The sequence below is a fragment of the Nipponia nippon genome, unplaced genomic scaffold (assembly GCF_047370975.1).
Source record: "Nipponia nippon isolate SJK-2023a ecotype South Korea unplaced genomic scaffold, ASM4737097v1 scaffold_1, whole genome shotgun sequence".
In the NCBI taxonomy this organism is placed as follows: domain Eukaryota; kingdom Metazoa; phylum Chordata; class Aves; order Pelecaniformes; family Threskiornithidae; genus Nipponia; species Nipponia nippon.
In genome coordinates this window covers 131,062,283-131,134,371 of record NW_028262290.1, presented here as the reverse complement: position 1 = coordinate 131,134,371, position 72,089 = coordinate 131,062,283, and positions in this window count along the sequence as shown.

The following is a 72,089-nucleotide window of genomic DNA, read 5'->3' as shown; positions in this document are numbered from 1 at the left end:
GGCATTGACATAAATTAGTAAATAGAAAGTATCTTCATTTGACATTTTCCACTGTAAGTACATGATCAGCAGAGTCTTGCGTTCAGTGATTTTAATTTAATAGGTTTATCCCTGTGCTAGATACGGTATTCATTTAAACTGACCTTGCTTTATTTGAATTATTGCTCAGATTTGCACAAGTACAAATGACCTAATCTTCCAAAATACGTTTTCTGATCGACATAAGCAAACAGTCTGAAGAAGCAATTATGTAAAAAAAATGCTTTTAGGCAACAAATGGGTCTATAAATAAACGAGTACTTCCTAATCACAGGCTAAAAAAGTGTGCCATTTTTCCTTCTTTAATAAAAAAAATTAGTTAAACTCAATGAATTTTAATGTTCCTGAAAGTGAGGGGCCAACGGTACTTTGGGAAATTGAGTACAGTGAAAGCAAAAGCTGCACCAGGTTTTTGCCAAAGTTCAGCCAGCATAGCTGCATCTGACCAATACCACCTCTGACTTTCCAGGTCTGCACAGATCTGCAAGAAATTATGTGGAAAAAAATGACCATTTTTTTATTTGCAACCTGTAGGAGGGAAGGGAATTTTTTTACAAGTCAAAAAGATTTGTTTTTTCCCAAAGTGAAAGGCAATGCAAAAATATACCACCCTACACACCTTTGTGTCTTTTCTATTTTTCCCATTGCCAATGCCCTGGGATCCCATTATTCATTTGGATTTATGCACTTTTTCCTAAATAAAGGAAAGATGTGGGGAAATATATGTTAAAAAATGTGTCTGAAGAGGAACTTTTATCCACCCTTGGTATTTGGGGAAAAAATTAATTGTTAACAGTTGGAAAGGTATTACTAGGCCATGTACTATAGTTGTATCAATGGGCATGAGAATAAAAGCAACAGGCGAAGCTTGGTACTGGAGAAATCAGTGTAGACAAATGATTTTCTCACAGTGAATAGATCAAGACTACTTAACTAAAGATGATGGATGGTTACACAGTTGTACATTGGTATGAGCAGAGTCTCAAGTCTAGGAAGAAAAAGGTGGGTGAAAAGGCAAAAGTCACTTGCCATGAGAGGGAGAAATTATACCGCTAAAGGAAGAGAGGAAGAGCAGCATGACAGAAATAAAAGCAGATTAGACATATCCATCTGTGGAAAGAAGACAAATAAAGAGATGCATTAATGGCGAGTGTACAGTGTTGGGGAGATAAGAGGGCAAGAAAGACTCTTAAAAAAACCCAAAGAAATGCAGGAAGGCAGAAACGCAGAAATGCTAAAGCTGAGCATGAAGCCAAACTCCACATACTAACTCCTCTGAAAACTTGTGCCTGCTTTGCTCTGGCTTTTTTGCAGGAGCATGGCTTGGGCTATATCTCAGGCAGGGAGGTGAGCCCCAGGTGTGAGGGACAGGTGCGGAGGGAGCCTGTGGAAAGATGATGAAGGAAAAATAGTTTTGCTAGGGAGAGATGTGTGTGTGTGTGTGTGTGTCAGGTTTAAGAGAAGTTCTTGCAGTCCCAAGGAGAAGTGATAAACTCATAAAAAAAAAGAAATCAGATATTGCCCCTGTGCTGCTCAGAAGGGCGCAGGAGTGAAACAGGCTCCATATTCACTGGCACTTTGTAATGTTAATGACACTTCTTTGGCTGAAGAGAAATCAAAACTAGAAAGGAAAGTTCTGCAGGAATCAGTTCTCCTCTCTGTGGCACTGGTGAAAACCAGGAGCTGCTCCACTGATGGAAAGTAGTTCTCACCAAAATAAACCAATTAATTGAGCAGAAAATCTCAACTTCGGATCTGAGGTCATGTGCTGCTCAACTGTCTTTCTGTGGAAGGGTGTAAAAAGCTGCGAGAGCTGAGATTTTATGAAGGCAGAAAATTGACTTTATATCCTTAAGCTGATGACTTTTAACCAGACAAAACCTTCTAAGTCTTTTCCCGTGACCATTCCCAGCATTCTGGAGTTCAAATTAATTCCTTCATGGTTCTTGTCTGCATCAGAATGTTTTTGGCACATCCAATTAAGGTATTGGTTTCTATGCATGGGGTATACATGCCTCCACTTTTTCCATAGGGAAATACAAGAAGAATGGGCAAAAGCATTTGAGAGATTTCATTAATACAAAAGAAGCTGACAGATGATAGCACCACCCATGCTAGAAGAAGAGCTTAATTTGGGGTATGCTTCTTTAGGATTTAGTCTTAAATACACCTATTTGCTTTGCTTAAGAGTTAAAGTCAGACTTCAAGTCAGGCACAAGACTGTAAACAGAAAATCACAAATAAATTAAACATAAAACATAATTTTGAATGTAATTGCTGGATACCTTTCCTACTGCGTACCATAAGATGTTGCCTAGATGATGCGGCTGGATTTAAAGTCACTCCTTTTCTAGCTGTTAACCTTTGCTCTGTCCCGGTTTAAAACCCAGTGACTATGTTTTCATGGAGTGATGCCACCATAATACCCTTCTAGGTCTCAAATACCCTTTCTAGGTCTCAAATCCCTCTTTGCTCCCCACTTTCATTTTAAAGCTGGTTTTCTGCTTTCTGTTCATACCTGTGCAACATCAGCAGCTCAAACCTCACACCTCCATTGACTTCTGGAGCTGGACCATAGGTAGAAACGCAAATGCTGTTTGCAGTCAGCCTGCTGGTTGACTGCCAGTGTCCTGAGCTGGGCTCTCTCCTTTACAGGGGACCATAAATCCTTCCAAATTAAATGTGCAAGGCACCACTTACACGTACATTTTGTGAAGACGATGATCCTCGGTGTGATGCCAGCTTCCTGTAAGGCAGTACATGGCACGTGGCTAGGATAGCTGACAAGTAACAAGTTCCTCTGTCTATAGGTACTCATAAATGCACATGTTTTCCCTCCTGGTTTCCTTTGTCCCAGGATGTGGTATGGATTATCAGGAGGATGCATCTTCCCAAGTCTGTAGTTCTTTAGATACCTAGAAACAAGAATGTCTTTTCACAAGCACCTTGGTGTTCTTCCAATGTCTGCAGGTTAGCATAACCCTTTTGATGAAAGACTCCAGGAGAGTAGACTGTTTTCACCTTTATCATGCTGCAGCTGCTATAGGGGAAGTGCAAAAGGAGGTGTCCAGGTCCTAAGTAACTTACATATTGTGTAAATGAAAGGTATGTTTCTATGAGGATTAGGGATGCCAGCATGGTGCCACCTCGGAGGGCATCGATCCCCGAGCAGGCGGGGTGGGCAGGTCCTTGTCAGTGGCACTGCAGTCCCCTGGGAAGGAGGAGATATGTTTGTCCCATCTCCAGGTGACTGCCTACACAATGTGGGCAGAAGAGGAGCTTTGTTGATGTAAATCAATACATTGTTTATGTTGCTTGTGGCAATGTCTTTCTAACTTTGATGCATAAGATGAGAGGAACAAACAGAGTGTCCCGGGAGAAACAAGTGCCTTTTAGATGTACAAATAAGGCAGTTACAAATCCCTCCCTGGCAGGGGAGAGGGAGAAAGCGCTAGGCACAGTAGAGGCAGCATGTTAAGCAAATGTTTAAGCTTTGTCTCTAAGATATATTCTGCCCTTTCTAAAATAAGTATGTTTGTACCTTAGAGAGGAAAAAAAAATCAAAGTGCGAATACTTACAGGAGAGACACAACATGAAATTCGAGGTTAGATACTTGCTCGTTTCCTCAGACTTCTGAGTTTCTCAAATACCTCTCCTTTGCATACTTTGGACCATGGAAGGTGTTTCCATGGTTACAAATAGATGTTATGTTTATTTACTGGGCAGCAGGGAATGACAATGTCAGCGAATGACATTTCTGTTCCTTTCTTTTTTTTTTTTTCCAAGGGAGATGTGTTTTAGTTAATGAAACTGGCAGCAGCAGCAGCAGCAGTTTTTCAGATATCCTTCCTATCCCCACTTTGAGTGTGTGTGTGCATGAAACAAAAGTAGGCAGCAGTTACTGTGGCTGTGTGATTCTCCGATCAGCCCTCTGAAGCCTTTTGCTCTATTCGGTATGCACATAGTTTCTTGTGAACAGCACTGCCTGTGAAGTGTCAAGGAGATTTCAGGCTTTACTCATGGGAAAGGGCCTCAATATTTCTTGCATTAGGTGCCTGGCCTTTTCTTCAACCCTCCCACACATCTGTTCTTGTTGACAGCTCTACTACATTGTCCATAAAAAATGATCAGATAGCTAAAACTCTTGTAGTTGATACTGCTCTGGTAAAAATAAATAAATAAATAAATAAACTTAATAGTTGCAGTAGGCTGTGGAAAGCGGGAAAGAGATTTTCAGAAGGAAACTTCTGAGAGAAGAGACCAGGGTCTGAAAAAGAAGGAGTTTTGGCAGGTTGATTAGTTCATGGATTTCATACCTGTTGAAACCTTTCCAGAGGCTCCATAAAATGTACTTGCTTTGTAACAGCCACAGGCTGCTGCTGAAATGAGTGAACAATGAATCGAATGCCAGTCTGAAACCCTGTGCAGCCTCTCAGGGTTTCCCATCAGCTCTGCTGGGTGATGCATGGCCCAGTGGGAAGTGGAAGGTGGTAGATCCATTAATTGCTCCTTCTCACATCCGTCTCTGTAGAAAAATAGCGTGGGACTCGCCTCTCCCAGCCCCGGACAGCTACGGTGCTGGTGACCAGCTTCACCTTGCCACCCCTGTTCCCTTGGTGAGCCGTGAAGCAGGGACTGTGCTTCCCACTGGGATTCAGGAGGGGCATAAAATTATTGCCAGGGGTGTAAGGCTTTTGTGGTTGATCATTTCCTCCCTCCTACCTTATGTGCTTGAACCAGAGCTGGCTGGTATCTGGCTCTGTCTGTCAAAACAGGGGAACCAGCAAGACAAACAGTTGCATGCAATATTAACATGCTGGAGGTAGAAGCTGATGATAATAGTCAGTGACAGACTGGATACAAGTTTCAATGATTGACTTAAACTTTCAAGAGCAGTGAGTAGGTAAACTACTACTGTTTTGCTGTTTCCACTCAAATTTACAGAAAGCTAACCCAGCAAATGTTAAATACAAGCAGAGGCCCATTCATAGGCCATAACAAAGACACACAAGAGAATATGTTCTCTCCTTTAAGACACCGTAACTCTAATTATGCCCTGTTTCCAACTGCCAGTGGATTTAATTGTGGAGATTTGATCCTTACATTTTGAAAATATATTTGGTGGGCTTTTTTTCCTCTTTCTGTCTGTTACGTCAGGCCCACCTAAAGCTGGCACATCTCTATGGTCACAGGAATGTAAAACAAAACTCTCACTATTGCATGAAATTAAAAAATGTGGAGTCCTATTCACATCAGCTCCTTCAAAACCATATTTGTGTGCTTTAGCAAGGAAGTCTTCAGACTAATGTCAGACGGATCCCTGGGATAGCTATTACATTCCCCCTGTCATGGGATTAGAAGAGTCTGTGTAGTTGCCTTTGGCCCTAAAACAAAAAACCTTGTGGCATGGTATCAAGAAAAGGAGGAGAGAATAACAAGGAGAATGAAGAAAATGATCTGGCCAAGTCAGAAAACATTAAGTTGGAGCCCAGCCAAAGCCAGCCCTGAGACACAATTTGAACGTGAAGAGCGCTGAGGCAGCTGGCCCATTGCTCACTGTGGGTCGGCAGATGCACAGCGGTGCTGGACCAGGGAAGCTTGCACCCTCCCTCCAGCTCCCCCAGCCCCATCCACCCTCTCTCAGGGCAGGGATGCCAGGCATCAGCCCCAAGCCAGAGTGGAAGCCAAAATGGGAAAAGAAAAAATGCAGGAGAATTTATGGGGGTATTTGTTTGAATTTGAATGACTCTGACAAGTGATGGGGTGCCAGGGCTTTTGGTGCATTTGAAGTAAAGAGCAGGTATTTGATTTTGGGATGTGGTGGACATCTCTGGTCTTGGAAAAGGGCAGCAAGGCCTCTGAGGAGCAGGCTGACCATGCTCGGTGGGTGAGCTGGTGAGAGCAAGCTCTCTTGCAATCCTGCTCTCTGTGAAAGGGAACGCTACCATACAGGGGAGCTTTAGATAACATCACTACTCACCATAGCACTACCCAGCTTCTCCCTCCCACAAAAAAACATGCTTCTTGGAGATCAGGGATTTATTGGGGAATTATGTATTCCCCCACTTAGTGTTTTTTAAGGGTCTGGTCCAAAGCCCTTGGAAGTCTTTCAGTTGACTGCAATGGTCGATGGCTCCAGCTCACATGGCTTTTATATGGCTTTTACCAAGAACTTCATAATGATGTGTTGATACCTCATAGCATCCCTCTGAGGTTGGGCTTCACAAAGAAAATGCTCTCCCAGTTCATTTGTTTTGATGACTAGCTCACGTTGTTTTTCATGCCGAAAAGGGAAGAAACTATCTGCAAACTTGGGTTCTGTGGGCTCCATATAAAGCTAGGAAAAAAAAGACAGATCTGAAAAACTGGTCCTCTTATTCCTCCCACAACAAGCCTACAAGATCGTTCCTCTGCCAGTCTTTGATCATCCCTGGTGGATCACGTGCAGGCAAGGCCAGCCTCAACATAGAAAGACAAACGGGGGAAATGAGGCGGAGGTGGGTGTCACAACAGGAGGAGGAGTGGAAGGCAGTCTGACGATGTGCTGGCACCAGAAAGACCAGCAGAGGACCATGAAATGGACCTCACCATTGGACAGCGGCATTTTCTGATAGGAATTAGGATGGTACAAAAACAAGTGTTGCATGCAATAACTGGACTAGACATCTGAAAAATATCCATTCCCATCTGAGTAACAACCTCAGTACTCATCATTACGAAGGCTTGTGTTTTGTGGCATAAGATCTTACCGGCTGGCAGAATTGAGATGGAGGGATGCACAAGAAAGCCATTTGCCCTTACTAAGTGCCTAAGGCTTATGGAGTCTGAGGAATCGGCATTACCCTTTCTCTGTGACTGAGCCATTGCAGTTCTTGATCAATAGAGATTACGGTTTCAAATCCTGGCCATTTATATAGACCTAAAACCAGGCAAGGAAACGCCAAGCTAAATTGGTAAATGTTCTATATAAATCTTCTCACAAGGGCAAATGAGAAGGGAAAAAAATGTTTTTCTGTAGTATCCAAGCTCTCTTTCACCTCTGCCTGGGTTCCTGCAGGCAAAACATAAGTCTTCCGTGTGACTCTGAGATTTTCCTGTTGCCGTATATTCCCAGATTCAAATTTGTCCAAACTCTATCTTAGGAAGCAAAAACCTTTAGCAGTGCAATGGCTAGCAGAGAGAGGATCCTACCGAAGACTGCCATTCTTGTTGGATTGTGTGCCTGCAGGAAAATAAGAGAGCTCTCCCCACACAGGCAGTTCTGTCATCATTCAAAAGAAAAAAGGTTTCTTCTTAATCTAAGTGGCCTGATGAGGTAAAGTCCTTGTCAGGATGACGACTGAGGTTGGTAAGATTGGGCAAAATCATACTCTCTCGTAGCCTTTAGTTCAATCTGCCACTTTGAACAGGAAACTACAAATGGCTGATTCAGTTTAAAGATGGCTTTTATTCTGTGTAGACATCTGAAAGATGACCATCTGTCCCTTTTCTCACATCCTCACCCTGTGACCCCCAGATTCTTACACTGCTTGGTCTTCACTGGGAAAAGTAGGAATTCAAGGTTCAAGATCCAAACGTGACTCCAGTTTCTATGCTGACAGGATTTTTTCTTTCCAGTGGGCTGATGGGAAAGATCCTTTAAAAACTGTCTGTGCAAACAGAAGAATATATATGCTGTTAGACGCTTTCCTTCTATGTATCAGAAAAGGTGGTGCTGAAGGACCTGGGGGATTTCAGGGTTTCTCGGTCTCAATATAATAGACTTTTTAGTAGTGTGCACTTTCGGTAGACCCAGGCTGCAAGTCAGTGCAATATACATGATGTACAACCGTCACTCGTTACTGGAATTGCCCTTTGATATGTTAGTAGACCTGTGACCCTTCTGAAAATATTCATTTGCACAGCAACTGCTGGCATAGATAGCTGACAGGAAGGGTTGAAACGAACAACATTTGCATTACACATGATCAGTCTTTAAAACAGGAAGCTTGATGGTAAATCATGAAAAGATAGTGTGCATGTGCATGAGTTTGGATCCTTAAAAAAAAAAAAAAATGCCAAGAGATCTGTCAAATAACTTTAAAATCATAAGCTTTTTCCAAATGCATTTCCAAGAACAGCGTCCAGTCTCCAGTGTGGAGCATGCTGCTGCAGCAATCATTTAAAATTCTGCTAAATCATTCTGCGACTCTCTAACCAGTACTAATAGCTTTTAGGCTGGCTGGCAATCTCACTCCAATAGGAAGCCTTGCACAGGCTTCCAGACCATTTATGTGTGCGGGTGAGTGAGAGAGAGCACCACAGATTTAATTTAGTGCCCTTGGTGGCTTTCAGTAGAATATATATATATTAATCACTTGTGACTTCTGGTTTGGGGGGTGGGGGTTCATCTGCAGTACAGGGAAATCAAATGAAACTCATAAAGATGAAAGTTGTCTTGATTTCATTTGCTGATTTTAAACAGCAAATTGTTTCTTACCCATCCTTGCATGATAATTGGTAAATGTACTGAAATGGGTTATTTGAGTTGCAGTGGACTCTCTGGGCAGTCACACAATAACTGGAGTTCAGAATGTGCCCTATAGGTACGATTGCTAATCACATTGCTCAGATAATTTCTGTCTGGGAGAAACACATTGTATTTCGAAGCTGGCATCTTGCAACGAGGAGGCAGGGCCATCTTTAGCTGTGTCTGGCATGGGGTCCCCAAGCAGACGAGAGGCTGTAGCACAGCTCTGAAAATGTGAGCCATTGACTCAGCTGCAGGGAGCAAGAAATGGGAGTAGATTGTGTGAGATGAATGAGACTCAGTAGGTCTGTAGGCAACATTAGTCTGCAGATGAGAGTCACTTCATCAGACATTAGGCTTTGAATATTGCACTTTAATTTGGTTGAGTAGTGGCTGTTGCCCTCAGAGGGCAATTTATCCTATCCGATGCTAAGGACTTGGATTTCCAGAACACGAATCGTCTCCTTATCTGTGGATAACTCACCTTCTGCAAGTACCTTTGAGAATGAATGGAGTCTGGCTTAGACTTGCACACCGAACTCCTAGGTGATCACGGCTAGGATCAGAGGTCTCATGCCAGGGGCTGAGTTTGATCCAAGAAGCTCCAGGGCAGAATGGTTTGGTTATAAGAAACTAAATCTGTAGTGGGGATGACGCTACGGGAGTCTGTGCTGGTGCAGCTGAGAGCATACCATGCCTGTAGTCTGCAGATTACAGCCGTGGGGGCACTTTAGTGATTCTTTTTATCTCACATCTACAGAAAGCAAGGAAGAATTGTGTTAAACGAGTAAAAATAGTGCAAGGAAGCTAGGGACTAGTGGGGACAGGGAGCGTCCTGTGCTCGGAGTGGTGTTACTGGTACCCACAGCCTGTGGGCAGAGCTGCCCGGGCAGCACCACTGGCAGAGGGGCATCTGCCTTTTCGTCCTTCTAACCCAGCAACTCAGTGCTGTGTTTGAGCAGTTCTGCGCAAAATAAAAGAAAAAACAATCACCCAGCCACAGCTGGTGCCTCTCTCGGCCTCTCCCACATAGCTGCTGTTGCCATGGCAGCAGTCATCGCTGTTGGAGGATGCTCTGGAGGGCCTCCTCCTCCTCCTTGCCTGCTGTTCCCACTGCCCCAGAAGCATTAGGCTGCTCCCATGGAGGAGTCGGTGGCAGGTTCCTTCACTGCCTTCCCTTGGGAGCACTTGGTCTCCCCTCGCCGGTATCCTCTGCAGTGCCATGGCCGTTTTGCTGACCATTGGCAGCACCGCACAGCAGTGGCACAGTGGCCTGTTCTTACTGCACCAGGCATGGAGTTACTCCCCAACCTCTTGGTCCTGTCCTGTGCAAGTCATTGCTAAACACGTTCTTGCACTTAGCATGTATAAGAGCATTTTGGAGGGTGACAGCATTTCTTTGACCCTTTCAGCTGCAGAGAACAAGTTTTCTATTCCTCTCAGTGTGACAATGTTGAAACCTGCCTGCCTTTGCCCATTTTTGTGCCTTCATCAGACAGTGGGAGTCAGTAAGGGTTGTATACTTCATTCTCCCCGTTCTTCCTCAAGACTGCACTGACTGTTTCCTCTTTGAATTGCTAAGCTGTACTACTGAATTTGGGAGCCCTGACAACTCTCAAACACCAACAGGCACATACAGAATATGTTTTGATGGGGTCTTGTTTGCAGAATTCAGAGTGTGTGGGATGGATGGATCTTGTGGACCAGCCAACACATGCCCTGCTTGATGTTAAGCAAGACAAAACAAAGTATGTTCAGACTATTTCTGCAATTCACTTCCAACTTTTCTCACTTCTTTTCACTTCTTTTCTAAATTCTTTTCACTTCTTTTCTAACTAGCTGAAGGCCTGGATCAGACCTAAGTATAAGTTTAAAGCAGGCTTATCGTTGTGGCTGTCTGGGGCCTCAAGGGGTGGTTGTGGCAGGCAAACATCCCGGTGTAGGCATTGTCTTCTTACTCCCTTATACTATGGGTGGTTCTCATGCGTAGGGGATGAGAGAGGGATGACCTCAAAGTCCTGATGGCAGCTGTACAGCAACAGACGATTTCTCCACACAGGAGAAATTCTCAGACTTCTTGTCTTCGTGTTCAACTGTATTTGTTCTCTCTCTGCCCCATGGAAATTTTCAGCTTTGATTGAAAGAGAATAATTATAGAAGTTGACATTATAAACTTTGACTTGGTTTAAAATAAAAAAAGACTTTGAAAAATATTTTCCTGTTTGAATCCAGACTAAAGCTAGACTGTCCATTCTCTGGGAAATTCAGACAAAAAAAAAAAAAAAACCAAACCCTCAAACAACTTATGAAATTCCCCTCAGCAGGGATTTTCTTAAAGGAAACAATTATAAAACTATCAAAAATGTCTCACTTCAAGGCTTTCAGAAGGAAACATCACTGGGGGAGTTCACGCTCTGATATCCACAAGGCACCTCTTCCCCCGCTTCCTACTGTGGGACCCAGTTCTGCCCTTGGACCCCGGTAGCCCTGCGAGTCCTGGTTGATGACCTGCGGCCACAGGGGCTTTTGAGCTCATGGTCCCCGTCTGGGAAACCTGAGGCTTTTTCAGGCCCCCGGATTTTGATGATTGCTAAGTTTAGCAGAGAGAGGAGGGGAGAGGGTGAGCTAGCAGGAAAGCAGACGGTGCTCTGCTGGAGCCCCTGCAAGGTGAGTGAAAATCACCATCCCTTTTCCTGAATGGGCAATTTTCAATGGAAAATCGTTTTTGTCAGAATTTTTCTGCGCAGTTCTTCTGGGCTTTTAGTGCCAGTTCTCCATGGCCGCTACCTTTCCCTGTGGGCCTGGCATCCTGCCCAGCCTGAGAGTCCCATGGACAGCAAGATCTCCTGTCTGGTGGACCCACTGCATTGCAGAAGTCCAGGAAGGTGATCTTTCAGGCAGAAATGGGGCAAGCAGCTGAGATCTTTCTAATGGGAACTGGGAGCCTGGGGTTACCAGATACTCATCCTGCAGCACACAGGAGTCACTGCACCAGCATTTCCAGCTAAAATAATTTTGGGTACTGGACAGCGGTGTTGCTCAAAGGTTACATTTTTCTGAATGGCAAAAACTTTTCAGTTCTTGTGTAATTGGTGGGGATTTTTTCCAGATTCATCTTTTTCTCAAGGGAAGGGAGATGTTTTTCATTACTATTTTCATGGAGCTGAGAACTGGACTGTCAAAAAGAAAAACAAAAGTTTTTGGGTTAAAATTGGGTTAAAATGACCATGTGGAGGTGGACTGGATATAGCCTTTACAAAACAGATAGTGAATCTTTAAAGAAAACCTTTGCGTTTACCACAGCCAAGGTTGTTTCTCAATAATATTGTCTCTCTTTGAGGCTTAATAGGATTTAGATGTTATCTGTACTGGGTTTTCTGCTGCCAGCTTCAAACTGAAATAAACCGTATCAGTGCAAGCCATACTTAGCATTAACACTTTTTTTTTTCATATTGGGCACTCCATTAATGCTGCTACATCAATTTAGTAAAGAACGCACTGCAAGCAATTAGTCATTTAATAGGAAACCCAGAAATATTCAGAGATGGCTTAAGCCAGAAACTTTTATTGCTGCTGCTGACAGTGTCATCTTTAAAAGGAAAGAGAGACCACATAATGAAATGCCTGTGATCACTTAGTGTTGTGCTGCAGTTCTCATGATAGGGTTTGAACCCTGCTGTTGTCCAGAAAATCTCCTGGCAGTTCCAGTCTATGTTGTTCTGCATGTCATGCTGCATGCTGTTAGGGAGTGTTTTTACCCCAGAAATGGAAAGGATGATAGTGGCCCCAATAGTGCTGGTATACCCCATGCCTCTGTCAGGCAGGAGCAATTGGTTGATTTCTGGAGGACTTATTCTGCATGTTTCTAATGTACTCCATGTTCTGTGGATGGGCAGTGTTGGAAAATATTATTAAAACTAGTAAGTCCTAAAGCACATGTTCTCTCATATCAACACGACACCAACATTATCGTGGTGCACTTGAGAAAAATCAACGGCTTTATTAAAAGTATGCTGATCCTGAGAACTGCTAACCTGTATGGAAGGGTAGATATAAATTAAATTCATCGATCGTACAAATTAGCCATTTTATGAATAATATTAAAATGAGAATGATACTAGTCAAATTAAAGAATAATCCATTTCAAGTGATGTTTATAATTCTGAAGCAGAAGTGCTGGTGACATTATCATTATTATTAGAACACTTCCTGCAGTACTTCTGCTCTGGAGGGGAAAAAGGGGGGAAGCAGTCCAGCATATTATAGGTAGTTAACGAATTTCCTGCTCCTTTATCAGCCCTCTTGAACTGCAAATTTAGATCTGTCTGGGGAAAAACACTGGAATAGGTCAGATCAGCTGGGAATCAATAAAAAGGAAAAGACTTTTAGTAGCCTAGCAAAAAGCAAAATCATCACCTCAAAGAAAAGAAATCTTCTCATAAAATCACAGCTAAGGCAGAAGTGCTCATGCACAAGTGTGGAAGCAGAGGAAGTCTCAGAAGAATTACCCAAGGGTGAAGGAAATAAGTATATGAGGTATTAACATTAAGTATTCTCTTCTGGATCAGTCTTTCAAGCAGTTACGTTTTATAATAATAATTGAAAAAACACAGCTCATAAAAATTAGCCCTCCTGCTTGTGAACACAATTTTAAGACCTAACTGATTTATTTTGTTTGCTTAACTTTGTTGTATTAATTGGTTGATAATAGTCTGCTAAAGTGAATAACAAGCCACTTGATGAGAATAAAGTGTATTTGCAGACCTGTAAACTGTTAGGCATCATTTAGTCACTAAGATCAAGTCAAGCTAGGCGGATTGCACTGGAGTATTGAACATTCAGGTGCTTGAGACCAAAGCCTGGGCTGCAGGTGATAGCATAACTGCATAATAAGTAAGCCTTTTGCAGGAATCCAGTCAGATATCTTGGAAGGAGCAATGGTGATGGGGTGGGAGATCAGGCAGGGAAGGGAAAAATGGGAGTTAGTTAGTACAAATGTTTAATTTCTCACCTGAAGTGTCTCACTCTGATGATGCTGAACAACACTGGACATGGCAAAAGTTCTGTTCTGAGCCCCTGAACTGTGATTTAGGTTTTAGACATTACCATTAATTATTGAAACTCAGAAGGCTGCAAAAACATCTTGATTCATTGGCAAACTGACAAACATATGGTGTGTTTTGCAAACCTCTAGGTTTCTGTTCAGAGGAGGAGAACATTAATTGCATACAAATTCTACTGGGAGTTCTGAAACCAGCCGTCATTAACATTGTTAGACATCGTATCTGGGAAGCTCAGTGCATTTTAAAATCTGCGTTAAAAATTCAGAGCTTTTGTAAAACTTTTGAGAAGGAAAGTGCTGAAGTGTAATAAACTCAAAGAGCATAAAAGTATCTGGTACTCTTTGGTATCTGGTGTTGGTATATCAACAGCTTTGCTTGTTGATTGATAGTCTGGATGGTAGGTTAATATTTGTCTTGGTAGGTTAATATTTGACAGCACTTGGAAACTGGTATCAAAATCTGTCATCAGAATCTGTTCTGTGTTGCCTGTGGCCTCCTACCAATTCTGCTTTGGCTATTTGATTGCCAGTTTGACATCTGAAATCTTATGAACGTCAAAACTTCAAGTCTAGATTCACTGAACACAGACTTTAATCAACATTGGCAATGGGCCTTAGATGAAGGAGGTTGTGCTGTGATTATTGACACAACCCAGAAAGCCTCACAAGAGAATGTTGCAATGCATCATGTAGAAAATAAATTACCCTCTTCTTCATCTAGGTTGTCGTATGGTGGCTGTTCTTCACCTGATGAAGAAGCATGCTGTCCAGCAACCTCTCTGGCTGAGGTTGGGTACATAGATACGACACTAAAGATAGACATGGAGGGACAAGATCATATGGGCTGTTTGGACCAAGGGCTGTAGGATCATCATGCCTGGTGACCTATCCAGCAGGTTTGCTGCACTTGCATTAAAGAAGCTAGTAGAGCACTCACCACAGGCCATAACAGCAGGATGGTTATTCTGTTGTGGCATGACTTCAAATTCTGGAGTTACGGGAGTTGTGATGTCGCCAACTAAAAGGAAGGTCCAGCTGAGTGGCCCATGAGCTTGTCCTGTAGCCCTAGCAGGCAGAGCCGAGACTAGCTCTGGGACACAGTGCAGAAAAATCCTGGGCTGCGTTGTGACACAAGGGGCCTGTCCCATTCACCAGGTCATTCCCCCACATCGATTTGTGTTATTACTTTCCCACTTTTAAATGCCTTCAGTGACTCCTCTCTTTCAGAAGGGTTAAATTCCTCATCGTTTAGCAACTTGTGCATAGCCCTAACGATTTCCCTGTTAAGGGCTATCACTGCTCTGTTCAGGCCTCATATTTCAGTGCCAGTGGTCAAATTCCAGAAGCAAAGCAAATCTCATTGTACTTACGTGCGCACCCTCGAGAACACTCTTTTGCAGCAGTCTTTGAAGCTGCGACTGCTGGGTGGATTTCCTTGCTTTCATCTTCCATCTCACATTCTTTATGTGTGTAAAATAGTTTAAAACTGAGCCCCAGTGTGCTTATAAAATGCCAGGTCATTGACAATAGTGGCACTCATTTGCTGTGGTCAATTTAGTGCTAATAAGCTGAAACTGTTCTGCTGGGATTCTTCTACATGGAACATAAACTCCTTTTCCCTCACTTAAGAACACTTTCCTATAAAATGATTGCAACCTAATAGTTTTCCTCCTCATTTTAGTAACCAGTCTCAGTCTATATTAGTGCTATTTCCCCCAGCAGCTTTCCCTATAAGCTCTATTTCAAGGCACCGAATCAATGATTACATGGTATGCAGTCCATTGAACTGTCCATCCTGGGAACCCAGCATGTAATACATCCCCTAATATCCTAGTGCCACAGTAAAAGTTGAATTTACTGCAATAGGCTAAATTCAGTGCTCAGACTCTTTTGGTTTTTAGTTTTCTTTCTTTTCATCCAGATATCTTAAAGCAGGTGGGACATCTTCTCAGGTGCCTCTCAGAAATGCTGAGTCTGCACATGAGTTTCCTGACCCTCTGCAAATGCAATAGCAGCAGCGACAAGGAGGTTTCACACCCTCCTAAAGTCATTATTCGCTCAGCGCTGAAGGCTGCACTCTGCATATATTAATCACACTGGTCACTGCATCTCTTTTCCTTTTTTCCTTGTCCTGTCCCTATATCCAGTTGATTTCCCAAATTCATGCTCCTTTTGCTCTTTTCTCGTTTTGCTTTCCTTGTGCTAATGCTTCATATCATAGTAAATCATTCTTCCATCCATGTTACTCTGAATCTCTTTCAAGAGTGCCCTCTATGCTTATTCCTACACTGATTTTCTGAAGTCTGTGATAAAATAATCTAAACAGAACTGTAAACAAAACCTAGACACGTATAAATGAATGCAATTCATTCCCTATCTCCCTCTGGGACCCTGTTTGCACAAGGCATTACTTTCTTCTCTGAGCAAGTTGTGTGGCTGGCACAACTTCATATATGTTGATACTATATGTATTTTCACCAACTGCTGATCAGATCTCCCTGATCATATATTGTGTATATGTGAAGTCACAGTTCAATGGGGCTAGAACCTCTGGTTTAGTGGAATTATTATTAATAATCCAGTGTAAAGCTTTCCAGCAATGAAGTTACCGTGTCTGATCTCTCTTTTACAGCATAAGTGGTGTCTCTTGTCTACTTATACTCCAGGAAGAGAACTATATCATTCCCTGATAAAATGACTCTTGTAATTTTATCCCCAATAAATTGACTGTGTGACATCATTAACTTCCCGCACATTCTGTGTGGCCATAAATAACCACCACTTCCACATGGAAATTGGAGGCAGCACCATCTTTCTGGCAGGCTATGCATTGCTATGAATTAAAAAAAAAAAAAAAACAACTTATTAATTTTATATTAATTAAACTAGTATTTTAACAATAACATCATTGTCCTTATGTTTTCCTCAGCAGTAATCTGATTCCCTCATTGTGATAAACTGCCCGGCCTTCGGCCTCATAGCTTACCCACTTGGGAATTGAATTATTGCTTCATAAAACAGAGGGTTGATTATATAATCACTTAATTAAATTTTGTACTCAGTCATTGCCGAGCTATTCCTGAAATGCATTTGGCATCTGTACTCACTAGGCAAATTTAAACATTGGAAGAGTTATTTTCTTCAGATGTGCTTCTTTAAAGGTTATTATTTCCAGTGTTTCTTTGTCTGTGTGGTCTGGTTGTTTTCCATGCGTCAAGCTCACTCTTAATCACAAAGGAGATGAAATGCTCTTTGTGTTCCTATCTGACTTGCAGATTGCAGTCGGATTCTTGCCGCTATCATTTTGGAAGCGTTTTTCTTGCTTCTGTTTGCAAAAGCGCTCGGAGGTAAAGAGCCCTCAGTCACCTATTTGGCAACTCAGTTCCGAGCAGATATTCAGGACCTCTCCTGCGACCACTGAAATAATTGTAATAAGCTGTGCATCAGACCTTGGAAAGGAAAAATCCAGTATTAGCCGCAGCCCCAGGTGAATCCCCCCTGCAGATAAGCACCGGAGAGATGCCAGGGGGCTGTGCATGAGACAAACCCTTCGGTTCTGCTGCACCCAGCCAGCACCCAGACCTGGCTCTGTATGTGACTTTCCAGTTCCTAAGGGAGAAATACCAATGCCAGCATGCTTTCGTAGGGTACAGTCCAGCTAACGTAGGTCCCAAGACCACAGGGGACGTTACATATGCCCTCGTGAGCTCCTGCAGCCTTGCCCAGAGCTTCACCCTGCCAGGCTCTGTGGTTTCATCCTTCAGGGACTCAGTGACAGGAAGGGTAAGTAGAACACTGGCCATGAGACTACACTTCTAAATTACATGAACACGCACAGACTAAGAAGTGAAAGTCAGATTTGTGAGGACAAAAAACTGAGCACACTTGCATATGAAACTTCTCAGTTTCCTTGCTTTACCTGGAGATTTCTTCTAGCCTTAGATGATACGTGCAGTACAGAGCTCATTCATTGACAAACTGTTTCTGCTTCAATATTGCCATCTTCCTGTCTGTTCCTGCCTCCACCACATTCAAGAGTTGCCCCTTGCATTTAAACATGATTTCATCACAAGTTAGCGTGACTGCATGCCCTGACCATATGGTACAGATGCATAACTCTTCCAGAGCAGGACAGTGGACAAGGAGAGCCATCAGCAATCAATACTTCTTGCAGGGAAGTCCTATAGTCTTACCAGGATCAGTTCAGTTGTTGATTTTCCCTAAGGCCTATCCCTAAACACAGCTGTCAGTTCTTTCTCTCTTACCAGGAGAGAGAAGATGCTCAATTTGTCAATGTTCATAAGACTTTCTGCTCTGTCCTTTTCCAGCTTGGGTTTTGCCCTGTGTTGCCTATGGGTTGAGCAGCACAAATCAGGCAATCTTACCTCTTTTCTTCATCACCGTCCCACTTCTGTGTATATAACTCCAGGATCTGACTCAGTCTCCTGCCAGCTTTAATAGGGCCCCTTCTGTTAACATCCAGGGGAGCAAGATCCGATCAGTGCAAAGAAATAGGGCAGAAAGCACAGGCTGACTTCAACTTCATTTGTTTTATTGGTATAAAAAGTGAATGCAAGAGCCTTTGCTCTCTCTGTTCCCATCCCTCTCAGAAACAGGGATATCTAGGACAGGAAGGCAGTAATATCATTTATTCTGAAACAAAACCAGAATTTCCTTGCACATGTTCATTTTACTCAACAATAGGCAGGTACAGTCACTGAAATAGCGTGATCTCATTGCTGAATTAGACTCAGTATCCCTCTCTCTATTCCTTGATTTACAGAATTTCTCTACATTGCAAGACTGTGACCAAGAGGACAAACTCCTTTTTCATTAAGCTGAATCAGCTGTGTTTTGGCTAAGCGTTGTATATTTTCAAATATATTTTCCCCTTGATCTTGTTTAATTATTTCCACAGGATTAACTACTTTCTATTGTGTGTCACTTTCCTCTGCAGGAAGCTCTACGCTGGGTAGTGTGTCTTCTCTTATTATGCATTTGCTTGGAATATAAATTGCTTTTCAATCAGATCTTTGCATTTCTAACAACATCTTCTGTATTGCAGCAGGTGCTTTCCCTAGCGGTTACTTATATGGACTCTAATGGCATGTCATCTGTCTATGCAGCCACTTCGCTGCCAAATATGTAATAGAGGAATTTGCTACTAGCAGAAGCTTCTGGTAATTTTGGTTCTTTAAAGGCTGAGACTTTTTATGCATTTTTACATAGCTCATCTCACTGGGCTTAAGTAAACGAAATTAGGAAGGTTTAAAAAGTCCTTCTGGAAGCCTGATCTCATCTCAAATCAAACCCCCTCCTTTTCTTCAACTTGGCTTCATGAGAGGGTTAAGAACTTGGGGTTTTTTTTCTGTCCTGTTTTTTAAACTCTGATGGGTTGAGAGGCAGGAGAGTAAAACAAAATAAAATTACTTTTTGACACAACAAATAGTTAAACCATGAAACTCTTAACTATAGGCTGTTGTGGAGGCCAGGAACATAGGCAGGTTCATAACAGAAGTAAACGGATGTCTGAAGAATAGATCTGATGGTGGCTTTTAAATACAAGTGATGTAGGTGCAGCCTCTGGTTGGGCTGATAGCCAGGGGCAAGGGGAGGGTGGGCTGGGATCGCTTGCCCCTGCTCTGGGACCTGGGCTCTGCGAGCCTCTGCAGCCCACGCTTTGGGACAGGGTCCTGGGCTAGATGCTGACTGAATATAACCTCGGATCCTTGAGGATGCTGACTCAATATAACCCAGGGATAAGGACCAGTCTGAGAAAACTAATGACTAGAAAAAATGCTTAGGGAAGTATACAGTGGCACATACAGGAGGTGCTTCCTGGACTCCAGGTTTCTGTTCTGCCAAAAAAAAGCTGCTACCTTAGTGGAGCAAGCGTGGCTGTTGAACGAAAGCAGGGATCTGCTCTCCTCCAACCAAAACCAGGTGCAGTACTGAGGGCATTGCTATCCAAGAGGAATGAATGTGTGTCTGCTCTTGGTCCACTTCTTTCTCTCATCGACTTGAGTGTCATTGATTTCAGGACATAAACTTACTGGTCCTTCAGTTAATCAAAGCAGTGAGATGATCATTGTGGTAACGCGGAGGTCATGGACTCTGAGACAGTTTATTCGTATGGCTGGAGGCAATGGGACAACTGCTCACAGTCTGCAGTGTAAAACCCATTTCCTCACCAGCAAAGGTCTACAATTCCTTGAAACTCCAAAGTGATCCTGTTAAGAATGTTACTTTTTGTACAGTTTCCATAAATGAGATCACTTTTTTTTGGCAGGGAGGGATTGCTTTCTTCTCATCTGGAAGAGTGCCACAAAAGACAACAACAAAAAAAGAAAGCAAAGGTTTCTGGAGAGGATGGGAGTAAGGCTGGGGGAGGAAGAGAAATAGCAAAATAACAGAACTGTGAGTGCCTGTATGCTTCTATAACATCTCCTGTATAAGAAAGGGAGTGAAAGTCTATTTTGTTTGTGGCGTGATGTCAGCAATGACTATTGCCCTCTTTTACCTCTTTGCTCTGATGCCAAGTCTCCTCATTTGCCCAGTAAAACACTTATAAAATAGATTTGGGCTCTACATGGGATTTTAGCTGCTGCAGGTAAGTTCACAAACAGGAAAAACAAACACCAGTTCTCTGTAGCACTAGGTATGCTCTTTTTAAGCCACATGTGATTGATAGAGGAATAAACATTTTCTATGTACAGTGGGACTTAAAACTAGAACTGCTGGGGAAAAAAAATATCCTCAGTGCATCCAGGGCACCACCATCTCTCTCCCTCTCCCTGTATAGCCCCCAGAGGTCTGAGGCTGCTCATACACGTTTTATCCATCCGAGGTCAGTGGCTGCTTGTGACCTGTTGTACACTGGTCCCCTGTGAAGTGGTGCCCATGCGGATCGAAGGGCAGATGGGACTGAGATAAGCCGCTTAGCCCTAAACTCTGCGAGGGCTGATAGCAGGACCGCAGGGAGGTGGCGGAGGGGATGCCATCGCCACTTGGACCTGCCTTGCTCAGTTCTCGGTCACAGCCTTAGGCAGGGCAGCACCGGCGGAGAGGCCTGGGGAAAGCAGTGCCAGCAGGAGCCCTTTAGCTCCCAAACAGCTCTGAAAAGTTCGTGTCTTCACTCAGTTTTCCCACCTGCATTAAATCGTGGAGGGAGGGGGGATTCACAATTAATTCATATCAACTAATCCATAGCTATTGGATTCAGGGAAATATAGAAGGACGTGAAAAAATCAAGACTTTGGGGGCATAATGTGAGCCCCAACTACACTAACGTCGGAGCAGCTGGGAAAAGCCACACTGTGGGCAAGGTTTGGGTTTGATTATACTCTGCTGCTGCCAGGCTGATTTCGGCTGGGTTGAATTTCCTGCTGCTTGAAATTTATGCTTACATACTGGATTTTTACTTGAAACCAGGGTGTAAGAAGCTCTGGCTGAGGCTCTTAACAATAAAAACAAGTGATAGCTATAAATGCACTGGCTTTACTAATTCTTTCACCAAAGCCTTTGACTTTTCTGCTCTGGATCTGCCTTTTTTCATACCCTTGTATCTCAGGAATAGCTCCACTTGGTCTTAATGGAATTAAATAAATACGATGTGTCTCAGAAAAAATATTTTTAGAATAAATCCTTTCTTCCACTTCACTGTTATCTCTTGCGACAGTGACTTCTAAAGATTTTAGTAGCTGTAACACAACACGATGGGACAAAACAAAGATTCCTCTTAGTTCAGAGACAGAACTTCTTGCTGGATGGACCACAAGGAACAGCTGGATGTTGTCACTTACCCGCATTTACAGCTTTATCTTATAATGACTTTTATTTCCAATATGTGGTCTTACCTATTAAAAAAAGCGAAGCAAAACAAAGACCATGTGTACAATCCAGCGTAATAGAGGAAGAGAGGCGATTCTAAAAAACCCCAGATGGTGGAGCTACTTCATTGCCGGTGACAGTACAGTGCTGTGCAAGTTTTGCTTCACAAGCTCTGCAGAAAAGAATCAGCAACAGCACAGAAAAAGTCCCCAAATGCCTCCGTTATCACATCCCAAATCTCATCTTTCCTGACTAAAGAGTATAAGTCAGTGTGCACAACTTTCTGCAAGTCTTTCCCAGGCAAAACTTTAGACTCTTTTGTGTATGTTCTGTCTCCCTTCCAGAAAAAATACTATTTACCTCTTCTTTTACCAGCAACTCTTTAATGAACTATATGCAGTACACAGTGGTAAGCAATTTATTATACATTCTGTAATGACAATGTTGATACTGCATCAGAACTTTCCCCAATAGCAGTTTTTAATATTTTTGGTGGAAAGAGGATGCTATAATTTGGCTCTTCTTTTTTTTTTATGCAGAAGACCATGAAAAGTATATATATCCATGAAAGTATATATTGAATTATGCTTTAAAATGCAGCATATCAGAATGTTTTTGAAAGGAAATCTTTCCTCAAAATAATTTTATTTCTGACTGTAGTTCTAGGAAACAACAATAAGAAAATGTCAAGTTGGCTACTCTGACTGTGAATTCCCTCAGTTTTAGTCTTAAAAACCCTCATGTCCTGCCAGCAAGGGCCGTACCAGCCAACCACTGGGGCTGGCAGTGACTTTCCTGGGGTGGCTGTGAAAGTTGGGCCATTTTCCCTTCCTCAGTGACCTGTCAGGAAGGTCCTCTCCTGCTCATCAGGAGCAGAGGATGGGGAGCCATTCGTCCAGCCACTGTCCCTCCATCCCTGTCCGGAGAGGCACATCCTCTGCAATCGGATGGGGTGGAGGCAAACACCATATCATGGTGTTTTCCAGAGGACCAGCTGAGATATCGCATCACTGTGGCAGCTCCCTGGGGACAGCAGGAAAGCCTGGGGTACCTGCCAACGTCATCTTTAGCTGTTATTAGGATTTATATAGTCATTTAGGGGACGGGCCCAGCTGGCTCCGGGGATTGGATATGGGATGTGAGCTTTTCATCTCCAGGTCACCTCACAGCTGTTGGATGGGCCTATGGTGTGTGTGACATGAGTGATGGTCTGAGGAGGAGACATGGGTCCACATTACAAGCACGCGTACGTACTCATAAACGCCCGTGCAATTAGCACTAATTGACACTCCCCTCGGAAACCACTGCTGAGCAGCCGGGGACCAAGCGGCCATATAGGCAAGCCCAAACTGCTTTAAATCTCTCTTAATAAAACTTGGGTATTTGGCTTGAAAAATCTATTTTGGAGCTCTTGGACTGAAAAGGTTAAGCCTGCCCTGGAGCCAATTTCATGTCTTCCTTTAGTATCAACATTTGGAGAATCAAATAATTGGGCAAAGGAGGACCGGGTAATTTCCAGTGAGTTTATAGGACAGATGATCTGAAAGCTGTATACTTGCCCCTCAGGCTCCCTGCCATGTGTATAAAAATGAACAGATATTAGTGCCAATTAAAAAAAAAAAAAAAACAAAACACAAAGAAACTAGCAAAAAAACCCCAAGCAAGCTACCATCATCTTGTGGTAGATATCTGGGGACATAGAGGATAAACGTATATTAACTTTAAAAATGCTGTCTCTTAAAGTGACTTCTCTGTACTTATTTCTAGACTACATTTTTCCACAGCCTAACGAAGGAGCCAAAGCCATCAGGCTCTTTTCTTTCCACCTCAACTCTCATGAGCCCACCAGCCGGTCAGACAGAAACGTCTCCTGCCCGGCCCCAGCCCCGGCTGGGCTCCATGACTCCTCTATGTTCAGGTTCCCAGGGCTTTCCCGATCCCTTTAGCCCAGAAAAGTGCCCTTCATTTCAAAGGCATCATGGCCAAGTTGTAAATATTTTGCTGTCGCTGAGGGCCAGGAGAAACCAGATCTTGCACTCTCCTGCTCAGCACAACAGGCGCTTTGCCCCGCTCTCGCTACGTTGTGGGGGGGTGCATTTTCTTGAGTGTTGCTTTGTTGACCAAACATACTTGGAGCCCGAGCAAACACTCACCGCCATCCCTCCGACTGCCCACCAGCTCCCTCATTGGAGAGAGGCAAAATGGGTCTCATGCATTGAACTGCCCCGGGCTGACTTTGGCGGTGCCTGGGTTCAAACTCTCCTGCCTCTCGTTGGGTTTATTGTGTCCCTGTACAAGAAGGACTGTTTGAAATACCGAGACACCATCATTCATGGATAGGTTACCCATCAGGGACTCCTGAGTCCTGTGTTTTATCTGCTGCCCCTCTGGCGCCTGACAGCACGCCTTGGTCTGGTCACTTCATTTCACGGTGCCTTTAATCCCCCTCCTATTTAATACCACCGTCAGCTCTAGCGGCGGATGATAGCCTTTTGCTGTGAGGGCTCGTTCTCATACAGCACGCTCCTAAAGCATCTGACACAACTGCATGCCAGTATCGGGGGAGCTTCTGACTACTACTTTTATGTAGACATACTTTTTTATATTTATTATCATTGCATTTGATATCATTTCAGTTTCCATTATGCTGCTTTTCAAAGAAAATTGAAATATATTTGAAATTAATACCATTAGTACCAGCAACTAACAATCCTATACGACATTGCATACGGATGTAGTTATGAAATTTCCTTAGTTCACGTAAGGTGAAGGTTAATTTTAGAATGTAGTAAGAGTACGAGAGCCATTAAAATAGTATGGAAAAATGTTACCAGATGAGAAATTGTTCAAAATAAATTAAAACCATGATTTCAGTCATGTCTTTCCAGACCACTTTGATACTAGACTATATTTTTCTTGCCTGTATTCCCGCCAGAGATTTTCATAACAATCATGCTCATTTCCAAGGAAATCATTCCTTCTTAGGTTAACAATAAGGACTCTTTCTCAAGGTATGTGAAGGCACTTTGCAAAAGCAAAATACTTCTGATCCTCTGAAAAAAAAAAACCCTTCAGTTTTAGTTTTCTTTTGTGTTGGTGTAACTACTGATAATCCACTATATTATAACGTTAGTACAAACACAGTATGCTACATTATTTTGACACTTCTGGATGTGTTCCTTCATTCCCTTCTGAGCTTTATTATGCCATTGTCAAAATAGCTACTGGTAGGAAATTTTATGACTTGTGCGGCAAAGGATGTGGTGCCACAGAGATGAACAAAGAATGGGTCAGCTACAAGATAATCCATCTTCCCCTCTCTGGACCGCACTCCCCCTTCCTCCTCTCCTCGACAAACTTGGAAGCTCTGCTGCAGAGCAGAGCTCCGCTGCAAGACTCGGAGTTGCATTAATACTGTGCTGGGTACCTTCCCACACCCTTCATCCTTGTGAGGATACTCCTGATGCGACCGTCATTCGCCGACTCTGATTTAGCACGGTCAGTGTATAGGAAATTGTGAAAAATAAAGCCAGCTTTATGTGAGAAATAAAGCTAGCTTTATGTTCTACCTTTGTTTTTCAGGAGCGCTCCCACTGATTTAAAAAGAATGGGTAGATGATTTTTGAAACCAGGAGCCAGGCTTACCTGCCTGCAAATCCTTGTTACTGAGAGACAAAGAAAAGGTTATTTTTTATCACGTCTATAGAAATGATCATCATCCCATATTTTTCTGCAATATTAAGCGTGTTTGTTAAACAGTACCCACTGCAAAACCTTGTCTCAGGAGACAATTTTTATTCTAGTACAGAGCCCAGGCACTTTGCCCAAGCAAGGCAGATTTTTGTCTCCTGAAGTCTTCCCTTGCATCCCCTGAGCAGCAGCAGCATCAACAACCTCCTAAAAGAGATTGTGCCTTTCCTTAAATCTCCTTCTGGAGCACAGTTTAGAGGGGCAGCCACCTTTCCCAGCTGCTTTAGCCTCTCACAGAAGGCAGGGCATGTTTTATGAGGTAAGACATAAAGAAAAGCAAAAGCTGACAGTGTAACTGAGAGGTAAGACACGCTACGCAGGTTCGTGTCATGAGATGTAAGGTGGGATACTCTGCATGACGATTTTTAATGTATTTGTCTTCTTGAGTTGAAAGTACTTTAAATACAGAGGTATAGAAAAGCCTTGTTAAGTATTGGCCAAGGACATTCATGCAAAGCTTCAACGTGTAAGAAATACTTCTAACTAGTCAGCAAAAAGTACCTGTGTCCTGTAATACTGTCCTGTAATACTTTCCTGCCTCTCCTCGATTTACAAAGATCAACAAATAGCCTGGGTGGGAAAGCCAACCAAGTATATCCATGGAATAATTATAGACACATCAACCGTTACCAGTGAAGGTGCACAAATGCGAGCAGCTAACTGCAACCTGCCCCTTAATGCTTGCTTAGAGTCGCCAGGACAGCAGCGTTTCGCATCCTGCACAGGACAGTTCAGCAAAGCAGGAAGGACTCGCCTCTCTTCCACTTTCCAGCCCTAGACAAGTTTTGACCATGGAATTAACTAGTCCATTTTCTCCATTTTCTTCTCACTGTGCTCTGCCAAAATGCAATTAGACAAAGACACTGCACACAGAGCCTGTTCCCTGCCAGAGGGCACTTCTGAGACAGACAGCATATATTCAGGTTTCTTCAGGAGTTAAGACTCAAACAATGATTTAAAGGGAAACATGTTGCACTAAGAAATGTTACGTGCTGCTTTGAATCCATCATTTTGCATGCACTCAGTTATTCCCCGGGTGGCTTGGGCTTCGGCAGTTGTTGCCTGCGTTATTTTACCAAATTAAATTTGATCAGGGGGAGGAAAGTGAGGATGGGGGTATAATGAGATTACAAGTCCTTGTTCTTCCCTTTTACTCTCCCATAGCTTTTTGGCTGCAATGTCATCATTCCCGACTCAGGCAAAACCCATCCCGCCGTCTTTTGCCCGAGGCCCTGGTGTTGCAGCAGCTGGAGGGCTGGTGCTCCTGGGAAGGTGGATGGGAGCGGTGCAGGCAGCGGCTGCAGGACTGAGCTCTGGTGCAGGTGGTGGGGATAACCTTCCCAGGGTAACCTTCCCGGGGTAACCTTCCCAGTGACAGATGATGGAAAACAAAGAGCTGTCGCTGGGTGAATGGGATGTGGCTAACTCTAAACGGCATTACAGAGTTTCTGTGGTTTTCAGTAAGAGCAACTTCAATAGGTTACTGAGAGTAAGTCCTGAATCAAATGTCAGGAAGATTGAAAATTAGGTTTCATCTCAAAAGATGTGGAGAATTTGCTGAGCACATGAAGTTCTTGCTTATTTTATTTCTGCAGAGTGCCAAAGAAGTCCTCAGAGGCTCAAGTTTCAAATTAGCCGAGGTAACAATATTTGGTAAGTCAAAAATCAGGGTAGACAAATGGCAAACATAAAAAAAAATCATACAGTGGAACTAACCGTTCAATTCCTCACGTGTATTATTGATTCTGTATACAAAAAGGATGGAAAATCCAATGTACAGCCAGGTCTCAAGGACATCAGACACTGGACCAGCAGTGGCAGTGAAGTCCAGCTCTCATACAAACCAGATCGTGCACTGAGCTGGAATACTGTAATATCATTGGATCTTCTTACAAATCATATTCACTTTGGCTTGCACTGGTGTGAAGAAGTATGTTAGCAGAAATACAAAACCTCTTAGTAAAACAAAGATGAAGTGGGAGTTAAAGGATTAACAAGAGAATTATTTTGTTCGGAGGCAGTTGAGAAAGCACAAGGCAGATGTGTACAGAGGAGACTGGGTCAAGGACCACCTTGTTTTCCTCTTTGTAGTGCAGGTTTCTAGGTTAGGATTCATATGCATTATTGTACACACAAATAATTTACGCATCCTTATAGCACAGAAACGGGGACATATTCGATTATTTTAGAACATGACAATTTAAAAGTGCAAATCCAGTTTGCACTTATACCAAAGAAAATCTGAACTAACACTCCAAAAGTATGAAAGAAAATCCAAACTTGATATATTTAACTTGTTGGGCATTCTAATATCCTATGACCTTATGCATAAAGCTTAAGAATTTTTATTATTAGGTATTTATGCAGTTACTCTATCTAAGCTATAAGTTCATGATGAAGAGAAAATCTTTATTTTCAGTGTACAGATCAATTGCTAGTTGCCTGCATTCAGGTAGAAATATATTATTGCCTATTGCTCAGTGAAAAACTTATAAGAATTGTGAAGAATTTTAAAAGAATGAAACGTAATGCTCTAATGAAGTCTATCATAAGAGTCTATCTTAAGTCATCTGCTTATAAAAGCTACAGAACGTAAAAGGGAATAGTCTCTCTGTTACTTTTCTGAATCTAGAACTGCATTGTCAGATTGAAATTCACAATTAAATTTTATTCAGTTGCTTAAAGACCTTTAGAAGAGGTTGAAGATTTTATTAAATTCCAGAGGATTTAGTTGTAAGAGAAAATGGAATTGCATAGTATACAGTCTAGTACTCCTATATATATTGGAATCACCTTTCCATTGCTGGTGGCATCTTCAGTCTCCCGACTCTTGGACATATTTAGCACTTCGTTTTCATCCATCCCAAGCTCTGTTCCTAATAAGCACGTTCAACAGTATCTGTGCATATGGATTAGATGATAGACTGAATTTCTCTTCTTTAACACCCCATCCAACATCTATTAAAGAAAGCAGAGGGATGCCCACTGGTTTTATGGGGAGCTAAATCAGTTGCAAATCAGGATAAAACTGGTGCAAGTGGGAAAGACTTTTGCAGCCTCAGATGTATCAAAACACTTGGAGCTGCCGGAACTATGTGAATGCCTGAGTCCTTTTCTGAATAGGCATTTTAGATCCAGGTCCTCAGTAGTATTTAAGCCCCCAAAGCATTTTGAGTATCTGGGACCTTTCTGAAGGCAGAGGAGTTGCCCACAGGGTAAAATGGTACTTACTATCACAGACGCAATTCTCTCCCTGCTTATGGGTTATCCTTTAGCTTTCAGCAAGGTGCCAGATCCTTCCCAAATGAAGGGGATTTAACATATATCTAGAAAACATAAATCCTGGCTATTCTTTCCTCTCTTCAGCATGGCCCTGCCCGAGCTGACTTCTCAAGGAAACTGTAAGTACATCATGCCACATATTATTCATACAATGTCTCAGGTCATCTGCACAATGACTTGATGTGAACATTTTCACACCTTTTCTAAAATTAATTGGAGGCAGGTTCTCCGTATTTTAATATTCCTTGAAAATACACATGCCTAGAAAATTAGTGGAGCTGGGTGGGATACAGTTTTGCTTCTGTCCTAACACTGGGACAGTCTAATGGTTACACAAATAATTGCACCAGAGCTGCAGAATGAGAATTGTATAAAACAGAAATGAAAGCAGATGGGAAGTATGACTCAGCTCCTCTCTGCTCCACTCCCACCACATCTCTGAATTACTATTTTCCCCTAGAAGTGCTTTTGATCTGAAGTGCATCTGTAAAGACAGGACGAAAGTTTTGATTAATATTCTTTCCCCTGTGAGCAGAAGTCTCTAAGCAGACTTTCCATCAGTAATGGCATGGGCAGAGTCAATAGCAGATCAGAGCATGGGAGATTTTTTCACAGATGTGATTGCACATGGATTCCTCACCATCTTCCCATGGCCATATTCTGCTTTCCGTCCCTTCAGTAGAGATCTACAGACCTGATTTGGGAACCACAGTAATATCTACGATTTACATCTCTAAATCAGAACAGATTAAGGTCCATCCACACTCCATTAACAATATTTTTCTTTGCATTGCACAAAGAGATGGATCCCATTCTGACCTCAAAGTTAGTCCTTCACCAGCTTCTGTCTCCAAAGACTGCAGTATCAGTGAGGGCAAAAGCAGGCTTTATATTTGGTTGCAGGCTTTAGATTTGGCCATAGCCTCAGCATTGCTTCAGAGTTGCACAAGGACTGGACCCATCTCTACAGCTGGCAGCAGAGCGTTAACTGCCCAGCTAGCAAGAGGAATCCCTCACTGTCCTGAAACTGGAAAGGGGCTCCTGCTCCAGCTGCCGTTGTCTCAGGTACCAGAGAAATATCAGTACAGAAGACTGGCTTCTGCTTTGGTGGTGTCATTCAGCATGACACCCCTACACCCTAATCTGTTCTATGCAAACCGAGGCCTATTCAGTGAAGAATCAGGGGACCAGATCTGGTGCCCCTGTCCTCCAGTGCAAAGCAAAAAATGCATGTTCCCATGAAAACGAAGTGCTACATCTGTTTTCTCCCAGTCCACTTTCCTAAAGCCAGTGTTATTTCCCTGATCATGCAGTCTCGGCCCAGGACAGAAGGGCTGTTCCCATCACGTAACAGATCCATACCTTCTTTTTCATTCTGCTCTGTGCCCATCCTGTTTATCTCTTCTGAACTGCATATTGTTTCCACTTTAACAGCTCCTGCCAGCTGTTTTCTTTTGGTACCTTTTATTGCAGATAGAATTTCAAGGGCTTCCAGGGGGAAGCTGCTGAAAGCACTGCAGCTCTCGGACTCACTTCAAAGCAACTTTCATCATTTTTCACGCGCTCTTTTTAGGACTCCTCTTCTGTTCTTTCCCCAAAACAGATTCTCTCAAAGATCACACTGGGAGATAGCACTATTTATGGCACTTCAGCAGGAGACATCATGTTTTTTGTCTGATTTGGACACATCCACTGTCCTGTAAAGGTTAACAACAGAGAGATTTCCTCCCCCTCTCACTTGTAGTTTGTTGTTGGTAGGATTTTTTCCAGAGGAACGGGTGGGAGGGAAGGTTACTGCTGGAATTTAGCTGCCAGAAGCCTGAGGGTCAACTTTAATTTAGTCGAACCTCCCATCATTAAAGAGATTGTAGCTTCTGCACTGGACCAGGCAGACTCATCCGTGGGAGGCCCTGGCTTCACACCAATGCTAATTGTGGCTGAATTACTCTTACAAGCTGCGAAGCCTTGTGGCTGAACTTAGAGGAGAGATAGCCCATCGGTTTTGCAATTATCTCAGGCTGGAGAGCAGAAGGGGAAAGAAAATTCCTGCCTAACCCATGCCCTCAATGAGCAGCCTGCCATCCTCCCCAGGCCGATGGACTCAGGGCAGGGCTGCTACCCTGAAGAACTGGAGGCTGCGTCTTGAAATGTGGTGGGGGAAAAAAGGACTGTAAGTCTTGAAAATAAAGGGTTGAATGACTATGTCGGATGGGGAAGGCCAGGTCCAGCCATGACATAAAGGGCCGTGACCCTGCGAATTCAGTGCAGATGCACTCCTCCAACAGGGATGCTTTCAGGAAGACCAAATACAAATGAGGAAGTGGTTGGAAGAGCAGCTTGTGGCACCACATACTGTTGTATGAATCTTCTTGAGTGGCATATCACAGTTTGAGCCACTCAAGTTTAAAAAAAGAAAAGAACAACAGAACATTTTCTAGAGGTTTGTCTCTTTAAATCCTGGCTCTTCTCCTTGGCAAGTTCTCAAAACCCACCTGGAGAGGGCCCTGACCAATCTGATCGAACTGTGAAGCTTGCCCTGCTTTGAACAGGAGGTTGGACTAGGTGACCTTCAGCAGCCCCTTTCAACCCAAACTAATCTGTGATCCTGTAAGGACATCCATTTCCTAGAAGCCCCATTTAAACCAATAAAATTCTTCCTGAAGAAAAGATGTTAAAAAGGATGAAGACTCATTTCCCCTGTTTTCTTTATGGATGGGTATCTATTGCAAATCTGCCTTCCCTCTCCTCTCTAAACCACCTATCTCACCACTGAAACTCCAGCAGTGTAAAAGAGAGGGAGGCTGGCTTTGTATGCTTGCGAGGGCTAGCACACCATAACCACGAGCACAGTAGAGAAGGTGGCAATAGCAATGAAGAGCCCTCCTCTCCCACTGTGCATCCAGCATTTAACAAGGAATCATTAGCTGAGAGCACAGTCCCACGTCTCTCTCTTCAACAAGCATGGCTCAGAGTATCATAGGAAAAACGCCCCTCCGTTGCCTGCAAAGCCAAGGATAGATTTTTGTATTTTGTGATGCAAAGCTCTGCAAAGGACACAGCATCCAGTCAGGACCTGGGGCCAGGGCTGAGGCAGAACTTCCTGGGCGCTGTTCTTGCTCACTGATAGGCAGGAGGAGCTGTTCACGGCTGCTACATCTTCTCTGCTCTGAGTTAATGGTTGCAGAATTGCATAGCTGTCTCCGCCAGCAGCATGGTTGGTGGCATCTGGAGGTGCAAAGAGGTCCTGGATGAGCTTTGCCCCATACCTCTGCACTTGAAGCCATGATTGCCCGAATGCCCATCTTTCAGTCCTTGTATCTTAGTTCTTAAATAAATAAATAAGTGAAAAGCAACCTCTATTTGTCCCTCCTTGTCTACTATTCAAACAAATGAGCTTAACAATTACAGAACATCTTGTTGTTATAGCTGCCAAATGTTCCTGAATGATATTGCCCACACACCCAAGTGGAAGACTGCCAAACATATCATAGGTGTTTTTTTTCTTAAGCATAGAAGGCAGAAGGTCATATTCAAGTTAGTTGCTGGATTTGTGCCTTCAGAGCACTTTCTTCAGGTCATTTGAAAAGCAAAGGCAAATATTTTCCTGAATTATAGCTGCAAAGAATGGGGTAGAAACTTAACCTGAACTTGGGAGATTGAGAAGGTCTCCTAGCTGTTTGCTGGCATGGGAAGATGGTGTGATGTGATAAAGGAGATGAATTTTATAGGAAGTCCAGCTTGTTTCACAGGTATGGAGCTCCTGGGCTGTATTTGAAGCCTTCTGCTGAGTTCCTAGTGACCTCAGATAGTCTCTCTCTGGACCAGCTACTCCACTGAGAATACTGTCTTACAACCTGTTTGGTAAAGCACTTAAAATTTTTCACTGCTAAATCTCAAAATGCAGAGTTTTTATGATCATTAGTAAAACACTGAGAACTGCATCATTTTGAGATTTTTTTTATATAAACAAAGATTTCTTATATAAACAAAAAATGTGGGTCCACAGTGAACCCACAATTTGGTGGCCTTTTGCCAGCCTGAAATAACCTTCTTCAGAAACAATGATGAACCTTTGGCAGGAAAATGCTTTTCTTGCTGTATAATCCCTGCATACTGTCTAGGATGTAGATTACTGCAACTCTTTTCTTGCATAAATAAACAGCTGTGGGCAAAATATTACACAAAAATTCATGAAACTCACAGAAGCTATAAGCACACATTACAACTAATGGAGGCTTTTCCCAAGGAACGACAGCAGAAGTATCATACTGGCAAATCTATCACATCATTGGACTATGAAAGTTGTAAGAAATATTCTAGGATACACTAGTATATTAAAAGAGGAGGCCTGTGGCAACTGTAGAGACTACAAGGGCTTGTAGCCTAAGGCTTACTCTGATTGCAAGGAAAAATGATCTTGCCTTCAATTTCTCAAGATACAAACCAAATGCCTTACAAATTGGTCACATTCCATTTAACTCATATTAATCTACATCATGTTGCCTGGGGGGTCAAAACCATGGTTTTGTTGTATTTTTCTTTTTTCCCTCTAGACTATATCTCTTTTTTTGGCTGTAAAATATGCTGAAAGCTGTACAAGAGACATTCACAAATATGCTTCTCATTACCAGCGTGCTCTGTACAGTAATGCCTACACGATCATGCTAATGGTGCTTTGCTTCAAGTTCAGGTAAGTCAAGCTTGTGGATCAGACCATTTTAGCTGCATTAGCACTGTAAAAGACTTTGGTCAAGGAAAGAATTTATATTGGACATACTGGCATTGCTTTTTACAACACAAAAGATACAGAGATCCCTTAAATGCAACAACAAGCTCATTAACTGCTGCGTATAGAGTCAGTTTATCAGGAATTTCCAAGACTCTTAATGCAGACCATGCACGGTACCGTAATTCAACCTCCAAGGAACAGCGTTTAGGACTGGAAGGTAAGCACTTTTTCTCTAACTAGCTTCCCTGTGAAGCATGCAAAGGATTCACTGAAAGCTGAATTAAATGTTTCAGACTAATAAGAAAGGCTTTAAGCCATTTTGAGATTAAACTGGACATATTTTTTATGCTCGGGGAAAAAACTCACTCTCCTCCTTGCCAGTGAAAATAGAAAGTACCTCCTAAACTTGTCCTTTGGCCTATAAATATTTAATACGAGAAAGTCAGCTCCTATGCCCTTACTGAGGAAAACGTTGCTTCTTGCTATACCAGCTGGGATTTCTCTCCGGTGCGGTCAGAGGAGCATGGCCAGGACATGCCTTTGCAGTGAAAATCTGAGCACGGAGTAGAGATACGTGGAGATACCCACAGCTCCCTGTCACGGGCTTTGCCCAGAAATGCACAGTTTAACCAGACATGGAATGGCCCATCATGCTTGGTGTCCTGATGTTTTCCGGTCCCCTCCCTGTGATTTCGAGCCCCCGCAAGACCCTGGCTCAGGCAGACGTGTTTCAGGCCATACCTTTTTAGTCAGATGCTTAGAAGCTGCGCTAGCTTAGACCCTCCCTGTTAGAGGACCTCCTCCTCATGCCAAAGATCGGTCCTGGTGTCCTCCTTCCTTAGCTACCCTTGCCAAGCCTCTGCTACCTGGCAATATTAGATCACCTTTCTCTATTGCAGGGGGGAGGATTTCGATGGAGGTGAAGCGCAGTTAGGGCTCATCCACATGAGAACAGCTCTGCTGCTGTGCAAACATCACCTTTGGGTGCTCCAGGGGATGAAAGGTTGGCTTCCCTGGAGGGCTGTGAAACCCATTCACCTGGATAACCCCCTGCAAGAAAAGGATTGTTCACGGACAGGCTCTAGCTTATCCTGAGATGCCTTCAGGCTTTGCACACAATCAACAAACCCATGAGTAAGACCCGCCTGACACAGCTCATATGGCTCTGCACAGAGGTGTGTACCCACACGAGATCAACTGGGCAAGGCACTGTGCGCAGAGGTGAAGCAGAGTGGTCTGCAGCAACCACTGGAGTGACCTGCTGGATGCAAACATACCACTGAAACTTCATAGGCATTATTACGGGGTTTTTATAATACATACAGAGACAAAACTTGACCCAAGAATCTCATAAGAAGAATCTGAAATCACGTATGGATTCAATGCACCTTCACCCTCCCTTGCAAACGCCAGCTTGACTGAATCCCCAGCCGTCGCCCTGCACACTGGTACTGGGTGGGGGAGAACCAGGCTTGTCATCTGCACGCTCAGTCCCCTGATGTGACAAGACGTATTTGCCTTTAACCCAGGCAAAGGTTTCACCTGCTCCCACTGCTTCTTGATAAAACAGTCAGCGCATGAAACCATCGCCGCAGATATGAACAGATGCAGAGAGGAGAATGGGAACAACAGCAAACATTATGTTCCTCCCAGAGCGGTGCTCCTGTCGCTGCCCGTGCCACATCTGTGTTTTTGAAGGGAAATGTCATAACATTGCTAATCAATAAGAAGAGTGACAGGACCATTTGTCAAGAGCAAGCCAGCACTGCAGCTGTTGTAGTCATCCTCTCTCTGGGCTTTGCGACGAGAGGGCAAGGGAAGGACCCGATTATTTGCCTGCGGCAGCCCCCGCACACTCGCGGCCAGCCACTGTGCGAGGGCAGCTCCGGCCAGCTTGCTAAGGCGCTGCGCCAGCCTTGCAGCAGTTGGGCTGAGCGAGTGGGCAAAAAGCCTGGCAGGAAGTATAGAGTTTCGAACAATGGGATGTAAAGGACACCAGACACCCTGCAAGGGAGAGACGGTCCTGGGTGTCGGAGGAGTCTGCTGACCTTTAATCCTGAGACCGCTGTTGCATATGCATCATGTTTGAACTGCAGATGTTCCTCGCTGCTCCGCCGGTCAGGGCGACAAGCGGCTGATCTTACAGAGGAGGAGGCAGGGCTCAGAGAGAACTTAATGAAGACTTTAAGCTGTGGGTTGCAATTAAAATGGCCCGGCGGTGTAAGCGTAGGGGGGATCGCTAAGCTCCTGCAGCTGCTCTGCCTGCAGTAATGGCTGAGAGCTAATGTCCGTGCTGATAGGCAGGGCTCTCCTCCACAATGAGAGCAGTCGTGCATGCCAGGGGGCTGTTGGCAGAGGTGACAAAACTGAGCTGCCCTTTCCCACCCCATCAAAATAATTCTTAAATTAGGAAATTTATCTTAATCTGATGGTCTGTCTGTGGGTTGCACTGCCACAGATAATGCTTCACCACTTTCCCCTAGACAGCTCTGGCCAGTAAGTAGAAAAAGAATAAATATCGATGTAGTGAGGCACAGGGCAACAGCTCTCCTTTTTCAGACCACGACCTGCTTTTTCATAGGCAGAGTTTGGCCCTTAACGTAGTCCCCACCAGGAAAGAAAGCTGCCTCCTGCAAAACAGAGATCTGCTTCTCTGTTCCTGAAAACAGCCTATTAAAATAAAACCCACATGTCACTTGTGGTGTCTGTACCCAACCGTCAGGATGCCGACAGGCTTAAAATGATACAGACTCGAGCTTGGATTAGACTTCTGAACTATCTCCACCAAGGTACGAATGTAATATTGATCCCATATGAGGTTCCTGAGTTCAACAGTAAAAGCTGTTTAACTAACAGCAAGGACCAGGATCCTCACCCAGTGTCACCTTAGCAGCAGCTAATGCCACCTGAAGGTTGTGTCCTGACACTCAGGTTCAGACCCTGATGCTGGAACTCAGCAAAGTACAGCCAAACTATTTGTTTTGTAACCAAAGTTTCTTCTAAGTGAAAAGTACCATTTTCCTCTTATTCACAGCGTTTTGAAAAAAAATTGTCAGTTCTGGCAGTATTGTGTTTCTAGAACTTCATGTCCCAAAACAAAGCATTCCCATAAGGTTGAAGTGGCCCACGTGAACATTTCTGGAATGGAATTTTTTCAGTTTTCATTTGGAAATGATTTTTTCCCACATGCAATTCATTGTTATTATTTTCGCACAAAAACACATTGACAAGCTTTCAAAGGACAAACTTGGACCAAAATGCTTTGATTTCATAACAGCGGAAAGTTTTGATTGACCCAAAGTAACATTTTATCGGACCTCCATTTCGCACAGAATTTCACTTGCACATAAATGTTTCCATTTTGTTTGGGAACCAGGAAAAATATTTCCACACATGGACAGATCTGGTTTACCTTGATCTTACGAGTCCTCCCCGGAGCTGGTTCTCCCTCCCTGGTTCTCCAGCTCAGGCCAGAAGCAGGCCTGGCCTTGCCCACCACAACAGCCATCGCTGGATTTCACCCTCTTGCAAAACCACTGGCATTGGGTTGCCGGCCCTCACAACCTCCACCAAGGGCGAATTCATTAAAGCCAAGAGGTCTGATTAGAATGCATGAAGTGCTACAGAAATGGCCAGGCTTGAGAGATAATTTGTCAAAGTATTTGTCGTTTCTCATCTTTTTAAGCATGCTGCAGATCTTCAGGCATCTGAATTCTGGCCCGGTAGTCCAAGAAGTGGTCATATAAAGAGATGAAATTTTGAAGAAAAGGGGTAGGTCAAGAAGGTTGAATTAATTTTAAGGAATGATATAGCTTTCATAACAATATATGTACTGCCTGTAATTTATAACCCAGGCTGCCATAATGCTCCTGTATCCCTTTTTGTTTCTGCAGTTCCAGTTCAGTGAAGAATTTCAGCATACACTTTGATTGACAGGGCAGATGGTAGCATTGTTTGCTGTTAATGCAAACTTATTATTTAATATATCTGTTAGTTTTATTATTTTTTTAAGAGAGTACTAGCGACTATAACGTTCAATTGACCTATTCTGCCAATAAGTAAATTGTTGCTGGTTTCAGTGTGGATTCTACTTTTATCTGCCAATAAAAAGCTGAAGGAAACGTCTTAACTACGCTCCTTCCTCTTTTTTTTCCTCTTTCTTTTCCTCTTTCATCTCCTTAAGTCTCTTCTTATGAACAGTGTCCTGGAAGAAAAAAATATCCAGGGGTGGAATGAGCACCTCTATATATGCATAAGTCAGGGTTTACATCAGTGAAAGAAATGGGGTTTAAATTGGCCATGTGGTAAATTCTGCCTCTCGAAGTCCTGATGTCAGATTTTATCCCAGGGGAACACAGGTTTGGTTCCCATCCTACTTGCATCGGGCTTTGAAACTTCAGGGCCTTTGGTGGCACACTTGTGCTTCGAGCAGGTAGAAGGTTGGACTCAATGATCTTAAGGGTCTTTTCCAACCTTAATGATTCTATGATGATTCTATGATAAGGGACAGCAGAATCAGGATGAATATATTAAAAAATGGGAAACTTAAATCAAGGAAAATTGATCATGAATATGTTTGGAATAAGCTTGCCCCACTTTATTTACGGTTGGGTGGTAAAAAGAGAATATGCTTTGCAGATTTACATTTTTTACCAAGAGCACACGATTAACACAGACACTAGAGCCCAGCAGAGGCTCAGTGAGAGCTGCGAGGGGACGGCCCGCTGCACTTCACCAGAGCGGGCTGGTGTGCTCCTGACTGCTTTTGGATGGCTTGCTTCCTCTCGGTTTTCTCATCTCCTTGATTTAAGACTATCATCTGGCAGATTTTAATTTTCCCTCTAAGCACTTCAGGCCAAAGCCATTAGAGAGCAGAAAGAGAAAATTTGGTTTGGTTATCTGAACCTTTTTGTTTAGCTGGCTCTGGAGGTAAGCCCATCCAACCAGAGAAAAAGAAAAGTCTCTTTTTCAAAACTGCGAATTCATTAAGGGAACTCGTATGCAAGAAAAGCGATGAAGCTGAAGAAAATGAAAATTTTGCTGGCTGAGAAAGATTTTCTTATGTTATTATAAGCATCTACAGCTAGGACACTGGATTTCCATTTGAGTTGAGGTTTTTTGCATCTGACTTCTTAACTATGCACCTCAGGTTTTCTAAGGGCTGGGGTTCAGGAAAGGAAATTTGTAGCTGGGTAGGTAGGAGAAGTAATGAAAAGCCTGTGAACAGGCATACACAGCATGTGCCATCCCGCCATAAAATTATGTGCTCCTCTGGGTAGAATTCCTGAGCTTTTTGCTCTGCCCACACATCTGGCACAGTTCTGATTGCCTGAGAAGTAACAAACTAACACATACATATATTATACGTGCAGACCAAAGACAAACAGCACAAGAAAAGCCAAACAGCACAAGAACAGCCAAAATGGGTGGTGGGATTTCCCTTTTTCTTGCAATGATCAGCATCCCAGACAAGCACAGAGCAGAACCATCATTTCCCCTTTTCTTGTTCTATTCAGTGGAAGCAATTAAAACAGAGAGCAGCTTTGCTGAAGTTGAATCTGGTGGCAGGCTAATCTCAGTGAATGAGGACCAATCCAGTTATTAATAAATTTCTGTGTACAGTAATCAGAACAACACATCTTTTATGTGCTGCGGAATTGCTACATCAGGTGAGATCAGAGGAGCTGCTTCAAAAGCAGGGTTTTGGGGAGCTGGAATAGAGAGTTCCTATTGCACCGAACCCTGGCTGTACCAGTGACCGCTCCTTCAGAAACCCCTGGCTTTCCACCAGACAGCCAGAGAATACTCCTTGACAGTACAATCCCAAAGAGAGCAAGGCTCCGACATGTTAATATGCAAAGCCCTTTCAGAGGTGAGAACAGAATTATTACTTTTTACACTGCGGTTGCGATGCCGTTTCTGGTAACAGCGTCAGACAAACAGGCAGGTGGTGTAGCTATGCTGGTTTTATTGTGGAAACCCGGCTGTGATGGGCAGCAGGGAGGCAAGGAGGATGGACAAGGAACCCACTTAGACCTGCATGCAGCAGCTCCACTCCCATGGCAGATTTCATGCTGTATTTTGCCATCCAGTTATGGTGTAGTGGAAAGCAAACATGGGCAGTAATGGGCTGACAGCCTTGGGATGGGCTAGAGTCTCTTTTCAGTGGTATTTCTTCAAAATTCTTTTCAGTGTTATTGGAATAATTTTTCTCCATCTTTCCTATGGGCTCGGAATAATTAATCCTAAATGTCGCTATAACCTAATTAAGTAGGCTTGGGTAAGTATGGGAACACCTTTCCTGTATGCAGTATTGCAGACTAAGTCCCTCATCTTATCCTATTTGTAGAAAATCTTATTTGCTCTTTTGCCTTGTCTACAAACTTAAGTGACACCAGTCTGGTTTCTTTCTGTGGACCTGGAAGGCCTCTTGCTCTTGCAGATCAAAAGTAATAATTATTTCTCTGCCAGATATGACTCATTGCCTAATGTGCCTTAACACGCACGATATTCTTTTGCCACTAGAGTCTGGGTGGAGGTGGTTGTGTCTCTTTTCAGATGAGGGCTGTCTCCTTTCATCATATTAGCTTTAATGCACTGAGGTATTCCTAGGACAACTCATCTCTTCTTTAACATCATATTATCCATGAAAAGACCCTCTGCTAAGCAGAGATGACAAACTATGAGAGCTTTTTCTCATGCCAAGGGAGCCAAATTAGAGGAGGAAACTGCTTCAAGATTGTTCGGGAAGGTGTGGAGCTCGCTGGCTAAGGCAAGAAAGCATCGTTTTAACTTCAAGCAACACCAGTATTTGACTTCAGTGGGACTACACAAGCCTGTAACATATATGTGTATGTGAAGACTGTCTGGTTCTCAGAAATTGCAACAACAACAAAAATTCCTCTGTGATTTCCTTTTCTTTCAGGTTACCTACCAAAATCTCAGTTCATTAAACAACTCCTCGCTGTCCTGGCAAGTGACGTGATGTACAGCTTAAGCCCCAGAGTCTTGAATCTGTGTCTGACTTGAAAGTATTTCTCTTTCTGTGCTCAGCCCCACTTCACCTCTGGAGATCCATTCTTTTTGTTTGCTCTTTTCTTTTTCTGTGCTTCTCCTTTTTAGGAGCAGCTCTGAGACTTGCAGAAACAATGCACAAAACCAACTCGGTTCCTGTAAAATTCAGGTTTTCCACCTTGCCACAGCACTGCATTTTGCAAAACAGGCTACAAAAATTCATAAAAAATCATTAAATCCTTTTACTTTAGTTTACAGCAATGAGGAGGAGGGAGGAAGACATTAAAAGACCAAGCAGCTCCTAGGAGAAGCCTGTTCTGACACATCAGCTGGTTTCAAAGTAATGGGACTGGCGACCTCATGCCATTTACTTCAGTGCCTGAATCTACCATTACATCTCATTAATGCTGCACTAAAATGCATGAAATGTTTTACCGTCCTCACACCTGCCTTTCACAGATGAGAAAAACTGTCTTTTGTGGCTGAGGAGCAGCTCAGTATCTTGCTGCCATGAGATGGCAAATATCACTCCGGATAGATATAAATTGCCAGAGGATGATTGCAATAACTTCCATTTGTCCCTCTGATGTGACTGGGCAGTCTTCAGGACAACGCTGAATTTAGTTCTGGGTTCAGAACATAAGCTACAGGAGTGCTTATGAGATGATTATGGCAGTGCGGGCTTTCCATGGGATGATAACATGGTGGATAAGTTACTCTGAGAAGATGACTGAGATAACTACATTTAAAATTAAACACATATGAAAATTTTGGCCACAGTATTTTCAGTCTTGGTCTAGAGAAAATAAAGCCTTATATCTGAGAACTGCAGGGATCTTCAAGTGCCAGTGTAGGACACTACCTGTGGACAGCAGCTCTGGATTTTAAGCTCATTGTTGCTCACTTACTGCATAATCTGTGCCAGCTGAAACAGGGAAAGCTCTAGTGACAGAAATGGTGAACACATTAGTACCTGTCGCCTGCAGTCCTTCCTCTATTGTCCTGCATGGCAGGGAAGCGCTCTCCCATCTCTCAGCGAGCCCTGCAGCAAGCTCATTTCTACCTCTTCCAGATAGTCTTGGAGAGATCCTAACTCTGCATCTGCAGAGGCACAAGGAGAAGAGTCTAGACTGAAGGACACAGTAAGTAAATGTTCACAAAAAATAAAAATACTGAGGTATTTCTTTGACATCCGTAAGTCTTCCCATGACCTGTATCGCCTTGTTCCTTACCTCCAACGTATATAACTTTCAACAGTTGAACTGATGAGATACTTGACATTCAATGTAGGCGAATTCAAGGCTGAATGTAATGGGTATTACCTCTCTGTCACAGACTAGCCCATAGTCACAGAGCATGTTTCCTGGCACTCTGTCTTGACTCTTAGTATGTTTAATAGATATAAATGGTTGACACAAAGATATAAGAATAAAAGAAGTTTGTAGCAGTCTGCTAACTTTAGCCATCACTAGCCTTTGCCATATCTGTATCCCTTTTGCAATCTAGATGTTTGTTAACTCTGGGATTTACTAGGCAGCCTCTAGCAGGTAAGTCTATACATGGGCTGGAGCAACAGCTGCCCGTGAGAGCCTAAGACACCAAAATGGGTGAAGGGACGCCCTTGGCCCACCTTACAGGGAAAGGAGGCTTTCCTAAGCGCAGCATGGAAAGGGAATCTCTCTGGAAGGGTAACTGAGCAGGTGCCCCGATGTTTCTTCTCCCTTTTTTCAGCTGCTGCTGAAGAAAGCGGCAGGGTCAAATGAGGCTGTGAGGACTGAGAAAGGCATCCCTAGGCATCAGTGAAGAGCTGCCAGGGGAGAGGTTGTATTGCAGGCACACAGGGACACCATGCAGCCATGGCAGTGGGCATCAGCATCCCAGAAACCATTTTCCTTGTCATGGCATAGTCTAACAGCTGAAATCAGGCTCACCATCTTTGGCAGCTGTTTGACAAGTAATTTTCTTGCCTTCCCTCTCTAGAAGGTCTTTCAGACAAAATACCTTCATCCTCTCAGTTAACACATGAGCAACTTATTCAACGAATCTCTAATCCCCCAAGAGCATTATAATATTGCTACAAAGCTCAGAAAAATATTCCCCGAGGTTTCTGAGATGGGTTTCGAGAGAAATAATTATCTTGAACTGTCTTCCTCTTTTTCTGGTGGACTCAGCTCAACCATGAGTCCAAACAGAGATATTAGACTAATCACCAGCTCCTGGGAACAGAAACCTTCTCCCTCTTCCAAATACACCAATCCCTATTTGCCTACCAGCCTTTTCTCTTACACAGGAATCTCAGCTGGAAGTAATTGGCAGCCTGCACAACTTCTGCTTGCTGCAGCTTTTAACCCTGAACCTTCCTGATCTGACTTTGGGAAGTATTCATCTCATCACCAATCCAAGTAGTAGTTAAAATCAGCAAATGCATATTTAAATTCTGGAGAAAGGCAAGGGTTTGGGTTCTATATAATGTTTTTTCTGCTGTAGATCTTCTTACATGTTCAAAGTTATGTGAATCTAGCATGACCTGTGTATGGTCTTCTTTAGGAGAGATATTAGAAGCCCGGGGCTCCAACGGGCCCTGATCAATTCACTGTACAAAGGACTAATCCAGTCAGGCACCACAGCAGATAAAACACAGGAATATATACTGTCAGTGAACAGGACAGAGATAACATAAAATCCATCCTGGTAGCAGAAATATTGCCATTGCTGCTGATAGGCAAGAAAATCAATATAGAATAATGTATGAGCACTATATTACTCCTGCTTTAGGTAGTAGCTGTGTGACTGAGTCATCTCCTTCCCATCAGGAGTGAATGTTGAAGGGGTATGGGGGCAAGGAGGGGAACACAGCATCGGAAGGACTTGAATGTTCCTGTCTTCTGCATGCAAAGTCTGCAGGTCTGCTCTCCTCAGACTCAGCCTGTGCTCTCCATATGCCTCAGAATAACTGGTATGGACATAGGCACTTGGCTGATAATCATGCTCTTCAGGCAATTTTTTCTAGTGTGGAGAAGAAACAGGTTCAATTATTCCTCCTCACCGTACTGTCTCAGGCTGAGCTTTCAGCTACTGAAATGTTTCTTCTTTGAATGTAAATTCCTTGATGTGGTGCTTTATTCAACTTGTAAATGTCATAGAAAATATAAATTCATAAAGTAACAGCAGTAAGTGTTTTGTCTTCTGTCTCGATATTTATCTTTTTACTGGCACATCAGTGTGTATGTGATCCAATGGGTCACATCGGATTGATGAGGTGAGCAGCATGTTAAGATACATTTGAATTTTCAGCTTAAATAACTAGGTGCCTCTTTGGAGCTGGCTAAAGTCAGAGTGACTGTCAAGTCAAGTCTGAAGCAAAGCTCAGATGGGTGTGTTTGCAACTACCGCAAAATATCTCTGCCACCATATCCCCCTGAGAGTAAAGCACAAAGAAAATTTGCTTTGTGAAGGTACAATCATGTACAAAACACCTGTCCCAAATCTTGTGACTCCCCTACCTCTGAGAATGCCCAGATCTCCACTGTAACCATTAGGATTCAGAGCTGCTTGTGCAGTAACTATTTGCACAGGAATGTTCCAGAATAAAGTGCCCTACAGATACATAGGAAACCAACAGGTAATAAAAGGGAGCTGCATTTATGTGGTTATCTATATATAAGATATATATAAATATATATAAAACCTTCTTTTGCAGAGCACTCCTGTGGCAACAGTCACCAAACAGAGATGGGGCCAGATGCTGCTGCTCGAGAGTGCATAACGTTATTACGGGGCCTTGTAGGACTAAATGCATTTCTTGTAACTTCTGTACTGCAAGCAGCTCATATGCAGGACTCACATGATATCCTCACTTCTTCCTTATGGCTTGGACTCAAAGGTGCACGGGAGGGAGCACGTACTGGCTCAGAGGGGCAGGGAGGTGGGGTCTGCCCTTGCATCAGCAGAGGGAGCCCAAGGTGTCCCCAGCTTTAGGGAGACACAGCTGGGAGGCAGGTTTCACCAAGAGCTCTGGGGTTTAGCTGCAAACATGACTGCCTGTTGGACCAGCCGAGAGCACTGCAGTCCAGTGCAGCCCAACCTCTGCTCTGCCTGGACAGCCGAGCCATGGGCTGCTGGTGGGCACCTGTGGACAAGAGGCATCCCTTCCTGTCATTCAGGCTTGCTATCATCCCACTCATGAAACCTGGGACAACGTAAGGACCTCATCAGACAGCCCCCTGAGGTCAGCTTTGTTTTCAGGGGAATGTGGAGCAGCAGCCAGAGGACAGCAATTTCCTATTGCATTCTGGCAATGAAATTACTCAGCCTTTTGTGTCCCCCTGCTAATTAAAAGACAACTTTTTGCACTTTTATTTCTATATTTTCAGAAGTTTTCATTTGGGAGACCTGTTGTATTTAATTTGCTTCAACATTATCATCACTCTTATTATTCTTATAGCCCTGAGGTGTTAAAGGAAACAGCCCTTTGCCCTGTCTATTCTCACACCTGAGTTGTTAAAGGAAACGAAGCCTTATGTTTGAAAATAGGCTGTGCCCTTCTGAAATGTGGTGATATAATTGGTCCAAAAATGGAAAAAAAGAGTAAAAATCCAGTGATAAAATGATAGTCAGTCACAAAGTCTGCAAAGCAGAGATGGTACCAGTACTCACTTAAATTAGGAAAGAATTCTTTGGGTCCAATAAAAAGATAGTAGACAAAGAAAAAAGCCTCACGCTTTTACAGATGTATTTCACAAAGTGTGGTTTTGTTCCTAAAGTTTCTGGGTAAAGTTTGAGCTCACAGCTCTGATGGACTGCCCTTATGTTCCCAAAGGCAGAATTTCTTTTTCCCTTGAGGAAAATAAAAAGTCAACAGAAGACGCTATTGAACCATTAGATCAGTGCCCAGATCTAGCTAGGCTTTGAAAAAGGAAAGTATGCAGCAACACTAGCCTTTAAAGACCCCTGTTGAAAAAAAATTAAGATATAAGAGGATAAGGATAAAGGTAATAGCGTGAAAAGATTTCAACAGAGAGAAAAGAATCAAATTTCTGACAGCAAAATGCTAGTTAAAAGTAAAGATAATCATGGAAAGATGATTAGGATACTGCAAAAAAAATTATACACACCAATTTAAAAAGGAAAAGCAATTCTTACTCTATTAAACTGGGCTTTTACAACATTTCACTGCTTCTAGATTTGCAGAAATATTTCTGTACACTTCAAATCCCCTGCTATTCATTGTCTTCTATGCTTGATGAAGATTGAAAAGACCCTATGAATAGGGATGTTTGCATGTATTTCCTGTTTCTCATTTCACTTTATGTTGGTGAATCGTATAATCAGGATATTTCATCTGATTATTTTTTTCCCAGTCAGTACAATAAGTACATTTCAAATCAAGTTTGGTATGCACTTCCTGATTTTCTTTTGGAGGTCATTCAAAGACAATATCTACATTGTCATCTCATTTCATTCTTTGAGGAGAATCTATTTTGTTTGAGCCAACAGAGATCTCCCACTAAGGTACAATAGAGAAGAACATTGTCCTACTGTGATTAAAGCTGTGTTCAGGGCAGCAGTTCCATTTGGCAAAGGATTTTGAGACTTTGACCTTTATCTTCTGCTCAAATTGCAATTGCCTCCTCCCCCACCCCTGAATGCGCGAGTTGTCTTTGAAATAAGAGAAAAGCAAAACAAAACAATGTTTTCAGGTAGATTAATAATCTTAATTTCTTTTTTTCTTTTCTTGAGTTAGTGCTGGATGAGAGTTTTGTGGAGCAGACGAATGTTCATGATTAAGCACTGGCTCATGAAACCAAGCAAGGTCCCAGACAGGTGTCACGGGGAGAGGACCTCCACTATGGGCTCTACTTGCCTGGTTTCCCACCAGCTTATCAGCATGGCTGGTGGGACACTGAGTCTTCCCTTGGGACAGTGTTACTTTTCAAGCTGACTTGGGTCAGAGAATGAGAGTTTCTGTGCTCTGCAGCTTCCTTCAATCCGGGACAGGAGTCCTCAGGGAGCTCACCATCCTTTTACAAACCCCAGGGAAGCTGGTTCAGCTCTGCAGCTGAGTATCTGGACACTGTTCAATCCTGGGCTTGTGCTAGAGCTATCAGGGCTCCCAGGGTCTCTGCCTGAAAGAGTTTCCTCCAGACGGAGGTGAGAGGTAACCGGGAGCCCGCAAGCCCTGGACGCTGAGCAAGTGAGTCAGCTGCCTCGGGGAATGCACTCGCTCAAGTGTACGTGCTCTCTGAATATATGTAACAAAACATTTAAATTATACCTAAATGAAACCCTGCCTGATTTTCCACAGGTAAACTGAACAACTGTCTCTTCTGTGCTGAAAGAGATGCCCTTCTTACCCCAAAGTGGCTGTATTTACCATGGAACAGACTTTCTGAGTTTTGAATAGTGATATTTTTAACTCAAAGCTCAGATTTTAAAACACATTTACTTTTTTTCTTTTTTTTTCTTTTAATCGAGACATCAAAAAATCTCATTTAAAATGCTGAAAACATAGTGAAAAAATATTTCCCATTTCTCTTCCAAAACCTTACTTTTGTCCAAGTCAGATCAGTCTTGCAAAACGTTTCTTGTTTGATGAAACTGCACATTCTGAGGGAATGACAGCCTGCCAAAGTTTTGGGGTCCAGCTTTAACCGCAGCTCTGACAGCCACAGAAGGGCTGAGCTGGGCAAAACGCCATCAGTGGAAAATCCCATAGATTTCTGTTTCTTCCATGGGATTCATCTGGACGGTGAGAGGAAAATGGAGCTCACTTTGTATCCAAGTCTCGGGGTTTGATTTACCTCTACAGAACCTTTGCAAATGCCTTTGGAGCCGTGTGGGTTTAAGTCAGTCCGGCAGGACACAGATCGTTTTGGCTCCTGCCCAGGAAAGCGTTTAAGCACATGCTTAACTGAAACCATGCCATGAGTCCCCTTGCGGGCTGCGCAGCCCAGGCGGCTGAATGGGACTTTTCTGCAGCGTCTGGTCCTGGGGAGCACATCTGGGGAACACATTCGGCCGCGTGAACTGTTACACTCGGTGCAGGTAGGGCTGCCGTGCAGTCACAGTTGGGGTTGTCTCTAATGATGTACATGTATATCATCTAGCATAATGGGGCCACGACCTACCCTAATAACTACACACACGCATACAGAGCCTGCATAAGACCGTTGTTGTTCGAGTTGTGGTGTAAAAGCACACAGAAATAACGTGTGGCATACCCTGACTGAAGTTACTTAATCCACTGCCAGAGGGCAGAGGAGGTATAGTGTAATGGGGTAATTTATCTTTAGCCAGGGCAAATGAGGCGCTAATACTAGGAGTCAGTCTGCCTTGAGGAAGCTGAGAAAGGCTTTTCTTTGCCCTTTTTTTATAAGTAGCTAAGAACATTAAGCCATTCGTGAATTATGCTATGTTTTGTCCAGAAGAATGTCAGATAAGTAATTGTATTGCATAATGTGCTCTATTTGCTGTACCACTTACAGGCTGTACCACTTAATATTCACAGGCTTCTTCAACCTCAGATTACTAGGTGGACATAGACTGCAACTGGCAATGTCCTTTTCTCTCCAAGATTATGGTCTTCTAATAAAAAAACTGCATTGCTACTTTGCCCCCAGCTGCAGCAACACACATAAAATCAAAGGTCAAGTCATAGCGATCCTCTTCAGATCTAAAATTAATGAATGCCAAATTCATAACTAGTTTTTAATCCAAAGACCTTTTGGAGTGAAAGGGTTTTTTTTTTAATGTCATAATGATATCTCTTGTGTCCCCGAAGCACCAAGAACTCAGTCACAGACCCGTGGGTCATTGAGGCCCTCCTGGCTCCTAATTGTCACATGGATCGATGTACAGCACATGCTCTTTGATGAAAGAGCTTGTTTGGAAAATGAGTAATTGGCTGGTAGGAGCTGATGCCACGAGGTGATTGGAAGCAAGTGGTAACTTGTGGATACCACTCCAAGGTACGGTCGTGACCTGCTTAGGTAGGAGAGTCATCTCAGTTATAAAGCCCTTACCATCAAATAATGCTAGTTGTCATTCAGAGATGCTCTCACTGTTCACGAACATATACAGCCCAACCCTCCAAAGCTTTGCGCTGTATATAGCCTCCTGCTTTCTGGGAATCATAGAATCATAGTATCGTTAAGGTTGGAAAAGACCCTTAAGATCATCGAGTCCAACTGTTAACCTAGCACTGCCAAGTCCACGACTAAACCATGTCCTCGAGCACTACGTCTACACTTCTTTTAAATACCTCCAGGGATGGGGACTCCACCACTTCCCTGGGCAGCCTGTTCCAATGCCTGACTACCCTTTCAGTGAAGAAGTTTTTCCTAATATCCAACCTAAACTTCCCCTGGCGCAGCTTGAGGCTGTTTCCTCTTGTCCTATCACTTGTTATTTGGGAGAAGAGACCGACCCCCACCTTGCTACGACCTCCTTTCAGGTAGTTGTAGAGAGCGATAAGGTCTCCCCTCAGCCTCCTCTTCTCCAGACTAAACAACCCCAGCTCCCTCAGTCGCTCCTCATAAGACTTGTGCTCTAGACCCTTCACCAACTTCGTTGCCCTTCTTTGGACACGCTCCAGCACCTCGATATCCTTAAGATTAAGCAACAATTTGAAATATCACTAAACCAGAACGAGATGTCATGCCTTTTGCACTGTTATAAGGGCTTTGCCATGCAATGGACAGGGTCACCAGAATAATTTTTGACAGGGTATGGAGACCTGCTCTCCTAAACTGTGACATAACAGCACTCTCAGCAAGTGCAATCCTCAAGCCACAACCTGGAACCTCCACACTAGTAACAGTGGAATCTAGAGAACAGGATGAAAGTATTAAAGACTAGATATTTTTTCATAGTTTGACTTCAATGGGAGACACAGGTGCCCCCCTACTCTCCCAGGACCCATCCCATTTTGTTTTAATATTCAGTAGATGGCTTGTAGAGTTAGGGTTGTCATCTTGGCTGTTACAAAGAAATGTCAGCAGAAAGTCTGTGAGAAATGCCCTGTTAGCTCACTGAGCCCCAGACCCAGCTGCTTGGAACTGGCTGGAGACATTTTTAGCTTTTGAAATTAATAATTTGAAAATGATGCTCTCCCCACTCGTAATGACTTCATTCTGTCTTCAGAAGTAAAAGAAACTGTTCAAAACAGCAGTTGCTACATCAAAGTAGGTCTCATTAAGTGATATTGTAATGCACAAGCACAGGTACTGGTGTCACGGATGCTATTTTATAACTACTTAACTGCAGAAGTAATGATACAGCAGAAGGTGGGAGTGAACATTAGCAGTGATCTTTATTCTGGTTGATGTTCTCAGGTTATATCAGATTTTCTCTTTGTTTTACATTGCTGCAATGTACCACATTAAACCTCAAGAGCAAAAATTAAGAGCAGCTACTGTCACATGCATAAAATGTAGAATAGATTTATTTTTGACAAGGACAAATTGCTAAAAAGAATATTATGCCATGCCTACAAAAATGTAGTAAGCTCTCAAACCGGCTTCAAGCCAATCTCTTCAGTAAAGCCCTGGTTAAGACAAAGACTTGAGGTTGCCGGGTTTTTTTCTTAATTGCCTTAAGTTAGGAGGTAGTGTTGAAAAGAGCATTTCACATTTAACTCGTTCTTTGTGCAGATACAGTAACTCCTTGCCAATGCACTGTATTAAAGACATCGTTTTATAATAAGATGTGAAGCAAAGGGAAAGACATTCACAGAGGTTATGGGAAGAAGACCTGGAAGGCTCACATGGAATTTCAGATCCACATCAAACACTGCAAGCAATAGAAAGTTCTCTATGCATATTTCACAAACAGCCAGTAGCTCCAGTTTTCCAGTGCCCTGGGTTACGTTTTAATCCAAAGGCATAACACTCTCACTGTTTAAATAGATGATCAATCAGAAAGGCCATTCTTGGGTTCACTTACACTCCACATAGCCATGGTCAACCATTCAGTACCTTTGACCTGACCTTTGAACGGAAAAATGCAAAGACAGCAACAGCCGGGTTTAGAAAGAAAAGCACCTAACAAAAAGGCACAGAAACATTTTCATAACAATAGGAACTGTTTCATAAAATGCTGACTACAAGCTAGACGTAGAAATTTGCCTGTTACGAGATGAAACTGTTCAAAGGGTTACTCAAATTCAAGGAAAGTTTTAACATGCAGCAGCTGCTGAAAGCAAAAGCTTGCAGGGGTTAACTTACAACCATGAAAAAATTATTAGGTTAATGACTCTGGCATGTAATAGAGACTGTCTTTCTGTTGTGACTGTGCTAGGATATTGCCTTTGCCATTTTTAAAGGCAGTGTTCTTGATCTGGAGTTGAAAATACTCCATACATGCGGCAGAGAAATATGGGGGTAATTCAATCGGTCACATACTGACCAGCTTTTCTTAAATCAGCACTTTGAAATGAATGTGTCTTTCAGATCTGGCATGTGTTTGTTATTTGTGTGGCTTTCTAGAGGTATTGTGATTAAAATACCTGTTTGCCAATTGCCTCATTTGTCTTGGTTTATCAGATTACAAGATTAAATTACAGTCTTCCAACCTTTAAGGGAGTTTGGATGTAATTAACTTCTCTCTCCCTCTCTCTCACTGAGATTACATTAATTTTTAATTCTGTGAATAAACTTTAAATTTATTTCATGGAAAAGTAATCAAACTGCTGTTCTCAAATGAAATACCTAGGAAATTATACAGTAGATGTTTTCAGTCATATGGGTCTTTGTATGCATTTGGAAACTAGTACGTCTTTTTGTATGTGCTATTCTTATGCACTTACTAATTCTACAAGCAATTAAGCTATCAGCTTTTTGAAAACTGCGGTCCAAAATTACATCTATCCCGTAAGAAGGGAATTCAGCAAAAAAGTTCAGTAGGGCACATTTCATGCAATGCTGAAACATTCATTTGTATTGCTTAGCCCAGTTTCTGGGAAGCATATGATGATAACACTCTCAATTACACGTAAGTGGTTTGTACAGCTGGAATCTCCCCAAAAAAAGGAAATAGAGTAAAAACACAAGAATGCTGCAACGCATATAGTAATTTAAGATTTAATGCTACAGCACTCAAAGAGTCTGGTGGGAAAAAAAAGCAGCTTAAAATCTTCTAAAAGTCATCTTCAATGAGCAGTCAACTATTCGTGTTTTACATCAATACATATTGTTGCATTTTGGAAAGGATTATTTACTTCTTGCAACATATGGACTCTACTTTTGTCTCTAACAGAGTTGTTATACACATGAATATCTATGCTTTACAAGCTATATTTCAGGAACTAATCTGCAAATTCTTCAGTTTACACCCATAATGAGATATCAGAGTCGCTTCACCACCAGCCTCGCTGGCGCAAGTCCATTCATAAATACTAGTTTGTGCAAATGTGTGTGTATGTGCATGTATGGCAGGGCCATCAGCTTCACCAGCCACTTTTGAATATTCATTCCTTTTCCTTGAATAAACAGATAAATCAGCGTTATAGACAAAACACGTTTTTATTCCTCTCCTTCTGCTCAGTTTTGCCACTGCCCGCCTCTGGGCTCAGGGTCTGGGTGGCGCAGGGGCAGGAAGGAGGCTTTGCTCCCAGCCCGTGCCCTGCAGCATCACCAGCACCTCTCACCTGGGGCCACTTCCCTGGGGCACCTCGATGAGGACAGAGCGGGGACAGTGACACGCAACCCACGTCTCCCTCCTCTCCATACCAGCACCCTGTTGAGGTTGCTCCTGCAGCAGCTGGCCATGGGGTGTCCCTGGGTGGTGGTCCCCTGCAACACCTCCCAGGGTGTCCCTCGCGGGAATTTCCCGCGCCATCGGGAGCTGCCCGTGGGGCGGCAGTGTCCGAGCCGTGCAGGGATGACAAATCACCCGGGTGCCTGCCCATCCCTGGGAGCACCTCGCATGATGTACCTATGCACAGGAGCAGGAGCAAAACCCTGGCAGCCCTGGAAAGCAGCAGGGCAAACCATCTTTGTTTTGTGGTCTGTGTGCTCAGAAAGTCTCTGACAACTCTGTCCAAACAATCCTGTTGGACAAAAATGCAAACAACTTCACGCACAGGAGGTCTTCTTAAAAATGCCTTTCATTTCTGGAAGGGGAAAGATTTGGGATCCGGGCTGTGGTGAATTAACATGCTGACCTTTTATCTTGAGAGGCCACCAATGTTTGAAGACAGCCCAGTTCTTGAATGAAATTACGTTGGGTGGTCCTGGTCTGCTTAGGAAAGAAAATTTTTGTTGTGCTGAAAATAAGGGCATGAGAGTACACAGGCATAAACACTGAATTCAATCTCTCTGCAAAGCGAGGGAGGGGGCCTTAGGCCAAAACAGAGGTGCATTAACGAGTGTACATCAACCAAAAGAAATGACTAAGTACCTGTGAGTTATACTGGTATTAACTGAGATTGTCATGTATGGCTCTATTGATTTAATGTAATAGAAAATGCACAGCATGATAAAATAAGGTATTAACATCCTTTTATCAGCCAAAAGTAATTTTCAAGCATGAATATATTGTGAGTGTATGAAATTGAAACTCACTGACAAATTCTGAGAAAATTACTCTTATTATGGGCAATTTCAAATAAAAACAGGAATAATGATGTGGTTTATGTCTCTGTTTGCAAAGCTCCCCCCACCAGAGACTTTTCAGTACCACAGACTTGTAACAGATAGGAAATAAGAAACTTTGTAGTAAATCCCCAGCCTTCCTTTTCTCATATCCAGCTCTCCAGAAAGAGAGTGTATTTAGGAAATAGGAACTTTTGGAAGATGGTGCAGATCTTTGCACAACCCAAACTACCTTTCCCTGTTGTCAGATACAGGGGGTTCTTGTGTTTTCTTGCCCCCTCTTGCAATGATGGATCTGCAAAGCGATATCGCCTGATCACATTACTTTCTGTTACCATATGTCACTTAAAAAACAAATTTTAGAAAACCTGAGCAGTGCAGCAAGCCTGCTGGCTTCTCAACCTGCTTTGACATATGCAGGAGAAGATTTAAAGCTGTCAAGTTGTTGGATGGTTGCCATGGGATTGCAAAGGGGGGAAGAGAGAAATCCCCGGGCAAGACGCAGATGGACGGCTGGCTGCAGTGGCTGGGCTGACCTTGTTCTCAGGGTAGCCATCTGAGAAAGTACCCCTGAAGACCTTGTTTAATATTATTACCTTTAAGCCTTATTTACCTTGACATTTTGGGCAACTTAGATTAGGAAATCAGCATAGGATATTAGTCTAAATCAACGTGCAAACACCTGAAGCGGCTGAATTGCTGTTTGAAATCTCTGGCTGGCCAGAGCAAGTATAACTCGTTACCTTGGGGTAAATATACAATGCAATACACATGGGAACTGTACATGCGTGCCCTTGCCATGTCTGCTTTCTATTTGGCTAAACACACATGAAACTGTCACCGGTGCTCCTGCTTTGCTTGACCTCTGTGCTATTTGAACTATTTGTCTTGCCGGTTGGAAATTTTCTGAGCAAAATAGACTAATTGGCCTTGATTAACAAGCATCTGGTGTGAGTACAAATGGTTATTTGAGCAATAATGAGAAAGAACATGGGGAAGCGAGCTGGCAGCCTAATTTCTGGCAATTGATCCATTCCCCATCCCCAGGCTGCTGAATTCCTTTTTCTGGCAAGGTGGGGGAAATGTTTCTCCACAAGCAGCCTATAATCCAGCTTTTTTTAAACCAAACTACTTGGCATGCTTTCCCATTGCTCTGCCATGCAAACTGGCGTCTGCAGCCTGGCCCTTACTGGTATGCCCAGTGTCAGGGCATGGGACTCTCTCTGTTTGCAGCCACGCTCTTCAGAGAAAATGATAGATATTGCAAAAGCAGAAATAGTTTTCCCTTTATCTTTGTACCTGATTTTAAGTCTGTGTAATGCCTGTTCTTAAATAATGCCTAAAACACATGTGCCTTGAATGATTAAAGCACAGGATTTAGGATTATATAAGTAAATACGCTTTCTGAAACTCCCAGCTACAGATAACACAGCATAGGTTAAAAAATATATTTCTTATTTCCTTTAGAGGGGAAACAGCTTTCTCTTCTCAAATATACACAAATACGCAAAGATGTTTTTTAATTTTTCCAGGGAGCGACTGTATATAAAAGTTGTATATGTTCTTTGTGGGGGAGACAAGCCTTTGCACTGCCTTAAGCTTATATCAAATTGTTGGCAGGTGTGACACCGAAGGAGCGTGATGTATTTGTATTAAACCAGGTAATGTATCCGGCTAGCATATGTATATGAAACTGGTCACCTTTGTCAGACAGTGTGGCCACGGGATGAGGATTCTTACCAAGAGTCAATTTCACCATGACCATGCTATTATAGTACAGGCTATCAGTATAGGCATATAGGTGCTACCTGGCTGCATTACCCCTCCTCTCAACAACAGAGGCAAGGAAAGATAAACTTGAGAAATTTATGGTATTTTGTCCAGTGGAGCACACAAAATCCTGAGTTCTTTTTCAGAAATGCTGGCCTTTTAAAAAAAAAAGGGATGATGATTTGATTTCTTGATGAAAGCCAAAATTGAAAACTTTAAAACTTGGCACTGATGAGGAAAAATGAAGTTTTTCTGAACTGTCAGCATTTCAGAGCTGAAGCACATCTCCCTGAGCAGCACTGATCTCAATGTTCTCCCCCTCATAGACTCATACCTTTCATTATGGGCCAACAGACCCATTATGGGTCTGAATTACATTTTTGTAGCTGCACAGGTTTGCTTTTTTATTCTATTTTTCATGCAGTCTAGGCTTTCGCACTGTGCACTTATAACTTTGTTAATAAACACATTTTGCATTTCTGTTTAGTTTACTTAAAAATACAGATAAGAAGTCAGTTTGAGGTGCTACATGGGAGATACTGCTAAGGGGAAGAAAAGGCAAAGTCCAAGCTTCAGCAAGTACCATATATCACCCTCAAAATACTAAAAAATATTGATTTTATCATAATCACTTTGAAAATGAAAAAAAAAAAAAGGAACATCTCAAAAAACAAGCTATTCTTCAAATATCATCTAACAAATCTCGAGTTAAAATGTTCAGGCTTAGCATGTCAGCAATAAGGTTACACTGGGGATCAGGTTGGCTCAACATACTTTGTGCTGGAATGCATTTCTTTAGGTACACATTTTAAAAAAGCATGTGCAGAAATTGCTTTGTATAAAATTCCAGTAACTGCAAGTGAGACCAGATATTCATCCCACTCTCCTAATTCTTGCAAAATTAAAGCAAATTCAGCTGCATGGAATAAGCACAGATATGTGTTCCTCCTATGGATGCTAACCATGGTGCATATCTTCATTGAAGCATTCTTTAATTACTGCTTTGCATGAATCAGGAATGGCAACTAGTTTCTGTCAGGAAGCGGATAAATGAGGAGGTTACCAGTATCTCTGCAAGCACCCAAGGGCATCTGGTGTGGTATGCACTTGCACAGAGTTCCCCATCTGGAACAACTGCCTTGGTACAGGACAGCTGTTGCTCCGTGTTGGTAAGCCAACCTGAGGTGAGCTTTTTAATGTGTGCTAATATGACACTGAGTTAAGGGCTCTTGGTTTCTATGCCACAGCATTATAAATCTCTCCATTCCACTGCTGCCCCTGTGCTCTATGGAAGAAGCTGACAAGTAGCAGTTGCAGCGCCGCACGATGATAACCTCAAGTATAAAATTGCCATGATAACATTTGGTCATGGTAGGCCTACAAGAGACAAAAATGTGCTTCTGTGTTTGGGAGATTGCCAGCTGTGGAAGGCAGAACTGTCAAGATAAAATATCTATGGAATGAGGTGTTTAAAAGAGAGTACGGGATATCCATCTTTCACTAAGATACATTAGGAAGCCATTAAGGAAGAGGTAAAGAAGTTTATAGTAGAATGTGCTGGAGACAAAAATGTGTAAGCCCTACCATTTAAGCCTGATAATTGACAGAGCAGCACATCTGCAGCGGCTGAAAGATGCCTTTCTAAACAACAATTCGCTAAAGGGATGGAGGGGCTGGGAATTGAACCAAATGGACCACTTCAGGAGCAAGCATTTTGGGCCCTTTCATTCACTCTGCTTCTTACCAGTGGAAAAGGAACATTAAGGCTTTTCAAAGAGAAAAACCTGCCTCTCGACATTCTTTCTCAAAAGGCCTGAGGGGAAATTTGGAGGGTGTTTTGCAGTCGGTTCAAAAACTGAAGGAGATCATCAGCTTCCAGCTGGTAACTGCACAGAAGCAGAATATGGACTTTTATATATGCAAGACTTTCCTCAGCTTCCTTATCACCACCCCCGCAATGGACATGATGCATGAATTAATTTACTTACGTGTAATTAATTTGCTTATGTATACATCTATGCATATGTATAATACAGTGTGGCAGAGTGCAAGGTCTCCTTTAGACAGCAGAGAAACCCATGCAGATAGCAGAGCTTTGCCCCTCCAGCCCTGATCTGCCCATCTCCTCTTCATTCCCACGCTTTTTTAGCTCTAGCAATGCAAATCCCCTGCTACCACACTACCCTCCTTTTAGCCCATGGATTTCGAAGCATCATATTTGATTTTCATTGTTTCCTCTAACCTTAAACCCCAAGGGTAACATAGCCTCAGCTGTCCTGGAGAATCTGGAAATACAAGGAAGAAAGTAAAAAAATGCAAGTAGTGCTAAAAATCTGCTGGCTTTCATTAGGGAACACCCTTATTGTTTTTGTGATCATACAGCAGTGACATCCTCAGGGGAGTCAAAGGAAGCGGAGGCTTCTGTCTTCCCTGACTCCAAAAGTCACTCCCATCTTTGATCAAAAGCAAGCCATCCCAACTAAACTTCAAGACCATTTGTTTGCTTGGACTGCTGCATAGGGTTGAAGTAGATACTTTGAATTTTTAGCTACCTAGAGGCTGAAAAGGACGCTAAAGTTTTCTGTAGTAAAAGGAATAAAATAATAATGTATGTATTCAAGCCTCACTCTGGTAATCACCATGGTATTTTCCTATACAGCTGAAAAACTCAGTATCACTTAATCGCCTGAGCTATCCATTCTCTCCCATTATTAAAAGAAATGGTTCACAAGTCTAAAATGTAGGGAAATATTTGTAATGGAGATTGTCTGAGACCAAGAAACCAGAATCAGAGCTTAGGGAGCCGGCCTTGTTTATCCATGCCTGGAGTACAATGAAATTTAAATGACAGCAGGCTGAAATTTATTTTTACATTCATGTATTCTTGGAGTTAATTATTTTTCCAGCATTAACTTCCTATCGTGTTACTTTTTTTTTACATCAGCTGGAGCCATGATTAAGAAGATATTCTTATCTATAAATATCCTTTCCGATTACAGGGAAATGACACAGCATTTTTATTTTTGACCTTGCAATTTTCATTTTGTTCTAGATTTTTAGGAGACCCAACTGTCTGATGAATGTCTTTCAAGCAGTAAACTGTTCATCACTCCAATTCTGTGCTAAGATATCACCACGCTGATGACTTTCCATCCATTTAATTGACTGTATTTTGGACAAATCCTCAGCTGAGACAGCTAGAGCCCTGCCAGCCTGCATTAGCTGAACCAGGACATTTGGGTTTAGTGTTGCCCCAGTGGGAAGGATCATCCAAAGCCAGTGGCACCAGCCAGGGCAAGAAATGTTGGGCAGAGAGGGGCCTCGAGGATTTTCTTTCTCTTCTTCAAGGTGGGGAAAGGCACCATTTAGATTCAGCATGTCGTCACATCTTCTAAAATTACTGAAATGCTACAGGGCTTGCTGGAAGACTTAAAAGACGAAAGCAAAGGCAGAGGCTAAAGTATGCAGCAACCAATAAAATGCCTGATAAAACAGCAGCAAACATGGTTTGCGGGGCCATGGCTAGTGAGAGAGGTTAATGACAAACGCAACAAGAGGGAATGACTCGCAACAGGCAGAGACGGGAGACGGGAGAGCAGCCATCAACAAGCTCAGCGAGAAGGAAAAACATCACTAGTGACGGGGGATGAGCACATTTAGCAGAAACAGCAGCTGGGACCTCCCTTCCCAGCAGCAGAACAATGCCTGCCTCCATTTTGGATAGTCCCAGAAACCAGACACCCTCTTCTGCAGTGCAGAGCATCCCTCCCACCGGTGGGAATCATTGGTCGCAGCAGGTGGTGGGGAGGGTGGTTGGGGAAGGAAGGTCGGGGGCCGGTTTCCTCCCCAAGCCTCCCGGCAGCGGGGAAGCCTTGCCCTGGCTAAGGGTTTCCAAAAGCTGCTTGCTCTGGTGCGTCCAGGCTTCCCAAACTGATGTTATCGTCCCCTCCCTTTCCCCCCCTTGTGATAAAGATCTCTCCGTTAAACCCATTTGCTTAACTCACTGTTTGGGACCAGAGGCACAAATCCAGTCTCTTGAGAGTGCTGTGCAGGGGGCCTGATACAGGGTTGTTGATGTTTGTTTTGAGGAAGGATCTCTTAAAAATTGAACCCCAGCTTGCTGTTGTGCACCAAAAGGACCGCAGTGGGATGCACGGTCTGCAAAATAACCGCATGGCATTAAGAGAGATTTTAGAAGGAAGAAGCTTTGGCCAGCACTCTTTAGAAAATTATATTTACAGTCGTAAGACCAAGGCCAGGCCTAGACAGAGCCAGGGTAAGCAGTTGCTCAGCTGTGGGAGGAAATGAGCCCACGTCCCACTGCCCCCTTCGCCTTTGCCAGAGGGCTGGAGAGCTGGGCTGGCAGCTCTGCTGTTGCTGCCGCCGCCAAGAGAGCATTTGGGATGTGTGAGGGAGCAGCCGCCGCTGGCGTGGAGGAGAGGAGAGAGGCAGCAAGCACCTCCTGGCACGCTGGTAATGTCCCCCGCACCTCTGGTCCCAGCCAGAGGCAGCAGCAGCAGCAGGAAGCCTCGGTCCCCACGGCTCAGCCCTGGCGTGCTTGAACTTTTTCCCTTCCTTCTCCTTTGGCAGACGTGGCTTGTGTTCAGGCTTGGCACAGCTGAAAAGTCTTGAACCTGCTTTGCAGTGAATGTGGCTAAGGTCTGCCCTAATCCTGTGGGCTCCGGAGGGGTCTGTTCCTGCACAAGGAGGAGCAGCCCAGGCGGCACGCGCAGCCTGCCTCTCTGCTGGGATAAGCTGTTTTGTGGACTCAAGAGAAGCTACACCAATGAACTGTCCTGCAGTAAGAAATGAAGACAAAATAATCTGGGGGGAGCAAAGACTTGCTTTTCTTAATGCCACTTGTGCACTTGAGTAACTGCATAGATTTCAGATGAAGGACTTCCAATTTGCACCACTCTCAACTAAAGCAGAAGCAAAGAGAAAGGGCCAGCTTGCCAGCTGGTAGCTACAGAAATAGCTCAGTTGAAATCAGTCTCTTCCAAGTGAGTGGTGAGCTCTGAGAGGGTGGGATAGGCTAGCACGGTGTTTTACACTAAACGGCAATGTCACCTTTCTTGAAACTGGCTCTGAATTTCCACCCTCAATCTGATGTACGTGAATGACTGCCATCCAGTAAAAACCAGCAGCTTGGTGCTTAGTGTGGGACAGTCCTCAGGAGACAAATGCCCAGGTTATTTTATCGGAGATCTGTTGTACTCTTTGAGCAAAAGAAGTCAACAATTAAAGATCCTAAAGTACACCACTGCATATATGAAGGGTGCAAACAGGGAGCGCTTGGCTTTGGGGCCCCACTTCTGTAGGAAGAGGCGAGTATAATTTGGATGGCTTCCACCTCAGCAGCAGCAGAAGCAATCTTCCCCGGGTGCGGTCTGCTGAACCTGGACAGGAGAGCACTAAATTAAGAACAAAAAGGGAGAACAAAAAGAGGGGACAAATGAACACTCATTTAGCACAAAAATTAATATGTCAAGAACAAAATCAATCAAGACACCCAGGGACATTAAGAGAATAAATTTTTAATTGCTTGTACACTAATGCCAGGGGTCTAGGCAATAACAGAAGGAATTGGAAATGATCTTTTATGAGCATATATTCAACTTCAAGATGGCCTTAATGAAACGAGGGGGAAAATTTTACTTGATCAGAATGTTAAAACCATGGGTTACAATTGGTTTAGGAAGGGTCAGGTTGTGAGAAGTGGTGTTACAGGTTCTGAATCACTGACAGCTCAGCAGCAAAGGATCGTCAATGGCCGTGCATCTGTGACTTGAGACACAAAATGAGAGATGAAGTATAAATTACAATCTACTACTGACCACATAATAACACTAGACGATTAGCTCTTTAAGCTTTTATCGATATCCTGCACTGAGGAAAACCAGTATTATCATAGGAGAAATTACTTTGAGAGACACAGACTGGAACTTTCTTGCTGTAAACACTGTGACGGTCTTAGAATTTAGAAAAACTTCTCAGATCAAGAAGTCTTTCCTCTTGCATGGGTAATTCTATTTTAGACATAATTTTGGGAGAGGAAGAGATATTGATTACAGAACTGGTATGGAATTCGTCTTACTGGATTTTATTTTTAAAATAGCATCTAACCTACTTGTGTCTTATCTAAACTAGGCATTACAACTCCTTTTACAGTCAATGGGTGGAGCTAGGTATCTCCTGGAGATGATTTATCCCCCCCTAAGAGAGGTATGTAAACTACAAGGAATAAATTCCCTCTGGAATGACCAACTAATGTCAGAGCCATCCAACTTGTTAGGCACACCCAGTCTTCAGAAGGCAAAATCTGGAGGACATAAATGCCATTCAAACAGACCCCATTGCCTGGGTGTGCCTATTGCCAGTGGGACTTTGTCAGGATTTGTTTTAAATACTGCTAAGAGAAAATAGAATATCTTTAGTGATCATTTTGCCTCTTTCTTTTGGCTTACAGGGATCTTTGGTCCCCTTCTTCACATAAGTGAGGGTGGCAGATGATAGTTATACTAGCAAAAGTAAACAGCATCCCCAAGACCTCAAAAGATGTGTAGAATCACACTACTTTTTTTCAAAACTCATTTTTTAACAATACAATATTTTTGTGTTGAGAACAAAACTTAAGAATGACAGGTTTCTTGTAGCTCTCTGGAAATATGTTTTTTTTCTTATTAGCAAAGACAATTTTGCTGCATTTTTTTTTACTTTCTACAAAATTCCAAACCTCTTTTCTGTGGTTGGATGCTTTACTGACAAAGTAGTGCATTTTTTTCAGAAATAAGAAGAGTAGTTTAACTGAGAAGTTACATGTCACGGTAACTTTTCGTTCTCTGGTTTTAGCATTTGGCAAAGTCTCTTAACCAGGGAAAATAACCCTCTGTAGGAGGGACTGTCTGGTGGCACATGCCTCTTGGAGAGCCTTGGGAGCTTCCCTCTGCTTACTGGTGGTATCTCAGAGCAAAGTGAGAAGGGTTAAGGCTCCTCTATTCTGTGGTGCCGTTTAGACACTGTTTTGGCCCCTTGTTTCAAACTAGTCAGCAGCAGGATAACAGGGAGGCTGCTCTTCCGCAGGGCTGCGGGAGAAGCAAGGGAGCGCTAAGCTGAGGTTTATATTGTATTTATGTGCCATCTCGCTGGTCCGGATCAGGTCCTTCCCAGGTGCTGTCCTGAGGGAGCAGACATCCAGTCACAGCAGACTGGATGGACGCTTAATTTTCTGTCCCCTTTCATCTCCACGTGTTTAATTATCTGCCGTTCCACAATTCTCCTTTATTTTTGCTTGCTTTAAGAGAAACAGGAAACAAACATAAAAGTGCATACTTAATTGATGTAAATGGGAAAAAAATGGGATTTATTTCTCATAAACTTGTGTTTGTTTGGAGCACTGAAATAACAGAGACCTTTTATAGATGGGGCGACGGATCTGCTCACCCCCCAAAAAAGAATGAAGATTTTATTTTTGTGATGGGGGAAAATTCAAACACGCACCTGGTTCCCCATTTATCTGATGAGCCAGAGCAAGGCACACTTGTCTTTCCATCTGGACTTTCATCTTGACTTTCATCTGGACATTTCAATTTCCCTTTGAAGTTGAGTCTGTGGCTTTTGATTTGTGGTGTTTGAACAGGAACGTCACTGTTGTATCAAATGATTTCAGGGAGGGAACAGCACAGCGCTTGGGCTTACCATCAGTTCAATAATAGCAACATCACTCACGTATAACTTTGTTTCGCTGGCTGATATTAAGAAAAATGGTTGCTTGCAGAATGATGCACAGGTCTGTCAAATATACACACACATGCCCTTTGGACTGAAAATGATTTTGTTTTATAGCACCAATTCGATGATACAAAGTTCATAAATTTGTATTAGGAATGTGATTGCATCATTCTGATCCTGTGCTGTGAAATCACAAGAGGAAAGAACCCAATTACTGCAAAAAACACTGGAAGTTTTGCGTAAAAATCAATGGCAGGATATGACCCATAGTTTGAAAACTTTAAGCATGTAAAAAGGACTTAAATCTTTATGATGAAGATTATGGTTCTGGCCTCTAAAATAATAGCAAGTATTAACTGCACCATCTCAACAGTTTTACGAGACAATAATCTGGTTCTGAAGTGGATAAACTACGAGGTCAAAGACTGGGCAGTTTATCTCAATGAGAGACCTGGAATATTGCCCACTAAAACAGAAGGATCAGTAGTATTATCAGCTGACTGTAATAAGTAATATATATTAAACTAAAATTTTAAGTAATTCAGCAGGAGCAGCTGTAGGAAAAGTAGCTATGATCATTAAAGTAGGCAAAAGGACAGGTTTCTGGTTTTGGACTCAAAGCTGGAAGAACATTAAATTTGTAAATATTCACTAGGCAAGAGGCCACACCAGAGACCTGATTTATTTGGGTCTGCTACAACGCCCCAAGTTTGTCTTAGCCTGCAGAAAATATTGGGATGTGTGTGATGGATATACTCCACGTAAATAGAGGATTAGAGGCCATGAAAGGAAACAAGTAAATGATACCTATGTGGCTAATTTTCTTTGTCATGCTGTAGACAACATGCTGCTTTTTTTTTCCCCTCTGGGTAACGCCCCCCCTCGTGTCCTGAAGCAAGCAGGATTCAATCACTGAAATTATTTCAACAGAAATTCCCAAGGAAAAGGAAACCTTAAAAATGAGTTTGAGGTAGCAAGTGGTTAATGCTCTGCGTGATACGTCTCTTATAACATTTCATTTTTGTAGCTTGAAAACATAGCAGGTATTAAAAAAAAAAAAAAAAGGACGACTGTGGAAGTGGTGGAGCAAAACTTCTTGAATGTGGACTTCATAAGACTTTTTACTTGCTGCTACGTTCTGCCTTTGTGTTTATTTGCCTGCAGACATGTTCATTACATAAGGAATGTAGCAAAAATAAGTTTAATGAAAAGCAGTAAAATTCCTGAGAATGCTGGATGTGCAGCAATAATCAGATACAACAAAACCACAAAACCTTCTGAAGGTGTGAGAAGGGCCGTGATTTCTCTTTCCAGCATGTTGAAATAAACCAGCCCTATTTTATTGCAGCATGAGAATAACCTCTAAAATGGATTAATGTTGCTCTTCAACTTAAAGAAAATGATGAGGCACTGAAAGGAAAGGGGACACGGCCTGGTTCTACCCATGCTACACAACCGTTCTGCTCAAGAGTCAGGTTTTGGCTCCATTTAATGGGAGAAAAGATATTTTCACCATGTCCTTTGCTGAAGTTAGTAAACTTGCTTCAGAGTAATGAATAGCAAAGGATCAGGATCCCACACTCCATTTCAGCACACTCTGGAAAAGCTACTGTGCCATCAGGGGTCCTGGGCACAGTCCTGCAGAACTCGTATTTCCTTCCCCTGCAAAGATCCATAATTAAACACATTTTTTTATTGCTTGTTACACAAAGTTACGCACTGAGAAGTGTTTTGAGCAAGCTTCTCTGTTTCTCTGAGCAGGGAAGAGCTGCCATGTTACAGTGGTTGCTGCCCACGTGTGAAGAAGGCAGGTACACAGCGATGGCAGTGCCTCTTCTCAGCTGCACTGCAGAGCCCTGAAGGCAAACTGAGATGCTGGTTTCCAGTATTAATAGCATCATTCGTGTGCAAGTAGGAGAAACGAGGCATGGAGCAGCAGTACAGCTCTCTTTTGCCATGCGTACTAATTAGCTACAGTGGTGTATTAAATGTTTATCATTAAAAAAAAAAAAAATTAAAAGAGACCTTGCTGCTTTCTGTGATGGTTCATTCCAGGTAACTTATTACCAGGAGCACCTGCTGGCATAGGCATTCCTTGGCATGAACATGGATAATTAAGCCTGATACCAGCCTACCTCATTATGAGTTTGTTAGGGTATTTATTATTTTCTCCATTAATGTCGGTGGGAGTCCCATCTGCACATGGAGAGGAGAACAGACCCTGGCTTGAGTCTACTGCTTGGCAAGCCTCCAGTTACGTTAAACTTCAGAATTTGTCTTCAGACTGATACGCGACAACACATTCGATAATGACCAGTTTCAGCTTCAGAGTGAAGCTGAAGTTGTACAGCTGCATTCCCGGCATCCAAAGAGCAGCTCACATGTGCAAAATATATTAGCTGCAATAATAGGAGCTACTTACATTAAAGCATCCTGAAAGCCTTATAGGAAACCCTTCCTCTAATGTTAGCAAGATGATTTATATATGTATCTGCAATGCGTCCCTAAGTTCTCTTTTCAGGAATCAAAGTGTACTAAAGTTTCACATTCCCAAGCTCCTTTTATTTCAACATGAAAGTGATTAAAGATGTTTATCTGAGCTAGAGAACCTTAAGACGGTACCGCTCGCATTGTAGGAACAATTAAATCGATCCCAGGGGGACCTCAGCCACACAAGAAAAGTATTTGAGAACTCTCCATTAACCCACTTGCCATTTTCTTAACAAGAGCCCCTAATGCATAAACAAATAGCACAAGTGTGACAGGAAATACAACTGAAGGAACAAGGAGATTTGCTAGAGGAATTGCTTTCCTGATTTTAATGACTGTGCAGGACTTCATAAGGGAGCTTTCCCCCCCCCCCCGCCCCACTTCTTATGATAAAGAGCAGGTATTCAGCTTCTTTGCTTTAATATGAAACATGATTTGGTGCAAATTAAAGACACTCGTTTTGCATGCAGAAAAAAAAAATGTATTTGCAGCTAAATTATTTGTTGTGCATATTATATTTCAAGAACAGAATTAGTTAATTTTGGCCATAATAGTCAAAAGGCCAAATCTTACCCACTGACCAAAGTTTCTGGAGGAAAGCCACAGCTCCTCTTCACAGAAGGGAGCAAAGCTTCCTGTGCTGGATTTACAAAGGTCATATTAAGAAAAAAAAGGTTGGGATTACAAGTGCTAAGCCTCATTTTAGAAATCTGCGTGCCCAAAACACCTCTCCATGGCACAACAGCTCTCTTAGAGCATGCCACTCTGGGCTCCGACAGCCTGCTGCTGTTTTCTTCTCTTGTTTCCAGGGTTTGTGGAGGGACACAAGGGAGAGGCCAAGCACAAAGCTGAAACCCACATACTGCACTAAAATGGACAGTAGAAAGAGGCTTGCAATGAGCTGGCAAGCAAAGAGCCGGCAGAGGATGTATTGCTGAGAGAGAGCAGCAGCCCTGGGACTGCTGCAGCCCAAAGGCTCGATTTGTAATCACTCCACTGCCTGAGTGTCAAAACCATTTGGCCCTCCAGGGTTTATAGAGTGATAAACAACTCTGTTTTGTCGCTTCATGCCAAATTCATTGTATTTCTACAGTGGAGGCTATAACTAATATGTAGTTAAAGGAGATGGAGACACTCTGGTTTCTTCAGGTGGTGGCAGGAGTGATTTGGAGAGCACTAGCTCAGCTGGGTGGGAGGGTGCACTGCGACCTCTCCAGCTGCAAAAGGAACAGGGCCAATGGGCTCTCTGGGAAGCCTCTGGAAATCAGAGCTGTAAAGAGGGTGAAACTTAGGTGGATTTAAACAAAGGAATATCGAGGTTCTCTCTCTCTTCATCACATAGTCTTTGGCAGGAACCTGAAAACCAAGAAATTGCAGGTAAGGAAACGCTTGGACAACATGGGCTTACCTGAAAGCTGGTACGAGGGGTGCAATAAAGTGAAAGTCACTGCAGCAAGCTGAAAGTCAAGGCCATGCTTGCAAAAATTACCAGAAGTAGAGATGAGGCAATCAGCAGGCATTTATACCATCTGTAGTGGTCATTATAGGCCAGCCCAGCTGCTGAAAGGTTTCCAGGGCTCAGTTTCTTGAAGGTGCATCAGTCTCTACTGGTCTAACACAGTCACTGGCACTGATGTTCACTTTATGGGATTTTACCAGATTTCCAGAGCAGGATGGGTGTCTAATTCCTACTGAGTTCAAATCATATCTACTTCCATAGGTGTTAAATACTTGTCTTGCACTGGTGTTCGTATAAATCCCACCGGTGACCTGTCTGCAAAATGTAAAGGAGATTTTACTAGTCCATCCTCCCTTGATACAGCTCCAACATTGTGACTGCTATGACCTCTGGGAAGCTGGCCCCATGCTACCATCTCACTTCATGGACACCACTGAATGCCGCCTGGTAAGGGGAAGTGCTTGTGACCTGTTGGTCCCAGCCACTGCTACTCACTGATTTTTATTAAGGTCTTGCTAGGCTCATAAGCTTGGTAGATTCTATTTTTGTGAGTAGGAATATGTTTCTTTCATCAGATTTCTGCAAAGCTCTTGCAGCTATAGTTTCTTTCCTAACTGTAATCTCACTGTGGTGTCTGTAATGTTACATTTAGAAAATAACGACACAGGATTCATCTGTTATTGCATTGGTCTTAATTATTTTGCATGGAAGAAGTTGAGTGCTTCTCACCATAGGATAAGAAATTTTGCTGCTGCTCCGTGTAGCATGATACTAGTACTTACTGATTTGTGGGCAAGTGGTAATCCCTGTATTCACCAGACATTCATTTAGACTCTTTTATAAAGCATTACAACAAATTGGTCAGTAGGCTAAACTCCAAAAGGGCCACAGGCTTTGAATGAGTATAATTCACTCGCATTTCAGGACTCTAAGATTTGCCCCAGCATGACTAGCAGCAAATGAAATCAGCTCCCCATCCAACCTGTTCACTATGTCGGTAATAAAGACAAATACATTTGATCAGATTCCCAGCTGGATCAATAGCAATTTGAGTAGCTGGGAGATATCACCCACCTTGTTATTCTGAGCCCAATTTCCATGGGGATTGCAGTCCAGCTTCCCTCAAGCACGTGCAGTTTTGTGTGCCCAAAAATCTGCTTCTTCATGTGTGCGGGTGGCAAAATCGCATGCTTGAAAATTAATCACTGAAAAGTTTTATTCAGATTATTTAAGTTAGATTTTTACAAGGACTAAGCAGATGCAATTCCCTACAAATCAGTATTGTTGCAGCCATTTGAGCCACTTAAAGTGAAATTGCTACTGACCTGTGAGTAAAGGCCATGTCTGTACCAGTGTGTTAGCTCGGCGTGCAAATTCAGGCTGGGGCCCAAACCCTCTGATGATCCACACTGCCTGCAGGCTCACAATTACCCTTGCTCTAGCCACAAATGGATAAATTGGCTTCCCAGGCAGGAAAAGACCATCACTGGGGAAAATGGGTTCACCTTTGAGCTCTGCCTTTACAGGCAGAATGACCACAATTGCCTTGATTGCAAATTCGAGCACAACTTCCCAAAAAAACGTGGGCATGAACTCAGGGTCCAAAATTATGCTTACCAACAGGCCTATGTTCCTAGTCTCCTGTACACACCAGAAACCCTTCAAATTAGCTTTAGTATCAGTGGCGGGTAAAATAAAAGAGAAGCAAACACAACTGATCCAAACCCCTGTCAGACAGATGATAGCGATCACAGGAAGGAGAGGGGGTTTTGTTTCTTTATTTAAATTTTCACTGCCTAGTGTGTTGGTTTGGATGGGGGAAGGGAGAAAGAGGGACTGTGTCTCAAGTATCATAAAACACATTATAATTGCAGTACCATTGGTTTAGCTGGAAAAAAAAGGAATCTTAGGAAAATGTAGAGAACAAGGTAAAATCTGATATAGATCCACAAATTCCCCAAAACAGAATTTCAGAGAAGTTCTTTCACGGACTTTACATTTTGTGATTCACTAAGTAAAACAGATTAAGAAACACCCAGGAATTCAAGGTACAGGTCAGATGTGTGCTACTCCTTTCCTGTATCAGCTATGCCTCCTTTGATTTGGCTGCCATGATATAAAGTGCATAAATGAATTAAAAAATCCCATAAAATATCTGTAATCAGCTTGGCATAAGGAGTATGATTTAACACGTGCATGTCTATCAGATAAAAGAATGGAGTCCAATCCTGACTGGACCCTCTGTCCTATTAAAATAAGTATTTATTTTATATATTTATATATGTATATATATAATATATATATATATTATTTATATATATCAGTATATATCTGTCCTATGCAAATAAGTACTAACAATCAATAGTCATTTCAGCATCCTCCTGCCAGACAGCCTTGCGCCCCGAAAATATCTCCAAGCCATATCTCTTGGCTTGGACTAGGTTTTTCCAGCTTTTAGTCTGACTTCGAAGCTAGAGGCTCTGTGTTTTCTAAACTTTTGTAGATGCACAAATGTCCCTGCTGTGGGGTTGTGTATCCAGGTTAAGCTGAGGTTTCATGGCAGCACATTGGCCATAGATATACCAGGTGAAAGTGATGGGATCCCATTTTGATCCAGGAGCTCAGACATAATCACAGCAGTGCTCTCTTTTGAACATAGGAACAACGAACCCTAAACATTATCACAATTGCCCTTTCTCTTCCTAAATGCTCTCTCCCTTGGCCAAAGAGAAATTCTTCCAAGAGAACTCTTGTAAGATTAGGATTTGCTTTCCCGTCTTGGCAGATGCCAGGTATAAGTAGGTAGAGTCTCAGTCTTAAAAAGAAAACCTATATCTTGCCCTTCAGACACTGATGGCTCAATGTCCAGAAATGCTGTATGATTAAACAAGTGATCTGTGAAGGGCCCCTGAAGCCCAGAGCACATGTAAGACATTGTTCGCATCGCCTCTGCCCTGGGGCTTACATGGTTTTCAGCTTTGGTACCAGCAAGTATGAGACAGCTCTTGCTCTCATATGAAAGAAGTAAACCAAAATTCTTTGGTCAAGGAGCTGAAGAAACAGAGATGAGCGGATTTACACCAACACAACTGTCCTTTATGAAGAAGAAATGGAGGCCTCTGAGAACCACTTTAGGTTGGTTCCACAATAGGCTCAGCACAACCATACAAACTGAGATGCCTTGAAGGCTCATTTCTTTTCAGCATCCGTATCGTGCTCATGTTGAAGGAAATGGCACTTTACAAGCAAGCACCTCGACAGGCTGCGTGGCCATTCCAGCCCGCTGAGCCTGCCCTTGAGCCTGCTCCCTGCCAGGCTACAGAAGGGGATTGGCCTCGCCAAGCAAAGCTGCCCAAATTATTCTTCTCGGTGCATCACAGGATTAGACCACCAAAAAGACGCGGGGGTGGCAGAAGGTCAGCTATGCAGCATTCGCCACACCGCCTGCACGCTGCTATTTCACGCCGTCTCTGTCGGTGGGTGTTGAGTGGGCGCCCGACAATTTTTAATAACATAAAAATAATATTATGAAACATATAATAGTATTATTATAAGTCTATAAACATAATATTTATTATTTTATTTTTCTGAAGTATCATCAAAATGTCAACATTACCATAAGTTTTCAGGAAATATTTTTATCAAATTTTCAATCAACTCGCTGGAGAGGGAGACCAAGGGATTTCTGCTGTCATCTACAGGTCACAATACAAATAGAAAATATTTGTGTTTTCTCCAGATGTTTTTGGTGCCTGTGCTTCTTTGCATTCCCAAAGCAATTGCTTTGTTTTCCAGCTGGGTATTTTGAAGACTGTCATCATTTGTTAATCTAAAAAGCTAGAATAACCTGGCCCTGTCACCATCACTGTCACTGGCATTTTGATGTGTCAATATTGTATGCTGCAGATGATTGTCCTTAAGAGACAGTTGTAGTTTTACTCTGTACTGAATGCAAGCTACTCCAAGGACATCTTTACAAAATGGCGCTTAACTGAAATTGTTCCCAAGTGATGCTCCGTCTAGAACACAAACACCTTTAAACACTTTCTTTGAAACTTTTCCAGAGCCCAGCTTTTCCCAAGCTTCCTATTAAAACCTTTACCTGAAAGGGATGAATTGCTTAGCGCATGTTCTGGCTGCTATAGTATAGAGATCAGTGTTTACATCTCTACTTGCACTGAGTCTAATTTATAATTTAACACTGTTGAGACCAGCCTGACAATGTAAACATGGTATATTGATGACCTGCAAAAAAGAGAAGCTGTCTTCTATGCCAAGTGCCTGTGGCTCTGTTTATGTTGGAAATGCATTATTAAAGAATGTGTGTGGTCAAGCTATAACCTTTCTAGTACTGAGGTATCCATCTTACTCTGGGTCATTTCTTTGTTTCTCCACACATAGTCTCCTAATCCAACAACTGATCAAGTTTCAGCCTTTCGCTTCAACTCCCTCAATTAAGATAGCATGATACACAGTGTGACAGCCTTTTTGGGCTCCATGAACCATGTGTGGTGTGCCTTGTACTCGACAACTGAATTAGACTAATTCTGGGAGCAAATATACTATGCAGGTAGTGCTGAGCAATTTATTATCAAAGCAGCAATTTATTGTCATTCCAGCATCTGTAAAACAAAAAGTCTGGATCATTTATTCTTCATTAAAATTGACATGACAACTGCCTGAGGACACAATGTCAGTCATACTTGGACTTCTAGGTAGAAACAGTGATGGGGGAAATGAGGACACTATCTCAGTCCTGGCCAGATCATCCACTTCTCTGTACTTGGTCCTGAGTCGCCTGTTTTTCTGAGCAGCCCATGGCAATTGGTGGGCTCGGTAAGCTATGGAGTTTTCTATGAGAGTGCTCGCTCCCATAGCCTGGGTGAAAGCTGTAGCAGTCTTTGGCCACTAGATATACATAAGTGACCTTCTAAATAAGCTTTTTCCTTTTATCATCCTCAGAGGGTATATTTATGGTATGATGACCCATCACAGATGCTCAGGGAAAAGGAGATGCTATGGTGTTAGCACTAAAAACCAGGCTCTGGGAGGAACAGCAACCTAAAAGCCTTTGGCAGCATTATGCTGTAACTAGGCTGGTGAAGAAGAGTTATTCATCCTGCCTTGGGAATCTCATGCAATGAACCATCCTGCAAAACAAGCAGAACACCCTTTGCTTCCTGAAAATGCACACACCATCCCATTTGACCTTTCTCTCCAAGATGAGGTTTTTGCAATGCCAGTGTGTTGGTGAAAACACGAGGAAGTATTATCCTGCAAGTATTCCTAAGAGAGCCCGCCAGATGTTTCACCATCAGCTGAAACAGCTACCCCTTGTTTTTCTGAAGAGGGACTCGCCAGCTGACTGAGAGAAAAGAGTGAGGGGAAGAGGGAACTGGTGTCCTCCCCTGCGGCTGTTGGGGTTGCTTTGCTTTTCATTAGAAACAGTGACATGTCACTGTGCTTCGAGAGGTTGACAACCGTCTGCAGCACCAATGGTGCGTGATGATCGCTCCTGTCCTACGTCCAACATTACATAATTCGGTATTTTGATGCACATATTTTATAGCATAAAGGGACTTTTTTTAAAGGAAGACTAAGGTATACCAATAGATGTGGTGTGAGAAGTGCCCCGCCGCATATAAGCAGAGCCATATGTTTTGTTTGTCCAGCTCCAGGGTTGCACGTGGTCCATTTTGATCAGTTATGCAACAAACAGGCTTCAGTTAACAGCTGTGAACCACAGAAGTTAAGCACATTTCTACACTTCTTTATTTTTTAAGAAATGCCTACACCTCAACAAATTTACCCTTGGATATAAATAAGATTACAA